This window comes from Schistocerca cancellata, unplaced genomic scaffold (genome assembly GCF_023864275.1).
Source record: "Schistocerca cancellata isolate TAMUIC-IGC-003103 unplaced genomic scaffold, iqSchCanc2.1 HiC_scaffold_1150, whole genome shotgun sequence".
NCBI lineage: Eukaryota > Metazoa > Arthropoda > Insecta > Orthoptera > Acrididae > Schistocerca > Schistocerca cancellata.
In genome coordinates this window covers 64,003-132,812 of record NW_026047149.1, presented here as the reverse complement: position 1 = coordinate 132,812, position 68,810 = coordinate 64,003, and the positions used below count along the sequence as shown (strand labels likewise).

General features: G+C 49.2%; 5 protein-coding genes across 5 annotated transcripts; all 5 read left to right on the top strand.

Annotated features, from left to right (window-relative positions):
* Positions 1–17,096: 17,096 nt before the first annotated feature.
* LOC126159981 (keratin-associated protein 4-6-like) lies at positions 17,097–17,555 on the top strand. The gene has a single exon (XM_049916789.1). It carries the CDS (start codon positions 17,097–17,099, stop codon positions 17,553–17,555), a length of 459 nt encoding a protein of 152 aa, XP_049772746.1.
* A 9,636-nt stretch (positions 17,556–27,191) lies between these two features.
* Positions 27,192–30,294, top strand: LOC126159980 (trophinin-like). Its single transcript, XM_049916788.1, has 3 exons — positions 27,192–27,688; positions 27,819–29,428; positions 29,573–30,294. The coding sequence occupies exons 1-3, from the start codon at positions 27,192–27,194 to the stop codon at positions 30,292–30,294; spliced, it is 2,829 nt and encodes a 942-aa protein (XP_049772745.1).
* LOC126159979 (trophinin-like) lies at positions 30,291–33,402 on the top strand. The gene is made up of 3 exons (XM_049916787.1): positions 30,291–30,664; positions 30,760–32,863; positions 33,388–33,402. The coding sequence occupies exons 1-3, from the start codon at positions 30,291–30,293 to the stop codon at positions 33,400–33,402; spliced, it is 2,493 nt and encodes an 830-aa protein (XP_049772744.1).
* A 2,086-nt stretch (positions 33,403–35,488) lies between these two features.
* On the top strand, positions 35,489–38,056 carry LOC126159978 (uncharacterized). The gene is made up of 2 exons (XM_049916786.1): positions 35,489–36,884; positions 37,029–38,056. The coding sequence occupies exons 1-2, from the start codon at positions 35,489–35,491 to the stop codon at positions 38,054–38,056; spliced, it is 2,424 nt and encodes an 807-aa protein (XP_049772743.1).
* A 162-nt stretch (positions 38,057–38,218) lies between these two features.
* On the top strand, positions 38,219–40,630 carry LOC126159977 (trophinin-like). Its single transcript, XM_049916785.1, has one exon. It carries the CDS (start codon positions 38,219–38,221, stop codon positions 40,628–40,630), a length of 2,412 nt encoding a protein of 803 aa, XP_049772742.1.
* The last annotated feature ends 28,180 nt before the right edge of the window (positions 40,631–68,810 follow it).

Sequence of the window (68,810 nt, the reverse complement as noted above, 5' to 3'; positions counted from 1 at the left end):
TTGAAATTGATATCACGTACTGAGAACGGTAGTCGCTTGGCGGTGTCAAAGTTTTAAAATTGTAAGTGAAGGCATCGAGGAGTTACGGACGTTTATGCAGCGTGTTTTGAAACACGAAGAGCAGAGATGCTCCGCGCCGCCTGGCCCAGTAAGCGTAGTTTGCTTTGATATAGGACCGTGTGGCGACGTAAAAAAAGACTAGTTTCCACAGTAGAATGAAAGGAGAGTAATGGAAAGTGTTTAATTTGTAACTACATAAGACGAAAACGTAGCTTTTGCGTGCGTTTGTGTAATCCGTGTTTCTCTTCGGTTTGTATTTACGCCTTTGAGTGTGTTTTTGCCTGGGACAGTGAGGTCGTATCTAGTTGAAATTGATATCACGTACTGAGAACGGTAGTCGCTTGGCGGTGTCAAAGTTTTAAAATTGTAAGTGAAGGCATCGAGGAGTTACGGACGTTTATGCAGCGTGTTTTGAAACACGAAGAGCAGAGATGCTCCGCGCCGCCTGGCCCAGTAAGCGTAGTTTGCTTTGATATAGGACCGTGTGGCGACGTAAAAAAAGACTAGTTTCCACAGTAGAATGAAAGGAGAGTAATGGAAAGTGTTTAATTTGTAACTACATAAGACGAAAACGTAGCTTTTGCGTGCGTTTGTGTAATCCGTGTTTCTCTTCGGTTTGTATTTACGCCTTTGAGTGTGTTTTTGCCTGGGACAGTGAGGTCGTATCTAGTTGAAATTGATATCACGTACTGAGAACGGTAGTCGCTTGGCGGTGTCAAAGTTTTAAAATTGTAAGTGAAGGCATCGAGGAGTTACGGACGTTTATGCAGCGTGTTTTGAAACACGAAGAGCAGAGATGCTCCGCGCCGCCTGGCCCAGTAAGCGTAGTTTGCTTTGATATAGGACCGTGTGGCGACGTAAAAAAAGACTAGTTTCCACAGTAGAATGAAAGGAGAGTAATGGAAAGTGTTTAATTTGTAACTACATAAGACGAAAACGTAGCTTTTGCGTGCGTTTGTGTAATCCGTGTTTCTCTTCGGTTTGTATTTACGCCTTTGAGTGTGTTTTTGCCTGGGACAGTGAGGTCGTATCTAGTTGAAATTGATATCACGTACTGAGAACGGTAGTCGCTTGGCGGTGTCAAAGTTTTAAAATTGTAAGTGAAGGCATCGAGGAGTTACGGACGTTTATGCAGCGTGTTTTGAAACACGAAGAGCAGAGATGCTCCGCGCCGCCTGGCCCAGTAAGCGTAGTTTGCTTTGATATAGGACCGTGTGGCGACGTAAAAAAAGACTAGTTTCCACAGTAGAATGAAAGGAGAGTAATGGAAAGTGTTTAATTTGTAACTACATAAGACGAAAACGTAGCTTTTGCGTGCGTTTGTGTAATCCGTGTTTCTCTTCGGTTTGTATTTACGCCTTTGAGTGTGTTTTTGCCTGGGACAGTGAGGTCGTATCTAGTTGAAATTGATATCACGTACTGAGAACGGTAGTCGCTTGGCGGTGTCAAAGTTTTAAAATTGTAAGTGAAGGCATCGAGGAGTTACGGACGTTTATGCAGCGTGTTTTGAAACACGAAGAGCAGAGATGCTCCGCGCCGCCTGGCCCAGTAAGCGTAGTTTGCTTTGATATAGGACCGTGTGGCGACGTAAAAAAAGACTAGTTTCCACAGTAGAATGAAAGGAGAGTAATGGAAAGTGTTTAATTTGTAACTACATAAGACGAAAACGTAGCTTTTGCGTGCGTTTGTGTAATCCGTGTTTCTCTTCGGTTTGTATTTACGCCTTTGAGTGTGTTTTTGCCTGGGACAGTGAGGTCGTATCTAGTTGAAATTGATATCACGTACTGAGAACGGTAGTCGCTTGGCGGTGTCAAAGTTTTAAAATTGTAAGTGAAGGCATCGAGGAGTTACGGACGTTTATGCAGCGTGTTTTGAAACACGAAGAGCAGAGATGCTCCGCGCCGCCTGGCCCAGTAAGCGTAGTTTGCTTTGATATAGGACCGTGTGGCGACGTAAAAAAAGACTAGTTTCCACAGTAGAATGAAAGGAGAGTAATGGAAAGTGTTTAATTTGTAACTACATAAGACGAAAACGTAGCTTTTGCGTGCGTTTGTGTAATCCGTGTTTCTCTTCGGTTTGTATTTACGCCTTTGAGTGTGTTTTTGCCTGGGACAGTGAGGTCGTATCTAGTTGAAATTGATATCACGTACTGAGAACGGTAGTCGCTTGGCGGTGTCAAAGTTTTAAAATTGTAAGTGAAGGCATCGAGGAGTTACGGACGTTTATGCAGCGTGTTTTGAAACACGAAGAGCAGAGATGCTCCGCGCCGCCTGGCCCAGTAAGCGTAGTTTGCTTTGATATAGGACCGTGTGGCGACGTAAAAAAAGACTAGTTTCCACAGTAGAATGAAAGGAGAGTAATGGAAAGTGTTTAATTTGTAACTACATAAGACGAAAACGTAGCTTTTGCGTGCGTTTGTGTAATCCGTGTTTCTCTTCGGTTTGTATTTACGCCTTTGAGTGTGTTTTTGCCTGGGACAGTGAGGTCGTATCTAGTTGAAATTGATATCACGTACTGAGAACGGTAGTCGCTTGGCGGTGTCAAAGTTTTAAAATTGTAAGTGAAGGCATCGAGGAGTTACGGACGTTTATGCAGCGTGTTTTGAAACACGAAGAGCAGAGATGCTCCGCGCCGCCTGGCCCAGTAAGCGTAGTTTGCTTTGATATAGGACCGTGTGGCGACGTAAAAAAAGACTAGTTTCCACAGTAGAATGAAAGGAGAGTAATGGAAAGTGTTTAATTTGTAACTACATAAGACGAAAACGTAGCTTTTGCGTGCGTTTGTGTAATCCGTGTTTCTCTTCGGTTTGTATTTACGCCTTTGAGTGTGTTTTTGCCTGGGACAGTGAGGTCGTATCTAGTTGAAATTGATATCACGTACTGAGAACGGTAGTCGCTTGGCGGTGTCAAAGTTTTAAAATTGTAAGTGAAGGCATCGAGGAGTTACGGACGTTTATGCAGCGTGTTTTGAAACACGAAGAGCAGAGATGCTCCGCGCCGCCTGGCCCAGTAAGCGTAGTTTGCTTTGATATAGGACCGTGTGGCGACGTAAAAAAAGACTAGTTTCCACAGTAGAATGAAAGGAGAGTAATGGAAAGTGTTTAATTTGTAACTACATAAGACGAAAACGTAGCTTTTGCGTGCGTTTGTGTAATCCGTGTTTCTCTTCGGTTTGTATTTACGCCTTTGAGTGTGTTTTTGCCTGGGACAGTGAGGTCGTATCTAGTTGAAATTGATATCACGTACTGAGAACGGTAGTCGCTTGGCGGTGTCAAAGTTTTAAAATTGTAAGTGAAGGCATCGAGGAGTTACGGACGTTTATGCAGCGTGTTTTGAAACACGAAGAGCAGAGATGCTCCGCGCCGCCTGGCCCAGTAAGCGTAGTTTGCTTTGATATAGGACCGTGTGGCGACGTAAAAAAAGACTAGTTTCCACAGTAGAATGAAAGGAGAGTAATGGAAAGTGTTTAATTTGTAACTACATAAGACGAAAACGTAGCTTTTGCGTGCGTTTGTGTAATCCGTGTTTCTCTTCGGTTTGTATTTACGCCTTTGAGTGTGTTTTTGCCTGGGACAGTGAGGTCGTATCTAGTTGAAATTGATATCACGTACTGAGAACGGTAGTCGCTTGGCGGTGTCAAAGTTTTAAAATTGTAAGTGAAGGCATCGAGGAGTTACGGACGTTTATGCAGCGTGTTTTGAAACACGAAGAGCAGAGATGCTCCGCGCCGCCTGGCCCAGTAAGCGTAGTTTGCTTTGATATAGGACCGTGTGGCGACGTAAAAAAAGACTAGTTTCCACAGTAGAATGAAAGGAGAGTAATGGAAAGTGTTTAATTTGTAACTACATAAGACGAAAACGTAGCTTTTGCGTGCGTTTGTGTAATCCGTGTTTCTCTTCGGTTTGTATTTACGCCTTTGAGTGTGTTTTTGCCTGGGACAGTGAGGTCGTATCTAGTTGAAATTGATATCACGTACTGAGAACGGTAGTCGCTTGGCGGTGTCAAAGTTTTAAAATTGTAAGTGAAGGCATCGAGGAGTTACGGACGTTTATGCAGCGTGTTTTGAAACACGAAGAGCAGAGATGCTCCGCGCCGCCTGGCCCAGTAAGCGTAGTTTGCTTTGATATAGGACCGTGTGGCGACGTAAAAAAAGACTAGTTTCCACAGTAGAATGAAAGGAGAGTAATGGAAAGTGTTTAATTTGTAACTACATAAGACGAAAACGTAGCTTTTGCGTGCGTTTGTGTAATCCGTGTTTCTCTTCGGTTTGTATTTACGCCTTTGAGTGTGTTTTTGCCTGGGACAGTGAGGTCGTATCTAGTTGAAATTGATATCACGTACTGAGAACGGTAGTCGCTTGGCGGTGTCAAAGTTTTAAAATTGTAAGTGAAGGCATCGAGGAGTTACGGACGTTTATGCAGCGTGTTTTGAAACACGAAGAGCAGAGATGCTCCGCGCCGCCTGGCCCAGTAAGCGTAGTTTGCTTTGATATAGGACCGTGTGGCGACGTAAAAAAAGACTAGTTTCCACAGTAGAATGAAAGGAGAGTAATGGAAAGTGTTTAATTTGTAACTACATAAGACGAAAACGTAGCTTTTGCGTGCGTTTGTGTAATCCGTGTTTCTCTTCGGTTTGTATTTACGCCTTTGAGTGTGTTTTTGCCTGGGACAGTGAGGTCGTATCTAGTTGAAATTGATATCACGTACTGAGAACGGTAGTCGCTTGGCGGTGTCAAAGTTTTAAAATTGTAAGTGAAGGCATCGAGGAGTTACGGACGTTTATGCAGCGTGTTTTGAAACACGAAGAGCAGAGATGCTCCGCGCCGCCTGGCCCAGTAAGCGTAGTTTGCTTTGATATAGGACCGTGTGGCGACGTAAAAAAAGACTAGTTTCCACAGTAGAATGAAAGGAGAGTAATGGAAAGTGTTTAATTTGTAACTACATAAGACGAAAACGTAGCTTTTGCGTGCGTTTGTGTAATCCGTGTTTCTCTTCGGTTTGTATTTACGCCTTTGAGTGTGTTTTTGCCTGGGACAGTGAGGTCGTATCTAGTTGAAATTGATATCACGTACTGAGAACGGTAGTCGCTTGGCGGTGTCAAAGTTTTAAAATTGTAAGTGAAGGCATCGAGGAGTTACGGACGTTTATGCAGCGTGTTTTGAAACACGAAGAGCAGAGATGCTCCGCGCCGCCTGGCCCAGTAAGCGTAGTTTGCTTTGATATAGGACCGTGTGGCGACGTAAAAAAAGACTAGTTTCCACAGTAGAATGAAAGGAGAGTAATGGAAAGTGTTTAATTTGTAACTACATAAGACGAAAACGTAGCTTTTGCGTGCGTTTGTGTAATCCGTGTTTCTCTTCGGTTTGTATTTACGCCTTTGAGTGTGTTTTTGCCTGGGACAGTGAGGTCGTATCTAGTTGAAATTGATATCACGTACTGAGAACGGTAGTCGCTTGGCGGTGTCAAAGTTTTAAAATTGTAAGTGAAGGCATCGAGGAGTTACGGACGTTTATGCAGCGTGTTTTGAAACACGAAGAGCAGAGATGCTCCGCGCCGCCTGGCCCAGTAAGCGTAGTTTGCTTTGATATAGGACCGTGTGGCGACGTAAAAAAAGACTAGTTTCCACAGTAGAATGAAAGGAGAGTAATGGAAAGTGTTTAATTTGTAACTACATAAGACGAAAACGTAGCTTTTGCGTGCGTTTGTGTAATCCGTGTTTCTCTTCGGTTTGTATTTACGCCTTTGAGTGTGTTTTTGCCTGGGACAGTGAGGTCGTATCTAGTTGAAATTGATATCACGTACTGAGAACGGTAGTCGCTTGGCGGTGTCAAAGTTTTAAAATTGTAAGTGAAGGCATCGAGGAGTTACGGACGTTTATGCAGCGTGTTTTGAAACACGAAGAGCAGAGATGCTCCGCGCCGCCTGGCCCAGTAAGCGTAGTTTGCTTTGATATAGGACCGTGTGGCGACGTAAAAAAAGACTAGTTTCCACAGTAGAATGAAAGGAGAGTAATGGAAAGTGTTTAATTTGTAACTACATAAGACGAAAACGTAGCTTTTGCGTGCGTTTGTGTAATCCGTGTTTCTCTTCGGTTTGTATTTACGCCTTTGAGTGTGTTTTTGCCTGGGACAGTGAGGTCGTATCTAGTTGAAATTGATATCACGTACTGAGAACTAGTCGCTTGGCGGTGTCAAAGTTTTAAAATTGTAAGTGAAGGCATCGAGGAGTTACGGACGTTTATGCAGCGTGTTTTGAAACACGAAGAGCAGAGATGCTCCGCGCCGCCTGGCCCAGTAAGCGTAGTTTGCTTTGATATAGGACCGTGTGGCGACGTAAAAAAAGACTAGTTTCCACAGTAGAATGAAAGGAGAGTAATGGAAAGTGTTTAATTTGTAACTACATAAGACGAAAACGTAGCTTTTGCGTGCGTTTGTGTAATCCGTGTTTCTCTTCGGTTTGTATTTACGCCTTTGAGTGTGTTTTTGCCTGGGACAGTGAGGTCGTATCTAGTTGAAATTGATATCACGTACTGAGAACGGTAGTCGCTTGGCGGTGTCAAAGTTTTAAAATTGTAAGTGAAGGCATCGAGGAGTTACGGACGTTTATGCAGCGTGTTTTGAAACACGAAGAGCAGAGATGCTCCGCGCCGCCTGGCCCAGTAAGCGTAGTTTGCTTTGATATAGGACCGTGTGGCGACGTAAAAAAAGACTAGTTTCCACAGTAGAATGAAAGGAGAGTAATGGAAAGTGTTTAATTTGTAACTACATAAGACGAAAACGTAGCTTTTGCGTGCGTTTGTGTAATCCGTGTTTCTCTTCGGTTTGTATTTACGCCTTTGAGTGTGTTTTTGCCTGGGACAGTGAGGTCGTATCTAGTTGAAATTGATATCACGTACTGAGAACGGTAGTCGCTTGGCGGTGTCAAAGTTTTAAAATTGTAAGTGAAGGCATCGAGGAGTTACGGACGTTTATGCAGCGTGTTTTGAAACACGAAGAGCAGAGATGCTCCGCGCCGCCTGGCCCAGTAAGCGTAGTTTGCTTTGATATAGGACCGTGTGGCGACGTAAAAAAAGACTAGTTTCCACAGTAGAATGAAAGGAGAGTAATGGAAAGTGTTTAATTTGTAACTACATAAGACGAAAACGTAGCTTTTGCGTGCGTTTGTGTAATCCGTGTTTCTCTTCGGTTTGTATTTACGCCTTTGAGTGTGTTTTTGCCTGGGACAGTGAGGTCGTATCTAGTTGAAATTGATATCACGTACTGAGAACGGTAGTCGCTTGGCGGTGTCAAAGTTTTAAAATTGTAAGTGAAGGCATCGAGGAGTTACGGACGTTTATGCAGCGTGTTTTGAAACACGAAGAGCAGAGATGCTCCGCGCCGCCTGGCCCAGTAAGCGTAGTTTGCTTTGATATAGGACCGTGTGGCGACGTAAAAAAAGACTAGTTTCCACAGTAGAATGAAAGGAGAGTAATGGAAAGTGTTTAATTTGTAACTACATAAGACGAAAACGTAGCTTTTGCGTGCGTTTGTGTAATCCGTGTTTCTCTTCGGTTTGTATTTACGCCTTTGAGTGTGTTTTTGCCTGGGACAGTGAGGTCGTATCTAGTTGAAATTGATATCACGTACTGAGAACGGTAGTCGCTTGGCGGTGTCAAAGTTTTAAAATTGTAAGTGAAGGCATCGAGGAGTTACGGACGTTTATGCAGCGTGTTTTGAAACACGAAGAGCAGAGATGCTCCGCGCCGCCTGGCCCAGTAAGCGTAGTTTGCTTTGATATAGGACCGTGTGGCGACGTAAAAAAAGACTAGTTTCCACAGTAGAATGAAAGGAGAGTAATGGAAAGTGTTTAATTTGTAACTACATAAGACGAAAACGTAGCTTTTGCGTGCGTTTGTGTAATCCGTGTTTCTCTTCGGTTTGTATTTACGCCTTTGAGTGTGTTTTTGCCTGGGACAGTGAGGTCGTATCTAGTTGAAATTGATATCACGTACTGAGAACGGTAGTCGCTTGGCGGTGTCAAAGTTTTAAAATTGTAAGTGAAGGCATCGAGGAGTTACGGACGTTTATGCAGCGTGTTTTGAAACACGAAGAGCAGAGATGCTCCGCGCCGCCTGGCCCAGTAAGCGTAGTTTGCTTTGATATAGGACCGTGTGGCGACGTAAAAAAAGACTAGTTTCCACAGTAGAATGAAAGGAGAGTAATGGAAAGTGTTTAATTTGTAACTACATAAGACGAAAACGTAGCTTTTGCGTGCGTTTGTGTAATCCGTGTTTCTCTTCGGTTTGTATTTACGCCTTTGAGTGTGTTTTTGCCTGGGACAGTGAGGTCGTATCTAGTTGAAATTGATATCACGTACTGAGAACGGTAGTCGCTTGGCGGTGTCAAAGTTTTAAAATTGTAAGTGAAGGCATCGAGGAGTTACGGACGTTTATGCAGCGTGTTTTGAAACACGAAGAGCAGAGATGCTCCGCGCCGCCTGGCCCAGTAAGCGTAGTTTGCTTTGATATAGGACCGTGTGGCGACGTAAAAAAAGACTAGTTTCCACAGTAGAATGAAAGGAGAGTAATGGAAAGTGTTTAATTTGTAACTACATAAGACGAAAACGTAGCTTTTGCGTGCGTTTGTGTAATCCGTGTTTCTCTTCGGTTTGTATTTACGCCTTTGAGTGTGTTTTTGCCTGGGACAGTGAGGTCGTATCTAGTTGAAATTGATATCACGTACTGAGAACGGTAGTCGCTTGGCGGTGTCAAAGTTTTAAAATTGTAAGTGAAGGCATCGAGGAGTTACGGACGTTTATGCAGCGTGTTTTGAAACACGAAGAGCAGAGATGCTCCGCGCCGCCTGGCCCAGTAAGCGTAGTTTGCTTTGATATAGGACCGTGTGGCGACGTAAAAAAAGACTAGTTTCCACAGTAGAATGAAAGGAGAGTAATGGAAAGTGTTTAATTTGTAACTACATAAGACGAAAACGTAGCTTTTGCGTGCGTTTGTGTAATCCGTGTTTCTCTTCGGTTTGTATTTACGCCTTTGAGTGTGTTTTTGCCTGGGACAGTGAGGTCGTATCTAGTTGAAATTGATATCACGTACTGAGAACGGTAGTCGCTTGGCGGTGTCAAAGTTTTAAAATTGTAAGTGAAGGCATCGAGGAGTTACGGACGTTTATGCAGCGTGTTTTGAAACACGAAGAGCAGAGATGCTCCGCGCCGCCTGGCCCAGTAAGCGTAGTTTGCTTTGATATAGGACCGTGTGGCGACGTAAAAAAAGACTAGTTTCCACAGTAGAATGAAAGGAGAGTAATGGAAAGTGTTTAATTTGTAACTACATAAGACGAAAACGTAGCTTTTGCGTGCGTTTGTGTAATCCGTGTTTCTCTTCGGTTTGTATTTACGCCTTTGAGTGTGTTTTTGCCTGGGACAGTGAGGTCGTATCTAGTTGAAATTGATATCACGTACTGAGAACGGTAGTCGCTTGGCGGTGTCAAAGTTTTAAAATTGTAAGTGAAGGCATCGAGGAGTTACGGACGTTTATGCAGCGTGTTTTGAAACACGAAGAGCAGAGATGCTCCGCGCCGCCTGGCCCAGTAAGCGTAGTTTGCTTTGATATAGGACCGTGTGGCGACGTAAAAAAAGACTAGTTTCCACAGTAGAATGAAAGGAGAGTAATGGAAAGTGTTTAATTTGTAACTACATAAGACGAAAACGTAGCTTTTGCGTGCGTTTGTGTAATCCGTGTTTCTCTTCGGTTTGTATTTACGCCTTTGAGTGTGTTTTTGCCTGGGACAGTGAGGTCGTATCTAGTTGAAATTGATATCACGTACTGAGAACGGTAGTCGCTTGGCGGTGTCAAAGTTTTAAAATTGTAAGTGAAGGCATCGAGGAGTTACGGACGTTTATGCAGCGTGTTTTGAAACACGAAGAGCAGAGATGCTCCGCGCCGCCTGGCCCAGTAAGCGTAGTTTGCTTTGATATAGGACCGTGTGGCGACGTAAAAAAAGACTAGTTTCCACAGTAGAATGAAAGGAGAGTAATGGAAAGTGTTTAATTTGTAACTACATAAGACGAAAACGTAGCTTTTGCGTGCGTTTGTGTAATCCGTGTTTCTCTTCGGTTTGTATTTACGCCTTTGAGTGTGTTTTTGCCTGGGACAGTGAGGTCGTATCTAGTTGAAATTGATATCACGTACTGAGAACGGTAGTCGCTTGGCGGTGTCAAAGTTTTAAAATTGTAAGTGAAGGCATCGAGGAGTTACGGACGTTTATGCAGCGTGTTTTGAAACACGAAGAGCAGAGATGCTCCGCGCCGCCTGGCCCAGTAAGCGTAGTTTGCTTTGATATAGGACCGTGTGGCGACGTAAAAAAAGACTAGTTTCCACAGTAGAATGAAAGGAGAGTAATGGAAAGTGTTTAATTTGTAACTACATAAGACGAAAACGTAGCTTTTGCGTGCGTTTGTGTAATCCGTGTTTCTCTTCGGTTTGTATTTACGCCTTTGAGTGTGTTTTTGCCTGGGACAGTGAGGTCGTATCTAGTTGAAATTGATATCACGTACTGAGAACGGTAGTCGCTTGGCGGTGTCAAAGTTTTAAAATTGTAAGTGAAGGCATCGAGGAGTTACGGACGTTTATGCAGCGTGTTTTGAAACACGAAGAGCAGAGATGCTCCGCGCCGCCTGGCCCAGTAAGCGTAGTTTGCTTTGATATAGGACCGTGTGGCGACGTAAAAAAAGACTAGTTTCCACAGTAGAATGAAAGGAGAGTAATGGAAAGTGTTTAATTTGTAACTACATAAGACGAAAACGTAGCTTTTGCGTGCGTTTGTGTAATCCGTGTTTCTCTTCGGTTTGTATTTACGCCTTTGAGTGTGTTTTTGCCTGGGACAGTGAGGTCGTATCTAGTTGAAATTGATATCACGTACTGAGAACGGTAGTCGCTTGGCGGTGTCAAAGTTTTAAAATTGTAAGTGAAGGCATCGAGGAGTTACGGACGTTTATGCAGCGTGTTTTGAAACACGAAGAGCAGAGATGCTCCGCGCCGCCTGGCCCAGTAAGCGTAGTTTGCTTTGATATAGGACCGTGTGGCGACGTAAAAAAAGACTAGTTTCCACAGTAGAATGAAAGGAGAGTAATGGAAAGTGTTTAATTTGTAACTACATAAGACGAAAACGTAGCTTTTGCGTGCGTTTGTGTAATCCGTGTTTCTCTTCGGTTTGTATTTACGCCTTTGAGTGTGTTTTTGCCTGGGACAGTGAGGTCGTATCTAGTTGAAATTGATATCACGTACTGAGAACGGTAGTCGCTTGGCGGTGTCAAAGTTTTAAAATTGTAAGTGAAGGCATCGAGGAGTTACGGACGTTTATGCAGCGTGTTTTGAAACACGAAGAGCAGAGATGCTCCGCGCCGCCTGGCCCAGTAAGCGTAGTTTGCTTTGATATAGGACCGTGTGGCGACGTAAAAAAAGACTAGTTTCCACAGTAGAATGAAAGGAGAGTAATGGAAAGTGTTTAATTTGTAACTACATAAGACGAAAACGTAGCTTTTGCGTGCGTTTGTGTAATCCGTGTTTCTCTTCGGTTTGTATTTACGCCTTTGAGTGTGTTTTTGCCTGGGACAGTGAGGTCGTATCTAGTTGAAATTGATATCACGTACTGAGAACGGTAGTCGCTTGGCGGTGTCAAAGTTTTAAAATTGTAAGTGAAGGCATCGAGGAGTTACGGACGTTTATGCAGCGTGTTTTGAAACACGAAGAGCAGAGATGCTCCGCGCCGCCTGGCCCAGTAAGCGTAGTTTGCTTTGATATAGGACCGTGTGGCGACGTAAAAAAAGACTAGTTTCCACAGTAGAATGAAAGGAGAGTAATGGAAAGTGTTTAATTTGTAACTACATAAGACGAAAACGTAGCTTTTGCGTGCGTTTGTGTAATCCGTGTTTCTCTTCGGTTTGTATTTACGCCTTTGAGTGTGTTTTTGCCTGGGACAGTGAGGTCGTATCTAGTTGAAATTGATATCACGTACTGAGAACGGTAGTCGCTTGGCGGTGTCAAAGTTTTAAAATTGTAAGTGAAGGCATCGAGGAGTTACGGACGTTTATGCAGCGTGTTTTGAAACACGAAGAGCAGAGATGCTCCGCGCCGCCTGGCCCAGTAAGCGTAGTTTGCTTTGATATAGGACCGTGTGGCGACGTAAAAAAAGACTAGTTTCCACAGTAGAATGAAAGGAGAGTAATGGAAAGTGTTTAATTTGTAACTACATAAGACGAAAACGTAGCTTTTGCGTGCGTTTGTGTAATCCGTGTTTCTCTTCGGTTTGTATTTACGCCTTTGAGTGTGTTTTTGCCTGGGACAGTGAGGTCGTATCTAGTTGAAATTGATATCACGTACTGAGAACGGTAGTCGCTTGGCGGTGTCAAAGTTTTAAAATTGTAAGTGAAGGCATCGAGGAGTTACGGACGTTTATGCAGCGTGTTTTGAAACACGAAGAGCAGAGATGCTCCGCGCCGCCTGGCCCAGTAAGCGTAGTTTGCTTTGATATAGGACCGTGTGGCGACGTAAAAAAAGACTAGTTTCCACAGTAGAATGAAAGGAGAGTAATGGAAAGTGTTTAATTTGTAACTACATAAGACGAAAACGTAGCTTTTGCGTGCGTTTGTGTAATCCGTGTTTCTCTTCGGTTTGTATTTACGCCTTTGAGTGTGTTTTTGCCTGGGACAGTGAGGTCGTATCTAGTTGAAATTGATATCACGTACTGAGAACGGTAGTCGCTTGGCGGTGTCAAAGTTTTAAAATTGTAAGTGAAGGCATCGAGGAGTTACGGACGTTTATGCAGCGTGTTTTGAAACACGAAGAGCAGAGATGCTCCGCGCCGCCTGGCCCAGTAAGCGTAGTTTGCTTTGATATAGGACCGTGTGGCGACGTAAAAAAAGACTAGTTTCCACAGTAGAATGAAAGGAGAGTAATGGAAAGTGTTTAATTTGTAACTACATAAGACGAAAACGTAGCTTTTGCGTGCGTTTGTGTAATCCGTGTTTCTCTTCGGTTTGTATTTACGCCTTTGAGTGTGTTTTTGCCTGGGACAGTGAGGTCGTATCTAGTTGAAATTGATATCACGTAGTGAGAACGGTAGTCGCTTGGCGGAGTAAAAGTTTAAGTCTGTGAGTGACGCGGTAGGTATTTTCGCGCCGTTCAGTATACGCGCGTCTCTCGCTGTCATTTGTGAACAGCGGCCGCCTTATAACGCCAAGCAGAGCGCAGCGGAGTCGTTTGCTAAGTCGGGCGGCTAGGAGGGGGACAGATTTTATGCTGCGAAGCCAAGACCCGGATTTCCTTCTGGACACCCTTTCACTGCTGTCACACAGCACTGCTTGTGGTATAATTATTATGCAATGCTCCAATTCTTTCAATGCAGCCCAATTGCGACAATTTGTGTGTTTGCTTGATCTGTAAATTTCTGTTTTGCTTTCCAAGTCTGGAAGCTAGGGGGCAACAAAATTACATTGTAGCCTGCCAAGTGGGGAAGTGTAGCCAGGAAGCAAATAGCTGAACATGGATGTCAGCCATGTCGAGATGAAAATGCTGAGTCTGAACAGTCAAAATTTTATTGCGCCTCCAGGCGACTGTGTGAGGCTGTGCTCATCCCTGGGACCGCACCACAGGATATTGGCTGCGAGCTGCGAATTCTGACGAGCGACAGGCCGCACATTGCGCTCCTTAACCCTCCCTCCCCCACCACAGGGGCGTGGGCGCAATCCCTCCGCCACCCCACCTCCTATCGCAATACTGGACCGCGCTTTCCGACACATTCTGTCCTTGTCGTACAACGCATCTTCTGCTCTGTGTCCCACGCTTTTCACACTTTCCGTTTTTTTTTTAGTTTTCAGCAGGCACTTCATCTGTAGCTCTACATTATACGAATCGGCGGCACAAGTGGCAGCGCTGATTTATGCAGCATTAGGCATGTCTAGCAGTACTGGTACGTCTGTCTCTCATCTACTGTATTACAGTGGATTTCTTGCCTTTCATTCTCGTCTGACAACTTGTTATTTGGCGCCACACAGCACATCTTATGATTATTGCAATGCTCCAATCGTCGGGAATTTCGATGCACATATTTGATCTGCACATATTTGATCTGTACGTTCCTCTTTTCATGACAGACAGCATGACTGATATTACACACCACACCAACGAACGTCTTTTATTCCAGCCGCTATTTGGCTCGACTACCATTCTACAACTTGGTTTGCCACTTTATTATTCGGTAGCGTCTATTTTCATAGAAGATCTTCATTCTTGCGTCACCTCAGACTTAGTGCTTGTTTTCTCCTCACGAGTCTCAAATTCACTGCTTGTGCAGCGCTTTTGTGTGTTCTCAATTGTAGTAAACATACCATCTACACACTATGTATATATATATTACTTTTCTCTATCCTTCTCCATTTACTTTACAGTTATATTACCTGTTACTTTCGTTCCTTCCTTACTTCTGTCGTTTCCTCTTTGCCCCATACATCCTCACTCTTCTCACCATGGCTTCCTTCTCCTCCTCTCATCCTTCCCCATATTACTATCCTCTTCAACTCTCTCAAACATACTTTCCTCATACACTCCCTCCCTTCTTTCTACGTACTGCTTTTTCTCCTCCCCATCTCTTTTTTTCTGCATTACAGCATGCAAGCAAAGCAGTCTATTGAAGTTCTGTAGTTACTACACACAACTCAGCTGCAAAAGCATCTATTACTGAACTTGCAAGAGGTACCTTGCATGGAGAAGTGACTACTTACACAAAACAAACTCTGTACATTAGAGATACTGTGCATGCAAGAGTTGCAGCACACACTACTCATGTTCTATCAGCTAAAACTGCTGAATGTGAAGTTCTTCTTATTCATTTCAGTATATCTGTACATAAAATTGTTACTGTATACATAAGGGTTGCTGCAAATGAGACAGTTACTGAATGTACTAGAGTTATGGCATCCACAAGGTTAATCACAAAGTCTGTTGTCCTCGCAAGCTGTACTGTCCTCTCAAGCTGTGCTGTCCTCGCAAGTTGTGCTGTCCTCACAAGCTGTGCTGTCCTCGCAAGCTGTGCTGTCCTCGCAAGCTGTGCTGTCCTCGCAAGCTGTGCTGTCCTCGCAAGCTGTGCTGTCCACGCAAGTTGTGCTGTTCTCGGAACTTGTGCTGTACTCGCAACTTGTGCTGTCCTTGCAAGTTGTGCTGTCCTCGCAACTTGTACTGTCCCCACAAGGTGTGCTTCCCTCGCAAGGTGTGCTCTCCTTGCAATGTGTGCTGTGCTGTCCTCAAAAAGTATGCTGTGTTCACAAGGTCAGATACACTAACTACATGTTTTGTCATTGTGAGGATTGCCAGTGTCAATATCAGTGCTGTCAGTGTAAGCTGTACTGTTCTCACAGGTGTTGTAGTCATCACAAGTTTTGCAGGAATGGCAGGATATGCACTTATCAGAAAATGTGTTTGTCCTCCCAACATGTTGTACCTTAATATGGTGTTCTGTCCTCGCTTGTGTAACGGTCCTGAAAATATTTGCTGTTCTCATAAGATACGCTGTCCTCAAAAAGTATGCTGCTGCACAAGGTGTGTTGTCCTCGAAAGATGAGCTTTCCTTGCAGGCAGTTTTGTCCTTGCAAGGGGTGTGCATTCTGTGCAAGGTGAACTGTCCTCACTGGTTGTGCTGTCCGTGAAAATTATTCTGTCCTCCACATGGTGAGCTGTACTGCCAACATGCGCTAACCTCATAATGAGTGCAGCAATCAGAAGGCATGCAGTCATTGGAACATAAAATTTTTCAGAAAATACGCCATCTTCATATATTGTCCTATCCCCACAAAGTGTACTAACATTACAAGGCATACTCTCCTCTTAGGGTGTGCCTCCCTTATAAAATGTCCTCTCATTCCAGCATGTGCTCTCCCTTTAAGGTGTGCAGACTGCCTAAAGTGAGCTGCCCTCTGCATACCTGCCATCTTCTTAACACTTGATGTACTCAGCAGGTGTGCAATTTTATTGGTATATTGTCTTCTGAAGGTCTCTTTGCAGGGCGAGCTGTCTTCACATGGCATGCTAACTTCACAGGTGTGCTGTCTTCACTAGGTGTGTAGTGCTTGTGAGGTGGGCTGTCCTTGCATGGTGTGCCATTTTCACATGGTGTGCCAACCTCACATGGTGTGCCATCCTCACATAGTGTGCCCTCCTCGCATGGTGTGCCATCCTCACATGGTGTGCAATCCCCGCTTGGTGTGCCATCCTCGCAAGGTGTGCCATCCTCGCAAGGTGTGCTGTCCTCGCAAGGTGTGCCGTCCTCGCAAGGAGTGCTGTCCTCGCAAGGAGTGCTGTCCTTGCAAGGAGTGCCAACCTTGCTAGGTGTGCTGTCCTCACATCCAATGCATGACCACCCCCCCCCAATTGCAGAGCAAGCTGAGCTCACATTGTGTGGTTCTACCATCCCAAGATGTTCCGTCCTCACATAATGCGCTGTCCTCAGTAGGGATGCTGCCCTCAAAAGGAGTGGTGTCCACGCTTCACGTTCTGGCCTTCGATAGAGTCACTTCATAATAATATGTGCCATTTCCAATCAGTGTAGTCTCTCAAAATCTGTACTGCCTTTCGAATGTGTGCTGCACCTGGAAGGTGTGCTTTCCTTTCATGATGAGCTATGGGCTACGCTGACAAGAGCTACTGATATCACAATGTATGCTCCTCTAAGTGTAGCAACATGTCTCTTTCTTAAATGTGTATTCCTCACAATCTGGGATTATTTCATTAAGAGTGCTATCCCACAAGGTGTACTGACTACAAGTCATGCTGCTTGAACATGGTTTGCAGTCCTTACACTGCATGACGTCCACACAGACCTTCTCACTTAATAGCAGTGATGAAATCAGACTAGGCAGTAATAACAGTGTGTCCAGACTTTGCAAGGTGTGCAGCATTTTTAAGGACTGCAGCCCCTGCAAAGAGTAAGACTGCAGCCTTCACAATGAGTGCAACCTTCACAATGAGTGCTGCCTCTGCAGGGAGTGCAGCCTCCACATGGAGGGCACTCTCTGCATGGAGTGCAGACTCCACTGGGAATACACTCTTCGCAGCGAGTGCATCCTCCACACGGAGTACACCCTTCGCACAGAGTGCAGTCTTTGCATGCAGTGCGGCACTTTACGCATAGAGTGCAGACCTCAAACAGAGTGCAGCTTTCGCACAGAGTGCTGCAATCGCAAAGAATGCAGCCATCGCAAGGAAGGCAGACTTCGCATGGAGTGCTGCCTTCGCATGGAGTGCTGCCTTCACATGGAGTGCTGCCTTTGCATGGAGTGCTGCCTTCGCATGGAGTGCTGCCTTCGCAAGGAGTGCTGCCTTCGCAAGGAGTGCTGCCTTCGCAAGGAGTGCTGCCTTCGCAAGGAGTGCTGCCTTCGCAAGGAGTGCTGCCTTCGCAAGGAGTGCTGCCTTCGCAAGGAGTGCTGCCTTCGCAAGGAGTGCCGCCTACGCACGTAGTGCTGCCTTCGCGGGGCGTGCTGCCTTCGCAGGGATTGCAGCCTTCGCAAGGTGTGCTGCCTTCGCAGGGCGTGCTGCCTTCTCAGGGAGTGCTGCTTTCGCACGGAGTCATGCCATCGCACGGAGTGTTGCCTTCATAGCGGGTGCTGCCTTCGCAAGGAGTGCTGCCTTCGCAAGGTGTGCTGCCTTTGTAGGGCGTGCTGCGTTCGCAGGGAGTGCAGCCTTCGCAAGGAGTGCTGCCTTCGCAAGGAGTGTTGCCATCGCAAGTAGTGCTGCCTTTGCAGGGAGTGCTGCCTTCGCGTGGAGTACTGCCTTCGCGTGGAGTGCTGCCTTCGCAGGGAGTGCTGCCTTAGCAGGGAGTGTTGCCTTTGCAGGGAGTGCTGGACTTCGCAGGGAGTGCTGCCTTTGCATGGAGTGCTGCCTTCGCAGGGAGAGCTGCCTTCACAGTGAGTGCTGTCTTCGCAGGGAGTGCTGCCTTCGCAAGGAGTGGTGCCTACACACGTAGTGCAGCCGTCACAAAGTGTGCTGCCTTCGCATGGAGTGCTGGTTCGCACAGAGTGCAGCCTTCGCATGGAGTGCAGCCTTTGCAGGGAGTGCAGCCTTTGCAGGGAGTGCAGCCTTTGCAGGGAGTGCTGCCTTCGCAGGGAGTGCAGCCTTCGCAGGGAGTGCTGCCTTCGCAGGGAGTGCTGCCTTCGCAGGTCGTGATGCCTTTGCAGGGAGTGCAGCCTTCGCAAGGAGTTCTGCCTTCGCAGGGAGTGCTGCCTTCGCAAGGAGTACTGCCTTCGCAAGGAGTGCTGCCTTCGCACGGAGTGCTGCCATTGCACTGAGTGCTGCCTTCGCAAGGAGTGCTGCCTTTGCAGAGAGTGCTGCCTTTGCAGAGAGTGCTGCCTTCGCAAGGAGTGCGGCCTTCACACGGAGTGCTGCCTTCTCTAGGAGTACTGCCTTCACAGGGAGTGCTGCCTTCGCTAGCATTGCTGCCTTCGCACGGAGTGCTGCCTTCGCTAGGAGTGCTGCCTTTGCACGTAATGCAGCCTTCACACGGAGTGCTGCCTTTGCACAGTGTGCTGCCTTCGCAAGGAGTTCTTCCTTCGCAGGGAGTGCTGCCTGAGGTCGGAGTGCTGCCATCCCAGCAAGTGCTGCCTTCGCAAGGTGTGGTGTCTTCCCAAGGAGTGCAGCCTTCGCAGGGAATACTGCCTTTGCAAGGAGTGCTACCTTCGCAAGGAGTGCTTCCTTCACAAGAAGTGCTGCCTTTGCAAGGAGTGCTGCCTTCGCAAGAAATGCTGCCTTCGCAAAGAGTGCTGCCTTTGCAGGGCGTGCTGCCTTCGCAGGGAGTGCAGCCTTCGCAAGGAGTGCTGCCTTTACAGTGTGTGCTGCCTCCTCACGGAGTAGTGCCTTCACACGGATTGCTGCCTTCGCAGGGAGTGCTGCCTTCGCTAGGAGTGCTGCCTTCGCAGGGCGTGCTGCTTTCGCAGGGAGTGCAGCCTTCGCAAGGAGTGCTGCCTTCGCAAGGAGTGGTGCCTACGCAAGGTGTGCTGCCTTCACAGGGAGTGCTGCCTTCGCAGGGAGTGAGGCCTTTGCAGGGAGTGCTGCCATGCCGGGAATGCTGCCTTCGCAAGGGGTGCTGCCTTCGCAAGGAGTGCTCTCTTCGCAGGGCGTGCTGCCTTCACAGGGAGTGCTGCCTTCGCACGGAGTACTGCCTTCGCAAGGAGTGCTGCCTTCGCAGGGCATGCTGCCTTCCCAAGGGGTGCTGCCTTCACAAGGAGTGCTGCCTTCGCAGGGCGTGCTGCCTTCGCAGGGAGTGCTGCCTTCGCACAGAGTGCTGCCTTTGCACGGAGTGCTGCCTTCGCACGGAGTGCTGCCTTCGCACGTAGTGCTGCCTTCGCAGGGCGTGCTGCCTTCGCAGGGCGTGCTGCCTTCGCAGGGCGTGCTGACTTCGCAGGGAGTGCTGCCTTTGCAAGGAGTGCTGCCTTGGCACGGCGTGCTGCCTTCACTAGAAGTGCTGCCTTCGCAGTGAGTGCTGCCTTCGCAAGGTGTGCTGCCTATGCACGGAGTGCTGCCCTTGCACAGAGTGCTGCTTTTGCACAGAGTGCATCCTTCGCAAGGAGTGCTGCATTCTCATGGAATGCTGCCTTTGCAGAGAGTGCTGCCATCGCAAGTAGTGCTGCCTTAGCAGAGAGTGCTGCCTTCGCAAGGAGAAGTGCCTTCACAAGGAGTGCTGCCTTCGCACAGATTGCTGCCTTAGCATGGAGTGCTGCCTTCCCACGGAGTGCAGCCGTCGAACAGAGTGCTGCCTTCGCAAGGAGTGCTGCCTTCGCAAGGAGTGCTGCCTTCACAAGGAGTGCTGCCTTCGCAAGGAGTGCTGCCTTCGCTTGGATTGCTGCCTTCGCACAGAGTGCTGCCCTTACACGGCGTGCTGCCTTCGCTCGTAGTGCAGCCTTCGCACGTAGTACTGCCTTCACACGGAGTGCTGCCTTTGCACAGAGTGCTGCCTTCACAAGGAGTGCTGCCTTCACAAGGAGTGCTGCCTTCACAAGGAGTGCTGGCTTTGCAAGCAGTGCTGCCTTCGCAAGTAGTGGTGCCTTCGCACGGAGTGCTGCCTTCGCTAGGAGTACTGCCTTCACTGAAAGAGCTGCCTTCGCAAGAGGTGGTGCCAACACACGTAGTGCTGTCTTCGCAAGGAGTGCTGCCTTCGCACAGAGTCCAGCCTTCGCACGGAGTGCTGCCTTTGCACAGAGGGCACAGGTTGAAGCCTTCACATGGAGTAGAGCATTTGCACAGACTGAAGACTTAGCATGGAGTGAAGCCTGCGCATGGGGTGCAGTCTTTGCATGGGGTGCAGCCTATGCATGGAGTGCAGACTTCACAAGTAGTGCAGCCTTTGAATGAGGTGCAGTCTTCGCATGGAGTGCAGACTTCAGGTGGTGTGCAGCCTTCGCATGGAGTGCAGCCTTTGCATGGAGTGCTGCCTTCGAACGGAGTGCTGCCTTTGCACAAAGTGCTGCCTTCGCAGGGAGTCCTGCCATCGCAAGGAATGCTGCCTTCGCAAGGGGTGTTGCCTTTTCAAGGTGTGCTGCCTTCGCAAGGTGTGCTGCCTTCGCAAAGAGTGCTGCTTTCGCAAGGAGGGCTGCCTTCGCAAGGAGTGCTGCCTTCGCAAAGAGTGCTGCCTTCGCTAGAAGTGCTGCCTTAGCAGAGAGTGCTGCCTTCGCAAGGAGAAGTGCCTTCACAAGGAGTGCTGCCTTCGCACAGATTGCTGCCTTCGCACAGATTGCTGCCTTAGCATGGAGTGCTGCCTTCCCACGGAGTGCAGCCGTCGAACAGAGTGCAGCCGTCGAACAGAGTGCTGCCTTCGCAAGGAGCGCTGCCTTCGCAAGGAGAGCTGCCTTCACAAGGAGTGCTGCCTTCGCAAGGAGTGCTGCCTTCGCTTGGATTGCTGCCTTCGCACAGAGTGCTGCCCTTACACGGAGTGCTGCCTTCGCTCGTAGTGCAGCCTTCGCACGTAGTACTGCCTTCACACGGAGTGCTGCCTTTGCACAGAGTGCTGCCTTCACAAGGAGTGCTGCCTTCACAAGGAGTGCTGCCTTCACAAGGAGTGCTGGCTTTGCAAGCAGTGCTGCCTTCGCAAGTAGTGGTGCCTTCGCACGGAGTGCTGCCTTCGCTAGGAGTACTGCCTTCACAGAAAGAGCTGCCTTCGCAAGAGGTGATGCCTACACACGTAGTGCTGTCTTCGCAAGGAGTGCTGCCTTCGCACAGAGTCCAGCCTTCGGACGGAGTGCTGCCTTTGCACAGAGGGCACAGGTTGAAGCCTTCACATGGAGTAGAGCATTTGCACAGACTGAAGACTTAGCATGGAGTGAAGCCTGCGCATGGGGTGCAGTCTTTGCATGGGGTGCAGCCTATGCATGGAGTGCAGACTTCACAAGTAGTGCAGCCTTTGAATGAGGTGCAGTCTTCGCATGGAGTGCAGACTTCAGGTGGTGTGCAGCCTTCGCATGGAGTGCAGCCTTTGCATGGAGTGCTGCCTTCGAACGGAGTGCTGCCTTTGCACAAAGTGCTGCCTTCGCAGGGAGTCCTGCCATCGCAAGGAATGCTGCCTTCGCAAGGGGTGTTGCCTTTTCAAGGTGTGCTGCCTTCGCAAGGTGTGCTGCCTTCGCAAAGAGTGCTGCTTTCGCAAGGAGGGCTGCCTTCGCAAGGAGTGCTGCCTTCGCAAAGAGTGCTGCCTTCGCTAGAAGTGCTGCCTTAGCAGAGAGTGCTGCCTTCGCAAGGAGAAGTGCCTTCACAAGGAGTGCTGCCTTCGCACAGATTGCTGCCTTCGCACAGATTGCTGCCTTAGCATGGAGTGCTGCCTTCCCACGGAGTGCAGCCGTCGAACAGAGTGCAGCCGTCGAACAGAGTGCTGCCTTCGCAAGGAGTGCTGCCTTCGCAAGGAGAGCTGCCTTCACAAGGAGTGCTGCCTTCGCAAGGAGTGCTGCCTTCGCTTGGATTGCTGCCTTCGCACAGAGTGCTGCCCTTACACGGAGTGCTGCCTTCGCTCGTAGTGCAGCCTTCGCACGTAGTACTGCCTTCACACGGAGTGCTGCCTTTGCACAGAGTGCTGCCTTCACAAGGAGTGCTGCCTTCACAAGGAGTGCTGCCTTCACAAGGAGTGCTGGCTTTGCAAGCAGTGCTGCCTTCGCAAGTAGTGGTGCCTTCGCACGGAGTGCTGCCTTCGCTAGGACTACTGCCTTCACAGAAAGAGCTGCCTTCGCAAGAGGTGGTGCCTACACACGTAGTGCTGTCTTCGCAAGGAGTGCTGCCTTCGCACAGAGTCCAGCCTTCGGACGGAGTGCTGCCTTTGCACAGAGGGCACAGGTTGAAGCCTTCACATGGAGTAGAGCATTTGCACAGACTGAAGACTTAGCATGGAGTGAAGCCTGCGCATGGGGTGCAGTCTTTGCATGGGGTGCAGCCTATGCATGGAGTGCAGGCTTCACAAGTAGTGCAGCCTTTGAATGAGGTGCAGTCTTCGCATGGAGTGCAGACTTCAGATGGTGTGCAGCCTTCGCATGGAGTGCAGCCTTTGCATGGAGTGCTGCCTTCGAACGGAGTGCTGCCTTTGCACAAAGTGCTGCCTTCGCAGGGAGTCCTGCCATCGCAAGGAATGCTGCCTTCGCAAGGGGTGTTGCCTGTTCAAGGTGTGCTGCCTTCGCAAGGTGTGCTGCCTTCGCAAAGAGTGCTGCTTTCGCAAGGAGGGCTGCCTTCGCAAGGAGTGCTGCCTTCGCAAAGAGTGCTGCCTTCGCAAAGAGTGCTGCCTTCGCAAAGAGTGCTGCCTTTGCAGGGAGTGCTGCCTTCGCTAGGAGTGCTGCCTACGCATGGGGTGCTGCCTTCACTAGGAGGGCTGCCTTTGCACGTAGTGCTGTCTTCGCTCGTAGTGCTATCTTTGCACAGAGTGCTGCCTTCACAAGGAGAGCAGCCTGCGTACGGAGTGCTGCCTTTGCACAGAGTGCTGCCTTTGCACAGAGTGCTGCCTTTGCACAGAGTGCTGCCTTTGCACAGAGTGCTGCCTTTGCACAGAGTGCTGCCTTTGCACAGAGTGCTGCCTTTGCACAGAGTGCTGCCTTTGCACAGAGTGCTGCCTTTGCACAGAGTGCTGCCTTTGCACAGAGTGCTGCCTTTGCACAGAGTGCTGCCTTCGCACAGAGTGCTGCCTTCGCACAGAGTGCTGCCTTCGCACAGAGTGCTGCCTTCACACAGAGTGCTGCCTTCGCACAGAGTGCTGCCTTCGCACAGAGTGCTGTCTTCGCACGCAGTCTTCCTTTGCACAGAGTGCTGCCTTCGCAAGGAGTGCTGCCTTCGCAGGGAGTGCTGCCTTTGCAGGGAGTGCTGCCTTCGCAAGGAGTGATGCCTTCGCAAGGATTGCTGCCTTCGCAAGGAGTGCTGCCTTCGCAAGGAGTGCTGCCTTCGCAAGGAGTGCTGCCTTCGCAAGGAGTGCTGCCTTCACAAGGAGTGCTGCCTTCGCAAGGAGTGCTGCCTTCGCACGGAGTGCTGCCTTCATAAGGAGGGCTGCCTTCGCAAGGGCTGCCTTCGCAAGGAGGGCTGCCGTCGCAGTGAGTGCTGCCTCGCAAGGGTTGGTGCTTTCGCAAGGAGTGCTGCCTTCGCAAAAAGGGCTGCCTTCGCAAGGAGGGCTGCCTTCGCAGGGAGTACTGCCTTTGCAAGGAGTGCTGCCTTCCAAGGAGTGCTGTCTTCGCAAGGAGTGCTGCCTTTGCAAGGATGCTGCCTTCGCAAGGAGTGCTGCCTTCGCACGGAGTGCTGCCTTCGCTAGTAGTGCTGCCTACGCACGGAGTGCTGCCTTTGCTAGGAGTGCTACGTTCGCACAGAGTGCTGCCTTCGCACGGAGTGCTGCCTTCGCACGGAGTGCTGCCTTTGCACAGAGTGCTGCCACCGCAAGGAGTGCTGCCTTTGCACGGTGTGCTGCCTTTGCACGGTGTGCTGCCTTTGCACAGATTGCTGCTTTCGCGAGGAGTGCTGCCTTCACGTGGAGTGCTGCCTTAACGTGGAGTGCTGCCTTCGCAAGGAGTGCTGCCTTCGCAAGGAGTGCTGCCCTTGCACTGAGTGCTGCTTTCGCAAGGAGTGCTGCCTTTGCAGAGAGTGCTGCCTTCACAAGGAGTGCGGCCTTCACACGGAGTGCTGCCTTCTCTAGTAGTACTGCCTTCGTAGGGAGTGCTGCCTTCGCTAGCATTCCTGCCTTTGCACGGAGTGCTGCCTTCACTAGGAGTGCTGCCTTCGCACGTAGTGCTGCCTTCGCACGGAGTGCTGCCTTTGCACAGTGTACTGCCTTCGCAAGGAGTGGTTCCTTCGCACGGAGATCTGCCTGCAATCGGAGTGCTGCCTTCGCAGGGAGTGCTGCCTTCACAAGGTGTTGTGCCTTCCCAAGGAGTGCTGCCTTCGCAGGGAATACTGCCTTTGCAAGGAGTGTTACCTTCGCAAGGAGTGCTTCCTTCACAAGAAGTGCTGCCTTTGCAATTAGTGCTGCCTTTGCAAGGAATGCTGCCTTCGCAAGGAATGCTGCCTTCGCAGGGCGTGCTGCCTTCGCAGGGAGTGCTGCCTTCGCACAGAGAGCTCCCTTCGCAACGAGTGCTGCCTTCGCAGGGCTTGCTGCCTTCACAGGGAGTGCTGCCTTCTCACGGAGTTGTGCCTCCGCACGGATTGCTGCATTCGCAGGGATTGCTGCCTTAGCACGGAGTTGTACCTTCGCACGGAGTGCTGCCTTTGCAGGAAACGCTGTCTTAACAGGTAATGCTGCCTTCGCAGGGATTGCTGCCTTCGCAGGGAACACTGCCTTCGCACGGAGTGCTGCCTTCGCACGGATTGCGGCCTTCGCAGGGAGTACTGCCTTCGCAGGGAGTGCTGCCTTCGCATGGAGTGCTGCCTTCGCAAGGGGTGTAGCCTTTGCAAGGTGTACTGCCTTCGCAAGAAGTGCTGCCTTCGCAAAGAGTGCTGCCTTCACAAGGAGGGCTGCCTTCGCAACGAGTGCTGCCTTCGCAAGGAGTGCTCCCTTCGCAAGGAGTGCTCCCTTCGCAAGGAGTGCTGCCTTCGCAAGGAATGCTGCCATCGCAAGGAGTGCTGCCTTCGCAGGGAGTGCTGCCTTCGCACGGATTGCGGCCTTCGCAGGGAGTACTGCCTTCGCAGGGAGTGCTGCCTTCGCATGGAGTGCTGCCTTCGCAAGGGGTGCTACCTTCGCACGGGTTGCTGCCTTCGTAAAGAGTGTTGCCTTTGCAGGGCGTGCTGCCTTCGCAGGGAGTGCAGCCTTCACAAGGAGTGCTGCCTTCACAGTGCGTGCTGCCTTCTCATGGAGTAGTGCCTTCGCACGGATTTCTGCCTTCGCAAGGAGTGCTGCCTTCGCAAGGGGTGCTGCCTTCGCAGGAAGAGCTGCCTTCGCATGGAGTGCTGCCTCCGCAAGGAGTGCTGCCTTCGCAGGGCGTGCTGCCTTCGCAAGGGGTGCTACCTTCGCAGGGAGTGTTGCCTTCGCATGGAGTGCTGCCTTCGCAAGGAGTGCTGCCTTCGCAGGGCGTGCTGCCTTTGCAGGGAGTGCTGCCTTCGCAAGCAGTGCTGCCTTCGCAAGGATTTCTGCCTTCGCAAGGAGTGCTCCCTTTGCAAGGAGTGCTGCCTTCGCAAGGAGTGCTGCCTTCGAAAGGAGTGCTGCCTTCGCACGGAGTGCTGCCATCACAAGGAGGGCTGCCTTCGCAAGGGCAGCCATCGCAGTGAGTGCTGCCTTTGCAAGGGTTGGTGCTATCACAAGGAGTGCTGCCTACGCAAAAAGGGCTGCCTTCGCAAGAAGGGCTGTCTTCTCAGGGAGTACTGCCTTTGCAAGGAGTGCTGCTTTCCAAGGAGTGCTGCTTTCCAAGGAGTGCTGTCTCCGCAAGGAGTGCTGCCTTTGCAAGGATGCTGCCTTCGCAAGGAGTGCTGCCTACGCAAGGAATGCTGCCTACGCAAGGAGTGCTGCCTTCGCAAGGAGGGCTGAATTCGCAAGGAGGGCTGCCTTCGCTGGGATTGCTGCCTTCGCAAGGGTGGTGCCTTCGCAAGGAGTGCTGCCTTTGCAAGGAGGGCTGCCTTCGGAGGGAGGTCTGCCATTGCAGGGAGCGCTGCCTTCGCAAGGAGTGGTGCCTACGCACGTAGTGCTGCATCGCACAGAGTGCTAATTTCGCACAGAGTACTGCCTTCACACGGAGTGCAGCCTTCGCACGTAGTGCTGGCTTTGCACAGAGTGCTCCCTTCGCAAGGAGAGTTGCCTTCGCAAGGAGTGCTGCCTTCGCAAGGAGTGCTGCCTTCGTACGGAGTGATCCTTTGCACAGAGTGCTGCATTCGCAAGGAGGGCTGCCTTCGCAGTGAGTGCTGCCTTCGCAGGGAGTGCTGCCTTTGCAAGGAGTGGTGCCTATGCACGTAGTGCAGTCTTTGCACAGTGCTGCCTTTGCACGGAGTGCTGCCTTCGCATGGAGTGCAGCCTTCGCACGTAGTGCTGGCTTTGCACAGAGTGCAGCCTTCGCACAGGGTGCTGCCTTCACAGGGAGTGCTGCCTTCGCAAGGAGTGCTGCCTTTGTAGGAAGTGCTGCCTTCACAGGGAGTGCTACCTTCGCAAGGAGTGCTGCCTTCGCAAGGAGTGCTGCCTTCGCAAGGAGTGCTGCCTTCGCAGGGCGTGCTGCCTTCGCAGGGCGTGCTTCCTTCGCAGGGCGTGCTTCCTTCGCAGGGAGTGTTGCCTTCGCACGGAGTGCAGCCTTCGCAAGGAGTGCTGTCTTCGCAGGGCGTGCTGCCTTCGCAGGGAATGCTGCCTTCGCACGGAGAGCTCCCTTCGCCACGAGCGCTGCCTTCGCAGGACGTGCTGCCTTCGCAGGGCGTGCTGCCTTCGCAAAGAGTGCAGCCTTCGCAAGGAGTGCTGCCTTCGCACGGAGTAGTGCCTTCGCACGGAGTGCTGCCTTCGCAGGGAGTTCTGCCATCGTAAGGAGTGCTGCCTTCGCAAAGAGTGCTGCCTTCGCAGGGCGTGCTGCCTTCGCAGGGATGCTGCCTTCGCCAGGAGTGCTGTCTTTGTAGGGCGTGCTGCCTTCGCTGAGAGTGCAGCCTTCGCAAGGAGTGCTGCCTTCACAGGGCGTGCTGCCTTCGCAGGGAATGCTGCCTTCGCACGGAGAGCTCCCTTCGCCACGAGCGCTGCCTTCGCAGGGCGTGCTGCCTTCGCAGGGCGTGCTGCCTTCGCAAAGAGTGCAGCCTTCGCAAGGAGTGCTGCCTTCGCAGGGCGTGCTGCCTTCACAGGGAGTGCTGCCTTCGCACGGAGTTGTGCCTTCGCACGGAGTGCTGCCTTCGCAGGGATCGCTGTCTTCACAGGTAATGCTGCCTTTTCAGGGATTGCTGCCTTCGCAGGGAGTGCCGCCTTTGGTGGGAGTGCTGCCTTCGCACGGATTGCTGCCTTTGCAGGGAGTACTGCCTTCGCAGGGAGTGCTGCCTTCGCACGGATTGCTGCCTTCGCAAGGAGTACTGCCTTCGCAGGGAGTGCTGCCATCGCATGGCGTGCTGCCTTCGCAAGGAGTGCTGCCTTCGCACGAACTGCTGCCTTCGCAAAGAGTGCTGCCTTTGCAGGGCGTGCTGCCTTCGCAGGGAGTGCAGCCTTCGCAAGGAGTGCTGCCTTCACAGAGCGTGCTGCCTTCTCACGGAGTAGTGCCTTCGCACGGATTGCTGCCTTCGCGGGGAGTGCTGCCTTCGCAGGGAGTGCTGCCTTTGCAAGGATTGCTGCCTTTGTAGGGCGTGCCGCTTCGCAGGGAGTGCAGCCTTCGCAAGGAGTGCTGCCTTTGCAAGGAGTGCTGCCTTTGCAAGGAGTGGTGCCTACGCAAGGAGTGCTGCATTCCCAGGGAGTGCTGCCTTCGAAGGGAGTGCGGCCTTTGCAGGGAGTGCTGCCATTGCCGGGAATGCTGCCTTCGCAAGGGTTGCTGCCATCGCAACGAGTGCTGCCTTCGCAGGGCGTGCTGCCTTCGCACGGAGTGCTGCCTTCGCAAGGAGTGCTGCCTTCGCAGGGCGTGCTGCCTTCGCAAGGGGTGCTGCCTTCGCAAGGAGTGCTGCCTTAGCAGGGCGTGCTGCCTTCGCAGGGAGTGCTGCCTTCACACGGAGAGCTGCCTTCGCAAGGAGTGCTGCCTTCGCAGGGCGTGCTGCCTTCGCAGGGCGTGCTGCCTTCACAAGTAGTGCTGCCTTCGCAAGGAGTGCTGCCTTCGCAGGGCGTGCTGCCTTCGCAAGGGGTGCTGCCTTCACAAGGAGTGCTGCCTTAGCAGGGCGTGCTGCCTTCGCAGGGTGTGCTGCCTTCGCAAGGGGTGCTGCCTTCGCAAGAAGTGCTGCCTTCGCAGGGTGTGCTGCCTTCACACGGACTGCTGCCTTCGCACGGAGTGCCGCCTTCGCAGGGCGTACTGCCTTCACAGGGAATGCAGACTTCGCAAGGAGTGCTGCCTTCACAGGGCGCGCTGCCTTCGCAGGGAGTGCTGCCTTCGCACGGAGTCGTGCCTTCACACGGAGTGCTGCCTTCGCAGGCAGTGCTGCCTTCGCAAGGAGTGCTGCTTTCGCAAGGAGTGATGCCTTCGCATGGCGTGCTGCTGTCGCAAGGACTGCTGCCTTCGCAAGGTGTGCTGCCTTCGTAGGGCATGCTGCGTTTGCAGGGAGTGCAGCCTTCGCAAGGAATGCTGCCTTCGCCAGGTGTGTTGCCATCGCAAGGAGTGCTGCATTTGCAGGGAGTGCTGCCTTTGCAGGGAGTGCTGCCTTCGCACAGAGTGATGCCTTCGCAGGGAGTGCTGTCTTCGCACAGAGTGATGCCTTCGCTGGGAGTGCTACCTTCGCATGGATTGTACCCTTCGCAGGGAGTGCTGCCTTCGCATGGAGTGCTGCCTTCACAGGGAGTTCTGCCTTCGCAGGGAGTGCTGCCTTCGCTAGGAGTGCTGCCTTCACAGGGAGTGCTGCCTTCGCTAGGAGTGGTGCCTACGCACGAAGTGTTGCCTTCACACAGAGTGCTGCCTTTGCACGGAGTCGTGCCTTCGCATGGAGTGCTGCCTTTGCTACGAGTGCTGCCTTTGCAGGGAGTGCTGCCTTCGCACGTAGTGCTGCCTTCGCTAGGAGTGCTGCCTTCGCATGTAGTGCTGCCTTCGCACGTAGTGCTGCCTTTGCACAGAGTGCTGCCTTCACAAGGAGTGCAGCCTTCATACGGAGTGCTGCCTTTGCACAGAGTGCACAGGTTGAAGCCTTCACATGGAGTGGAGCATTTCCACAGACTGAAGACTTAGCATGCAGTGCAGCCTTCGCATGGAGTGCAGCCTTTGCATGGGGTGCAGCCTTTGCATGGAGTGCAGGCTACGCATGGAATGCAGGCTTCGCAAGTAGTGCAGCCTTTGCATGAGGAGCAGGCTTCGCAAGGAGTGCAGACTTCAGATGGAGTGCATCCTACGCATGGAGTGCAGCCTTTGCATGGAGTGCTGCCTTCGAACGGAGTGCTGCCATTGCACAGAGTTCTGGCTTTGCAGGGAGTGCTGCCTTCGCAAGGACTGCTGCTTTCGCAAGGGGTGTTGCCTTCGCAAGGTGTGCTTCCTTCGCAAGGAGTGCTGCCTTCGCAAAGAGTGCTGCCTTCGCAAAGAGTGCTAGCTTCGCAAGGAGGGCTGCCTTCGCAAGGAGTGCTGCCTTCGCAAAGAGTGCTGCCTTCGCTAGGAGTGCTGCCTTCGCTAGGAGTGCTGCCTTCGCAGGGAGTGCTGCCTTCGCAGGGAGTGCTGCCTTCGCACATAGTGCTGCCTTCGCTAGGAGTGCTGCCTTCGCACGTTGTGCTGCCTTCGCACGTAGTGCTGTCTTTGCACAGAGTGCTGCCTTCACAAGGAGTGCAGCTTTCGTACGGAGTGCTGCCTTTGCACAGAGTGCTGCCTTTGCACAGAGTGCTGCCTTCTCACAGAGTGCTGCCTTCGCACGGAGTTTTGCCTTTGCACAGAGTGCTGCCTTCGCAAGGAGTGCTGCCTTCGCAAGGAGTGCTGCCTTCGCAGGGAATGCTGCCTTCGCAAGGGCTGGTGCCTTCGCAAGGAGTGCAGCCTTCGCAAGGAGTGCAGCCTTCGCAAGGAGGGCTGCCTTCGCAAGGAGGGCTGCGTTTGCAGGGAGTCTAGCCTTTGCAAGAAGTGCTGCCTTCCAAAGAGTGCTGTCTTCACAAGGAGTGCTGCCTTCGCAAGGAGTGCTGCCTTCAAAAGAAGTGCTGCCTTCGCAATGAGGGCTGCGTTCGCAGGGAGTGCTGCCTTCGCAAGGGGTGGTGTATTCGCAAGGAGTGCTGCCTTTGCAGGGAGTGCTGCTTTTGCACAGAGTGCTGCCTTCGCAAGGAGGGCTTCCTTCGCAGGGAGTTCTGCCTTCGCAAGGTGTGCTGCCTTCGCAAGACGTGCTGCAATTGCAATGAGGGCTGCCTTCGCAGGGTGTGTTGCCTTCGCAGGAAGTGCTGCCTTCACAAAGAGTGGTGCCTACGCACGTAGTGCTGCCTTCGCACAGAGTGCTAATTTTGCACCGAGCGCTGCCTTTGCAATGAGTGCTGCCTTCCAAGGAATGCTGCCTTTGCAAGGAGTGCTGCCTTCGCACGGAGTGCAGCCTGTGTACGTAGTGCTGCCTTCGCACGGAGAGCTGCCTTCGCACGGAGTGCAGCCTTCGCACAGAGTGCTCCCTTTGCTCAGAGTGCTGCCTTCGCAAGGAGTGCTGCCTTCGCAAGAAATGCTGCCTTCGCAGAGAGTGCTGCCTTCACACGGAGTGCTGCCTTCGATTGTAGTGCTGCCTTTGTACAGATTCCTGCCATTGCACGGAGTGCAGCCTTCGCACGTAGTGCAGCCTTCGCACGTAGTGCAGCCTTCGCACGTAGTGCAGCCTTCGCACGTAGTGCTGCCTACGCACGGAAAGCAGCCTTCGCACAGAGTGCTGCCTTTGCACAGAGTGCTGCCTTTGCAAGGAGTGCTGCCTTTGCAAGGAGTGCTGCCTTTGCAAGGAGTGCTGCCTTTGCAAGGAGTGCTGCCTTTGCAAGGAGTGCTGCCTTTGCAAGGAGTGCTGCCTTCGCAAGGAGTGCTTCCTTCGCAAGGAGTGCTGCCTTCGCTAGGAGTGCTACCTTCGCTAGGAGATCTGCCTTCGCAGGGAGTGCTGCCTTCGCATGGGGTGGTGCCTTCGCATGGAGTGCTGCCTTCGCTAGGATAGCTGCCTTCGCACGTAGTGCTGCCTTCGCACGTAGTGCTGCCTTCGCACGGAGTGCTGCCTTTGCACAGAGTGCTGCCTTTGCACAGAGTGCTTCCTTCGCAGGGAGTGCTGCCATCGGTCAGAGTGCTGACTTCGCAGGGAGTGCTGCCTTCGCAAGGTGTGGTGCGTTCCCAAGGAGTGCTGCCTTCGCAGGGAGTGCTGCCTTTGCAAGGAGTGCTGTCTTCGCAAGGAGTGCTGCCTTCGCAAGGACTGCTGCCTTCGCTAGGAGTGCTACCTTCGCTAGGAGTGCTGCCTTCGCAGGGAGTGCTGTCTTCGCAAGGGGTGGTGCCTTCGCATGGAGTGCTGCCTTCGCTAGGATAGCCGCCTTCACATGTAGTGCTGCCTTCGCACGGAGTGCTGCCTTTGCACAGAGTGCTGCCTTCGCAAGGAGTGCTGCCTTCGCAAGGAGTGCTGCCTTTTCAAGGAGTGCTGCCTTCGCACGGAGTGCTGCCCTTGCACTGAGTGCTGCTTTCGCAAGGAGTGCTGCCTTTGCACAGAGTGATGCCTTTGCACAGTGTGCTGCCTTCGCAAGGAGTGCTTCCTTCGCAGGGAGTGCTGCCATTGGTCGGAGTGCTGCCTTCGCAGGGAGTGCTGCCTTCGCAAGGTGTGGTGCCTTCCCAAGGAGTGCTGCCTTCGCAGGGAGTGCTGCTTTTGCAAGGAGTGCTGCCTTCGCAAGGAGTGCTGCCTTTGCAAGGAGTGCTGCCTTCGCATGGAGTGCTGCCTTCGCAAGGAATGCTGCCTTCGCAAGGAGTGCTGCCTTCGCAAGGAGGCCTGGCTTTGCAAGGAGGGCTGCCTTCGCTGGGATTGCTGCCTTCGCAAGGGATGGTGCCTTCGCAAGGAGTGCTGCCTTCGCAGGGAGTACTGCCTTTGCAAGGAGTGCTGCCTTTGGAAGGAGTGGTGCCTTCGCAAGTAGTGCTGCCTTTGCAAGGAGTGCTGCCTTCGCAATGAGGGCTGCCTTTGCAGGGAGTGCTGCCTTCGCAAGGGGTGTTGCCTTTGCAAGGAGTGCTGCCTTCGCAGGGAGTGCTGCCTTTGCACAGAGTGCTGCCTTCGCAAGGAGTGCTGCCTTCGCAAGGAGTGCTGCGTTCGCTAGGAGTTCTGCCTTCGCAGGGAGGGCTGCCTTCGGAAGGGATGGTGCCTACGCATGTAGTGCTGCCTTCGCACGGAGTGCTGCCTTTGCATGGAGTGCTGCCTTTGCGGGGAATGCTGCCTTCGCAAGGAGTGCTGCCTTTGCAGTGAGTGCTGCCTTCGCAAGGAGTGGTGCCTACGCACGTAGTGCATCCTTCGCACAGAGTGCTAATTTTGCACAGAGTGCTGCCTTCGCACGGAGTGCAGCCTTTGCACGTAGTGCTGCCTTTGCACAGAGTGCTGCCTTCGCAAGGAGTGCTGCCTTCGCAAGGAGTGCTGCCTTCACAAGGAGTGCTGCCTTCGCAAGGAGTGCTGCCTTCGCACGGAGTGCTGCCTTTGCACAGAGTGCTGCCTTCGCAAGGAGGGCTGCCTTCGCAAGGAGTGCTGCCTTCGCAAGGAGTGCTGCTTTGGCACGGTGTGCTGCCTTTGCTAGGAGTGCTGCCTTCGCGGTAAGTGCTGCGTTCACAAGGGGTGGTGCCTACGCACTGTGTGCTGCCTTTGCAAGGAGTGCTGCCTTCGCTGTGTTTGCAATGTGTGTTGTCTTTGGAAGGCGTGCTCACTTGGCAAGTCGTGCTGTTTTGGCAATACGTGGTGTCTTGGCAAGGCGTGCGGTCTCGGTAAGGCATGCTGTCTTGGCATGGCGTGCTGTCTTGGTAATCCTTGCCGGCTGCGGTGGTCTAGCGTTTGTGGCGCTGCAGTCTGGAACCGCGGGACTGCTACTCTCGCAGGTTCGAATCCAGCCTCGGGCATGGGTGTGTGATGTCCTTAGGTTAGTTAAGTGTAAGTAGTTCTAAGTTCTAGGGGACTTATGACCTAAGATGTTGAGTCCCATAGTGCTCAGAGCCATTTTTGAACCATCTTGGCAATGCTTGCTGTCTTGGCAGTGCTTGCTGCATTGGCAGGGCTTGCTCCCTTGGCAAGGCTGCAGGCTTGACAAGGCGTGCTGTCTTGACAGGATGTGCTGTTCTGACAGGGCGTGCTGTCTTGACAAGGCATGTTGGTTTTGCAAGGCATGCTGTCTTCACAAGGCGTGTTGTCTTTGAAATGCTTGCATGTCTTGGCAAGGTGTGCTGTCTTCACAAATATGCTGTCTTGGAAAGTCGTGCTGTCTTGGCAAGGTGTGCTGTCTTGGCAAGGTGTGCTGCCTTGGCAAGACGTGCTGTTTTGGCTAGGTGTGCTGTCTTGGCAAGACATGCTGTATTGCCAAGGCTTGCTGTCTTGGCAAGGCATGCTGCCTTGGCAAGCCATGCTGACTTGGCAAGGCGTGCATGCTTGAAATGTGGTGCTGTCTTGATAGTACATACTGGTGTGCTGTCTTGACAAGGTGTGCTGTCTTCGCAAGGTGTGTTGTCTTCACAAGGCGTGATGTTTCGCAATTTGTGCTGCCTTGGCAAGGCGTGATGTCTTCGCAGGGCGTTTGGTCTTGGCTAGGCGTCCTGTCTTGGCAAGGCATGCTGCATTGGCAAGGCCTTCTGTCTTGGCAAGGCATGCTGCCTTGACAAGGCGTGCTGTCGTGACGAGGCGTTCTGTTTTTACAAGGTGTGCTGTCTTCACAAGGTGTGCTGTTTTGGCAAGGTATGCTGTTTTTGCAAGGTAAGCTGTCTTGGCAAGGCGTTCTGTCTTTGAAGGTGTGCTGTCTTTTCAAGGAGAGCTGTCTTTGCAAGCTGTGCTGCTTTCTCAATGCGTGCTGTTTTGGCAATGTCTGCTTCCTTGGCAGGGCGTTCTGTCTTGGCAAGGTGTGCTGTCTTAGCAAGCCATGCTTTCTTAGCAAGGCGTGCTGTCTTCACCAGGTGTGCTATCTTTGCAAGCTGTGCTGTCTTTACGAGTGCTGTTTTGGCAAGGTGTGCTGTCTTGGCAAGTCGTGTTGTCTTGGCAAACCGTGGTGCATTCGCTAGGCGTGCTGTCTTGGTAAGATGTGCTGTGTTCGCAATGCGTGCTGTCTTGGCAAGGCGTGCTGTCTTTACAAGGCGTGCTGTCTCGACAGTGCGTTCTGTCTTGACAATGCATGCTGTCTTGAGAATGGTTGCTTTCTTTGCAAGGCGTACTGTCTTCACAAGGCGTGCTGTCTTCGCAGGGCATGCTGTCTTGGCAAGGCGTCCTGTCTTTGTAACGCGTTCTGTCTTAACAATGCGTGCTCTCATGGCAAGGCGCGCTGTCTCGGCAAGGTGTGCTGTCTTGGAAAGGCGTGGTGCCTTGGTAAGGTATTCCATCTTCGCTTGCCTTCTCTCTTTTCAAGGCGCGCTGACTTAGAAAGATATGCTGTTTTTGCTAGGTGTGCTGTCATTGTAAGGCGTGCTGTCTTCACAAGGCATGCTGTATTTGCAAGGTGTGCTACCAACGCAAGGCATGCTGTCTTGGCAACACGTACCATCTTGGCAAGGCTTGCTGTCTCGGCAAGGGAAGCTGTCTTGGCAAGGCGTGCTGTCTAGGTATGTCGTTCTATCTTGGCAAGGCGTGCTGTCTTGACAGAGCTTGCTGTCATGACAGGGCGTGCTGTCTTGACATGGCGTGATGTCTTCACAAGGCATGCTGTCTTCACAAGGCGTGCTGTCTTCGCAAGGTGTGCTGTCTTGGCAAGGCATGCTGTCTTTGCTTGGTGTGCTGCCTTGGCAAGCAGTGCTGTCTTCGCAAGCCTTCATTCTTTGCAAGGTGTGCTGTCTTCACAAGTCTTCTTTCTTTGCAAGGTTTGCTGTCTTAGTAAGCTGTCTGTCTTTGCAAGGTGTACTGTCTTTGCAAGGCGTGCTGTCTTTGCAAGGCGTGCTGCCTTCGCAAGGCATGCAGTCCTCAGGTGTGCTGTCTTCGCAAGGTGTGCTGTCTTTACAAGGCATGCTGTCTTGATAGGGTGTGCTGTCTTGTTAAGGTGTGCTGGTGTGGCAAATCATGCAGCCTTTGCAAGCTGTGCTGTCTTCACAAGGTGTGCTGTTTTGGCTAGGTGTACCCTCTTGGCATAGTGTGCTGTCTTTGCAAGGCGAGCTGCCTTTGCAAGGAGTGCTATCTTGGCAAGGCATGCTGTCTTCGCTTGGTGTGCTGCCTTCGCAAGGAGTGCTGCCTTCGCACGGACTGCTGCCTTCGCAATGAGTGCTGCCTTTGCAGGGCGTGCTACCTTCGCAGGGAGTGCAGCCTTCGCAAGGAGTGCTGCCTTCACAGAGCGTGCTGCCTTCTCACGGAGTAGTGCCTTCGCACGGATTGCTGCCTTCGCAAGGAGTGATGCCTTCGCAGGGAGTGCTGCCTTTGCAAGGATTGCTGCCTTTGTAGGGCGTGCCGCTTCGCAGGGAGTGCAGCCTTCGCAAGGAGTGCTGCCTTTGCAAGGAGTGGTGCCTACGCAAGGAGTGCTGCCTTCCCAGGGAGTGCTGCCTTCGAAGGGAGTGCGGCCTTTGCAGGGAGTGATGCCATTGCCGGGAATGCTGCCTTCGCAAGGGGTGCTGCCTTCGCATGGCAGTGCTGCCTTCGCACGGAGTGCTGCCTTCGCAGGGCGTGCTGCCTTCGCAGGGAGTGCAGACTTCGCAAGGAGTGCTGCATTCGCAGGGCGTGCTGCCTTCGCAGGGAGTGCTGTCTTCGCACGGAGTCATGCCTTCGCACGGAGTGCTGCCTTCGCAGGCAGTGCTGCCTTCGCAAGGAGTGCTGCTTTCGCAAGGAGTGCTGCCTTCGCATGGCGTGCTGCCGTTGCAAGGACTGCTGCCTTCGCAAGGTGTGCTGCCTTCGTAGGGCGAGCTGCGTTCGCAGGGAGTGCAGCCTTCGCAAGGAATACTGCCTTCGCAAGGAGTGTTGCCATCGCAGGGAGTGCTGCATTTGCAGGGAGTGCTGCCTTTGCAGGGAGTGCTGCCTTCGCACAGAGTGATGCCTTCGCAGGGAGTGCTGTCTTCGCACAGAGTGATGACTTCGCTGGGAGTGCTACCTTCGCATGGAGTGTAGCCTTCGCAGGGAGTGCTGCCTTCGCATGGAGTGCTGCCTTCACAGGGAGTTCTGCCTTCGCAGGGAGTGCTGCCTTCGCTAGGAGTGCTGCCTTCACAGGGAGTGCTGCCTTCGCTAGGAGTGATGCCTACGCACGAAGTGTTGCCTTCACACAGAGTGGTGCCTTTGCAAGGAGTCGTGCCTTCGCATGGAGTGCTGCCTTCGCTAGGAGTGCTGCCTTTGCAGGGAGTGCTGCCTTCGCACGTAGTGCTGCCTTCGCACGTAGTGCTGCCTTCGCTAGGAGTGCTGCCTTCGCATGTAGTGCTGCCTTCGCATGTAGTGCTGCCTTCGCACGTAGTCCTGCCTTTGCACAGAGTGCTGCCTTCACAAGGAGTGCAGCCTTCGTACGGAGTGCCTCCTTTGCACAGAGTGCACAGGTTGAAGCCTTCACATGGAGTGGAGCATTTGCACAGACTGAAGACTTAGCATGGAGTGCAGCCTTCGCATGGAGTGCAGCCTTTGCATGGGGTGCAGCCTTTCCATGGAGTGCAGGCTACGCATGGAGTGCAGGCTTCGCAAGTAGTGCAGCCTTTGCATGAGGAGCAGGCTTCGCATGGAGTGCAGACTTCAGATGGAGTGCATCCTACGCATGGAGTGCAGCCTTTGCATGGAGTGCTGCCTTCGAACGGAGTGCTGCCTTTGCACAGAGTGCTGGCTTCGCAGGGAGTGCTGCCTTCGCAAGGACTGCTGCTTTCGCAAAGGGTGTTGCCTTCGCAAGCTGTGCTGCCTTCGCAAGGAGTGCTGCCTTCGCAAAGAGTGCTGCCTTCGCAAGAAGGGCTGCCTTCGCAAGGAGTGCTGCCTTCGCAAAGAGTGCTGCCTTCGCTAGGAGTGCTGCCTTCGCTAGGAGTGCTGCCTTCGCAGGGTGTGCTGCCTTCGCACATAGTGCTGCCTTCACTAGGAGTGCTGCCTTCGCACGTAGTGCTGCCTTCGCACGTAGTGCTGCCTTTGCACAGAGTGCTGCCTTCACAAGGAGTGCAGCCTTCGTACGGAGTGCTGCCTTTGCACAGAGTGCTGCCTTCGCACAGAGTGCTGCCTTCGCACAGAGTTTTGCCTTCGCAATTAGTGCTGCCTTCGCAATTAGTGCTGCCTTCGCAATTAGTGCTGCCTTCGCAATTAGTGCTGCCTTCGCAGGGAGTGCTGCCTTTGCAAGGAGAGCTGCCTTCGCAAGGAGTGCTGCCTTCGCAAGGATTGCTGCCTTCGCAAGGAGTGCTGCCTTTGCAGTGAGTGGTGCCTTCGCAAGGGGTGGTGCCTTCGCAAGGAGTGCTGCCTTCGGAAGGAGGGCTGCCTTCGCAAGGAGGACTGCCTTCGCAGGGAGTCTAGCCTTCGCAGGGAGTTCTGCCTTCGCAAGGAGTGCTGCCTTCGCAAGACGTGCTGCATTTGCAATGAGGGCTGCCTTCGCAGGGTGTGCTGCCTTCGCAGGAAGTGCTGCCTTCACAAAGAGTGGTGCCTACGCACGTAGTGCTGCCTTCTCACAGAGTGCTAATTTTGCACAGAGCACTGCCTTTGCAAGGAGTGCTGCCTTCCAAGGAATGCTGCCTTTGCAAGGAGTGCTGCCTTCGCACGGAGTGCTGCCTTCGCACGGAGTGCAGCCTTCGCACAGAGTGCTCCCTTTGCTCAGAGTGCTCCCTTTGCTCAGAGTGCTGCCTTCGCAAGGAGTGCAGCACTCCCTGCGAAGGCAGAACTCCCTGTGAAGGCAGCACTCCATGCGAAGGCAGCACTCCCTGCGAAGGCTACACTCCATGCGAAGGTAGCACTCCCAGCGAAGTCATCACTCTGTGCGAAGACAGCACTCCCTGCGAAGGCATCACTCTGTGCGAAGGCAGCACTCCCTGCAAAGGCAGCACTCCCTGCAAATGCAGCACTCCCTGCGATGGCAACACTCCTTGCGAAGGCAGTATTCCTTGCGAAGGCTGCACTCCCTGCGAACGCAGCTCGCCCTACGAAGGCAGCACACCTCCGCAAGGAATGCTGCCTTCGCAGGGAGTGCTGCCTTCGCAAGGAGTGCTGCCTTCGATAGTAGTGCTGCCTTTGTACAGATTGCTGCCATTGCACGGAGTGCAGCCTTGACTCAGAGTGCAGCCTTCGCACGTAGTGCTGCCTTCGCACGGAAAGCAGCCTTCGCACAGAGTGCTGCCTTTGCACAGAGTGCTGCCTTTGCAAGGAGTGCTGTCCTCGCAAGCCTCGCAAGGAGTGCTGCCTTCGCAAGGAGTGCTGCCTTCGCTAGGAGTGCTGCCTTCGCAGGGAGTGCTGCCTTCGCAAGGGGTGGTGCCTTCGCATGGAGTGCTGCCTTCGCTAGGATAGCCGCCTTCGCACGTAGTGCTGCCTTCGCACAGAGTGCTGCCTTTGCACAGAGTGCTGATTTCGCAAGGAGTGCTGCCTTTTCAAGGAGTGCTGCCTTCGCACGGAGTGCTGCCCTTGCACTGAGTGCTGGTTTCGCAAGGAGTGATGCCTTTGCACAGAGTGATGCCTTTGCACAGTGTGCTGCCTTCGCAAGGAGTGCTTCCTTCGCAGGGAGTGCTGCCATCGGTCGGAGTGCTGCCTTCGCAGGGAGTGCTGCCTTCGCAAGGTGTGGTGCCTTCCCAAGGAGTGCTGCCTTCGCAGGGAGTGCTGCCTTTGCAAGGAGTGCTGCCTTCGCAAGGAGTTCTGCCTTTGCAAGTAGTGCTGCCTTCGCATGGAGTGCTGCCTTCGCAATGAATGCTGCCTTCGCAAGGAGTGCTGCCTTCGCAAGGAGGCCTGCATTTTTAAGGAGGGCTTCCTTTGCTGGGATTGCTGCCTTCGCAAGGGGTGGTGCCTTCGCAAGGAGTGCTGCCTTCGCAGGGAGTACTGCCTTTGCAAGGAGTGCTGCCTTTGCAAGGAGTGGTGCCTTCGCAAGTAGTGCTGCCCTTGCAAGGAGTGCTGCCTTCGCAATGAGGGCTGCCTTCGCAGGGAGTGCTGCCTTCGCAAGGGGTGTTGCCTTTGCAAGGAGTGCTGCCTTCACAGGGACTGCTGCCTTTGCACAGAGTGCTGCCTTCGCAAGGAGTGCTGCCTTCGCAAGGAGTGCTGCGTTTGCTAGGAGTTCTGCCTTCGTAGGGAGGGCTGCCTTTGGAAGGGATAGTGCCTACGCACGTAGTGCTGCCTTTGCATGGAGTGCTGCCTTTGCATGGAGTGCTGCCTTTGCAAGGAGTGCTGCCTTTGCAAGGAGTGCTGCCTTCGCAAGGAGTGCTGCCTTCGCAAGGAGTGCTGCCTTTGCAAGGAGGGCTGCCTTCGCAGGGAGTGTTGCCTTTGCAGTGAGTGCTGCCTTCGCAAGGAGTGGTTCCTACGCACGTAGTGCATCCTTCGGACAGAGTGCTAATTTTGCACAGAGTGCTGCCTTTGCACGGAGTGCAGCCTTCGCACGTAGTGCTGCCTTTGCACAGAGTGCTCCCTTCGCAAGGAGTGCTGCCTTCGCAAGGAGTGCTGCCTTCGCAAGGAGTGCTGCCCTCGCAAGGAGTGCTGCCTTCGCAAGGAGTGCTGCCTTCGCAAGGAGTGCTGCCTTCGCAAGGAGTGCTGCCTTCGCACGGAGTGCTGCCTTCGCACGGAGGGCTGCCTTCGCACGGAGTGCTCCCTTCGCACGGAGTGCTGCCTTTGCACAGAGTGCTGCCTTTGCACAGAGTGCTGCCTTTGCACAGAGTGCTGCCTTCGCAAGGAGGGCTGCCTTCGCAAGGAGTGCTGCCTTCGCAAGGAGTGCTGCTTTGGCACGGAGTGCTGCCTTTGCTAGGAGTGCTGCCTTTGCTAGGAGTGCTGCCTTTGCAAGGAGTGCTGCCTTCGCTAGGAGTGCTGCCTTCGCTAGGAGTGCTGCCTTCACTAGGAGTGCTGCCTTCGCAGGGAGTGCTGCCTTCGCTAGGAGTTCTGCCTTTGCACGGAGTGCTGCCTTCGCTAGGAGTGCTGCCTTCGCACATAGTGCTGCGTTCGCACGGAGTGCTGCCTTTGCACAGAGTGCTGCCTTCACAAGGAATGCAGCCTTCATACGGAGTGCTGCCTTTGCACAGAGTGCTGTCTTCGCACAGAGTGCTGCCTTCGCACGAAGTGCTGCCTTCGCATTAAGTGCTGCCTTTGCGCAGAGTGCTGCCTTCACAAGTAGTTCTGCCTTCGCAGGGAGTGCTGCCTTCGCTAGGGGTTGTGCCTTCGCACGTAGTGCTGCCTTCGCACGGAGTGCTGCCTTTGCAGGGAGTGCTGCAATGCTTGCTGTCTTGGCAATGCTTGCTGCATTGGCAGGGCTTGCTGCCTTGGCAAGGCTGCTGTCTTGACAAGGCGTGCTGTCTTAACAGGGTGTGCTGTCTTGACAGGGTGTGCTGTCTTGACAAGGCATGCTCGTTTCGCAAGGCATGCTGTCTTCACAAGGCGTGTTGTCTTTACAAGGCGTGCTGTCTTGATAGGGTGTGCTGTCTTGTTAAGGTGTGCTGTTGTGGCAAGGCGTGCTGCCTTTGCAAGGTGTGCTGTCTTGGCAAGATGTGCTGTTTTGGCAAGGAGTCCTGTCTTGGCAAGACATGCTGTATAGGCGAGGCGCATCGTCTTGGCAAGGCATGCCGTCTTCGACAATCGTTCTGTCTTGGCAAGGCGTGTTGCCATGGCAAGGCGTGTTGCCTTGGCGAGGCGTGCTGTCTTCAAAAGCCTTCTTTCTTTGCAAGGTGTGCTGTCTTTTCAAGCCGTCTGCCTTCACAAGGCATGCTGTCTTCGCAAGCCTTCTTTCTGTGCAAGGTGTGCTGTCTTTTCAAGCCATCTGTCTTCGGAAGGCTTGCTGTCTTTGCAAGGCGTGCAGCCTTCACAAGGTGTGCTGTCTTTGCAAGGAGTGCTGTCTTGGCAAGGAGTGTTTTCTTGGCAGTGCCTACTGTCTGGGAAATGCGTGTTGCCTTGGCAAGGTGTGCTGTCTTGGCAAGTTGAGCAGTCTTGACAAGGTGTGCTGTCTTGGCAAGGTGTGCTGCCTTGGGAACGCATCCTGGCTTTACAAGTCATGCTGTCTTGGCAAGGCGTCTTGTCTTGGCAAGGCGATCTGTCTTGGCAAGGCGATCTGTCTTCTCCAGGCGTGCTGTCTTGGCAAGGTGTGCTGTCTTGGCAAGGTGTGCTTCCTTGGCAAGGTGTGCTGGGCAAGGCGTGCTGTCTTGGCAAGGCGTGCTGTCTTGGCTATGCGTGCTGTCTTGGGAAGGCATGCTGTATTGGCAAGTTGTGCTGTCTTGGCAAGTTGTGCTGTCTTGGCTAGGTGTGCTGTCTTGGCTAGGTGTGCTGTCTTGGCAATTCATGGTGTCTTGGCAAGACATGCTGCCTTGGCAAGGTGTGCTGCCTTGGCAAGGCATGCTGCCTTGGCAAGGTGTGCTGTCTTGGCAAGGTGTGCTGTCTTGGTAAGTTGCGCTGTCTTGGCAGGGTGTGCTGTCTTTGCGAAGTGAGCTGTCTTGGAAAGTTGTGCTGTCTTGGCAAGGTGAGTTGTCTTGGCAACATGTGCTGCCTCCACATGGCATACTATCTACACATGGCATACTGTCTATACAATGTGTTCTATCTACACAAGGCGCGCTGTCTACACAAAGTATCCCGCCTACACAAGGCGTGCTGTCTACCCAAGGCGAGTTGCCTACACAGTGATTGCTGTCTCAAAAGGGCGTGCAGTCTACAAAAGAGGTGCTGTCTTGGCAAGGCATTCTGCCTTCGCATGCCATGCCACCATTTCAAGACGTGCTGTCTTCGCAAATAGTCCTGTTTTCGCAAGGCGTGCCGTCTTTGCAAGGCGTGCTCTCTTGGCAAAGCATGCTGTTTTGGCAAGTTTTACTGTCTTGGCTATCTGTGGTGTCTTTGCAAGCCTACTGTCTTTGCAAGGCATGCTGTTTTTGCAAGGAGTACTGTCCTAGCAAGCCGTGTTGTGTTCCCAAGCCATGCTGCCTTCGCAAGGTGTGCTGTCTCCACAAGGCGTGCTGTCTCAGGAAGGCATGCTGTCTACACAAGGTGTGCTGACTTCGCAAGGCGTGCTGTCTTCACAAGGCGTGCTGTCTTCGCAAGGCGAGTTGTATTCGCAATGGCAGCTGCCTTCACACATGCTGTCTTCGCAAAGCATAGTATCTTTGCAAAGCGTGCTGCCTTATCAGGGCGTGCCGTCTTGGCAAGGTGTGGTGTCTTTGCAAGGCGTCCTGTCTTCACAAGGAGTGCTGTCTTCACAAGGAATGCTGTCTTGGCAAAGTGTGCTGTCTTGGCAAGGCGTGTGTTCTTCAGAAGGTGTGCTGTCTTCGCAAGGCGTGTAGTTTTGGCGAGGCGTGCTGTCATGGCAATGCATGCTGTTTTGTGAAGGTGTGCTGTCTTGTCGAGGCATTCTGTCTTGTCAAGGCGTGCTGTCTTGGCAAGGTGTACTGTCTTGGCAAGGCGTGCTGCCTTGGCAAGGCGTGCTGTCTTTGCAAGGAGTGCTGTCTTGGCAAGGTGTGCTGTCTTGGCAAGGTGTGCTGTCTTGGCAAGGGGTGCTGTCATGGTGAAGCGTGCTGTCTTGGCAATTCATGCTGTCTACTCATGGTGCTCTTTCTACACATGGCGTGGTATCTACACATGTCGTGCTGTCTGCAGATTTCGTGCAGTCTACACATGTCATGCTGTCTACACATAGCATACTATATACACATGGCATACTGTCTGTACATGTCTATGGCAGATGTGTCCACAGCTCGTGGTCGTGTGGTAGCATTCTCGCTTCCTGCGCACGAGGTCCCGGGTTCGATTCCCGGTGGGGTTAGGGATTTTCTCTGCCTCGTGATGACTGGGTGTTGTCTCTTTCATCATCATTTCATCATCATTGACTCGGAAGTCGCCGAAGTGACGCCAACTAAAAAGGACTTTTAATACGGCGGCCGAATGCGGCTGTATACACAAGGCGAGCTATCTACACAATGATTGCTGTCTGAAAAAGGCGTGCAGTCTAAACAAGAGGTGCTGTCTTTGCAAGGCATGCTGCCTTCGCATGCCATGCCATCTTTTCAAAACGTGCTGTCTTTGCAAGATATCCAGTTTTCGCAAGGCGTGCTGTCTTGGTATGGCATGCTGTCTTTGCAAGCCATGCTGTCTTGGCAAGGCATGCTGTCTTCGCGAGTCGTACTGTCTTGACAAGCCGTGGTGTCTTTGCAAGCCTTCTGTCTTTGCAAGGGGTGCAGTCTTTGCAAGGAGTGCTGTCTTGGCAAGGTGTGCTCTCTTGGCAAGGTATGCAGTCTTGGCAAGGTTGTGCTGTCTTGGCAGGGTGTGCCATCTTGGCAAGGTGTGCTGTCTTGGCAAGGTGTGCTGTCTTGGCAAGGTGTGCTGTCTTGGCAAGGTTTGCTGTCTTGGCAATGTTTGCTGTCTTGGCAAGGTGTGCTGTCTTTGCAAGGAGTGCTGATTTATTAAGGCCTGCTGTCTCAGCAAGGCATGCTTTCTCAGCAAGGCGTGCTGTCTTGGCAAGGCATGCTTTCTTGGCTATGTGTGCTCTCTGGGCAAGGTGTGCTGTCTTGGCTATGCATACTATCTTCGCTACGCATACTGTCTTATCAAGGTGTGCTGTCTACACATTGTGTGCTTTCTACAGATGGCGTGCTATCTACACATGGCATGCTGTCTGCAGATTTCGTTCAGTCTACACATGACATGCTGTCTACACATGTCATACTGTCTACATATGTCTTTGGAAGACATTCTGTCTACACAATGTGTCCTGTCTACACAAGGCGTGCTGTCTACATAAGACATGCTGCCTACACAAGGCGAGCTGACTACTTAAGGATGGCTGTCTGCAAAAGGCGTGCTGTCTACACAAGGTGTACTGTCTTCACAAGGCATGCTGCTTTCGCATGCCATGGCATCTTTTGAGGGCGTGCTGTCTTCGCTAGCCATCCTGTTTTCGCAAGGCATGCTGCTTTAGCAAGTTGTGCTGTCTTGGCAAGGCATGCTGTCTTGGCAAGGCATACTGTTTTCACAAAGTGTGCTGTTTTCTCAAGGTTTGCTGTCTTAGCAAGCCGTGCTGTTTTAGCAAGCCATGATGTCTTACCAAGGCATGCTTTCTTAGCAAGGTGTGCTGTCTTGGCAAGGCATGCTGTCTTAGCAAGGCGTGCTGTCTTGGCAAGGCGTGCTCTCTTCGTAAGGTGTGCTGTCTTCGCAAGGTGAGCTGTCTTCACAAGGTGTGCCATCATTGCAAGGCATGCTGTCTTCGCAAGGTGTGCTGTCTTGGCAAGGTGTGCTGTCTTGGCAAGGTGTGCAGTCTTGGCAATGCATGCTGTCTTGGCAAGGCATTCTTTCTTGGCAAGGTGTGCTGTCTTGGCAAGGTGTGCTGTCTTCTCAAGGCATGCTGTCTTGTCAAGGTGTCCTGCCTTGTCAAGGCATGCTGTTCTGGCTATGCAAGGTGTTTTGTCTTGGAATTGTGTACCATCTTGGCAAGGTGTGCCATCTTTGAAATGTGTGTCATCTTCGCAAGGTGTGAATTCTTTGAAAACCGTGAATTCATTACAAGGCATGCTATCTTTGCAAGGTTTGCTGTCTTTGCAAGGTGTACTGTCTTTGCCAGGTGGGCTGTCTATACAATGCATGCTGTATTTCCAACATATGCTGTCTTTGCAGGGTGTGCTGTCTTTGCAAGTTGTTCTGTCTTTGCAAGTCGTGCCATCTCTGCAAATTCTGCTGTCTCTCCAATGCATGCTATCTTTGAAATGTGTGCTGTCTTGGCAAGGCGTGCTGTCTTGGCAAGGCGTGCTGTATTGGCAATGCATGCTCTCTTCGTAAGGTGTGCTGTCTTCGCAAGGTGAGCTGTCTTCACAAGGTGTGCCATCATTGCAAGTCATGCTTCGCAAGGTGTGCGGTCTTGGCAAGGCATGCTATCTTGGCAAGGTGTGCTGTCTTGGCAATGCATGCTGTCTTGGCAAGGCATGCTTTCTTGGCAAGGTGTGCTGTCTTGGCAATGCGTGCTGTCGTCTCAAGGCATGCTGTCTTGTCAAGGTGTCCTGCCTTGTCAAGGCATGCTGTTCTGGCTATGCAAGGTGTTTTGTCTGGGAATTGTGTTCCATCTTGGCAAGGTGTGCCATCTTTCAAATGTGTGCCATCTTTGCAAGGTGTGAATTCTTTGCAAGCTGTGAATTCTTCGCAAGGCATGCTGTATTTGCATGGTTTGCTGTCTTTGCAAGTCGTGCTATCTCTGCAAATTCTGCTGTCTCTGCAATGCATGCTATCTTTGAAACGTGTGCTGTCTTTGCAAGGCGTGCTGTCTTTGCAAGGTGTGCTGTTTCTGCAAGATGTGCTGCCTTCGCAAGCAGTGCTGCCTTCACATGGCATGCTGCCCTACAAGGCATGATGCCTTCGCAAGGCGTGCTGTCTTCAAAAGGCGTCCTGCCTTCGCAAGGTGTGCTGCCTTCGCAAGGTGTGCTGCCTTCATATGACGTGCTGCCTTCGCAAGGCGTGCTGCCCTCGCAAGGCATGCTGCCTTCGCAAGGTATGCTGCCTTCTTGAGGTTGGCTGCCTTGACACGGAGTCCTGCTTTTGCTAAGTGTTCCTCCATCACAAGGCGTGCTGTCTTTCCAATCCGCACTGCCTTTGTAAGGCTATTTGTCTTCGCAAGGCGAGCTTTGTCACTACGAGTTCTGCATTCGCAAGGTGTGCTGTCCTCATAAGGTGAGCTGATTTTGTAAGTCATGCTGCGTTTACCAGTTGTGCTGCCAATGCAAGTCGTGCTGTGTTGTCATGACATGCTGTCTTGTCAAGACATGCTGTCTTCACAAGGTGTGCCATCTTTGCTAGTCGTGCTGTCTACACAAGGTGTGCTATCTTCACACGGTGTACTGCCTTAGGAAATCGTACTGTCTTCGCTGTCTTGGAAAGGCAGCATGCACTATAAAGGCAATATGCACTATAAAACAAGCACACAATGGAATGGCAGCACAAGCTGCAAAGGCAGCACATGCTGCAATGGCTGCATATGCTAAAAAGGCTGCATATGCTACAAAGGTTGCACACCATGCAAAGGGTGCAAATGCTGCAACAGCAGCACATGCTGCAATGGCAGCACACACTACGAAGGCAGCACATGCTACAAAGGCGGCGCACAATACTAGGCAGCACACACTGCAAAGGCAGCCCACGCTGAGAAATGCAGCACAAACTGAAAACTCAGCACATATTGGAAAGGCATCACACAATGGCAAGGTACTGCACACTGGAAAGCCAGCACTCACTGGGAAGCAAGCATACAATGAAATAACAACACACTGTAAAGTGTCACAATGTGGATAGGCAGTACACACTTAAAGGCTGGAAACACTAGAAAAGCAGAAGACAATGGACGGGCGCCTTTGAAATCTTCTGCCAAAATGATATTACCTTAATGAAATCTGAAGAGAGGGACAATTTCGTATTTAAAGAAACTCTGCTCGTTTACGTCGTTTACTGCTACCAGGTGGAACATATATATTAAATAGCCAGGTGTTGTAAACAGTACAAGCTACAACTGTATTACATGTGAGTTTTCAACGTGATACACTATTATGCCCTCTTTCGCGAGTATCACGGTCTCTAATTCATCTCTAGTTCCAGCATTAATTACAGCACTATATCCCAATACATCGTGTAGTGCAGTATCCTTTACTTCTGTAACTAGAATAATATCAGTGTTTGCCTCATACATAAAGTCTTTCAACCTACTTGCTTTTAGGGAGCTCCCTATGCTGTTTATGGATTCATAATGTATCACATTTCATAAATTCAACTCTTTCATCGCATGCAGTTAGTATGAAAGCTATGGATAAGTGTCACATACGTATCCACCTCTGTCGCTTGGTTTGGATGAGGTGACCATTCCCGCCCCCCCCCCTTGCAATCTTAGTAAGCATCCAGCGAAAATCGTGCACACACACACATGTGAAACTCTTAAATTGACCGAATCAGTTCGATAGCTGTGATTCAGGGCCTAGTGTAATGCCACCATGTGTTCGAAACCTCCGCAAAGAATTCTGTTGCATGGTTCATACTGATGTCTCGATATCGCCATCGTGTAACTTACAGCAAGTATTTTATTCTTGTCGCTCACCTACATTAAGGAATATGGGATACATTTACCACCTTCCGATATTGTTGTCATTGTTAGTAAGTAGAATAAAAGTAGTCTCTGGTCAGGAGAAAATAAAAGCGATTATTTGTTTCCACAGACAGAGCTTAACAATTCGTATCGGTACACTGTCCCATCCAAGAGGCAGATTCGTTACTCTGTCGTATGCATATAACGAGATAACATAAAGACTTTACGTCACAGCTACTCAGTATATGGGGCCAGGTAACCTACACACATCGTCATGATTCACTTCTCGTTTGCTGAGATAATATAAATTTCGTAAGTAAAATGACATTGCAAGTTGTTGTTGTAGTGAAAATCTTCTAAAAGCTTAATGCAAAGACACACATGGTCATCCTGACTGACGATGCGAGGAAGTAAATTGACTGGCTCGGTTAAGAGGTGTATATAATTTTGATTCGTTTCACAATAGATTCACGTAGAATGGTCATTTTTGAAAGTTTCGGCGAACAATACAGTTAAGACTTTGATTACGATACATGCATCACATACTTGTAAAGCTATAATATTAATCGTGTGCTACTTTCGATATTAACCGCAATTGCAGAAAGCAGCAATGAATATGTCTCGTCTCGTTTCTCCGGTTGTTTCCCGTACTGTGCGACCCACAGAGCTCTATCGCTGCATCAGCGGTCGATTGTTGCCGCCACGGAATGATGGCAGTTAAAATTCAAATTTCCTCCAAGTATAAGGGATTCTGCGATATAAATGAAAATGGAAAGAAGTAACGAAAGCGGCAACTAGCAGTCAAACTCAACGATCCTGGTGGTTTAATGCTATGACAATTTTAAACAATAAACTATGCAGTGGAACTAAGAGCTATCACAGGAATCTGCAATATACCCTCGATGGACAAACTGATTAAAGTTTTCGTCCTTGCCACTTCTCATTTTACAGGCAACTGATTCTGACTACTTCTTATGAGCTGAACTGAGGCCATAACTCATGTCGAAGTTGTCTGTTTGTATTACTACTATCGTATCTTTCTTAGGTAAAGAACGAGCAAAATAGCAGTTTTGCGTTTAGCATGCAATCATCCAGGATACAATTTCTACAGTCAGAGCATTTTCTGTTGCGGCATAGGAATGATTTTGTGATTACATCTACATGGAATTCATCTGTAACTTTATGTACTCAATATTTAGTAAGTGGGCCAACCGAATTACATACTGCACAGTGTGAATAATTGCTGCAATTTTGGTGGCAACAACAACAAACAACCAGTGAATGCCGAGATTTGGCTGTAGAATAGTGGCAACACAGAGCTACCGTTGCAGCCGAGTGGTTCATGAAACCCTGGCCGTGACCACAGCGGCTGAGGCGCGTCTACAGCCGTAGCAACCGCACAGCAGCCCACACTGAGGTGTGACGTCACACGGCACCCCTGTCTCGGTTGACCACCCACAACGTGTTTCGCTACATTTGATCAATTCACTATTTGCTCATACCTGAAACGTCAGTATGTTTTTTTTGTTATCAGTATAAACAAATGAAACGTGTTGTGTAATACATCCCTACGAGGGGCATTATTATTAACAATTTTACATTCAATTTTTATCAATAGCTTATTTGCTAGTTACCCCATTTCCTCTTTCTACGCTCAGTTAGCGTCAAGCAAATCACGTGTACCTTCGAAACTTGGACCTTTTTACCAGGTACATCTCTAGAAGTATTAGGTGCATAACATGTCTTTGTAATTTACACGCAGAGCTTAATTTTCTACGAAAAAGACAGAAGTCAGTCCTTATCTCTGTTTAAGATACGCGTCGGAATCTCTCCCTACTTGAAGCGTCAAACGTATGTCCGAAACCCCGCCCATAGCTCATCCTCGCATATACTGCCGATTGCAACGTGCGTGCCCAGTAGTCACTGATCAGTTACGCCATTGTAATCTGTCCAGAGCGAGCTGTTTCGCTGTCCACAGATTATTACAGAACGTTCACGGCCTTTATATCCAGTTTATGTATTTTAGACTTTCCGTTTCAAGGTTTGCCAACTGACAGTCGCTCCCAGTCCGTGTTTCACGACCGCTTTCTTTGCAGTCTGCCGCCGATTGTGAACTTTGCTCCTTTTCCAGTCACATAACGTTTCTTCCAACGTTTATTCTAATGACTGATGCCTCTTGTTACTCCATGCCATGAATGGTTATCTGCATTCCGAAGAGCTAAATGAAAATTAATGCAACGTACACTATTATTTTAAACTGATGGAAGTAACAGTTCTTAGCGAGTAGCCTCGAACCCGATATTCAATTCAGAGTTTACCTCGGACGAGAAAAAACGTTCTGTGTAGTGTTGAAAGCTGTGACGAAAAAAGGAATCTATTTATTTCCATTCTCTAGAAAGGCAGTACAAAAAAATCAACTTATCCCATATCCGTAATACAAATTTATTTGAAAGCGCTGGCCATCGCTACGGTCGTACGAAGGCAATCCAAAGTTTATTCCACACCGCCAGACTGCGTTATGCGATACTCTCTGGCGCTGTGTGCTGACGGATTTGAAATCGCAGCCGCCTGTCTCTGTGACGTGGCAGTCTTGTTCGCTCACAGTTATTTCATATTTCGTGTTACCTCCTTTCATGCTAATAGACCCCAGCCTTCTCTCCACGCACACAAAAACAGATTTCTATTTTTTTTATTCATTTCACGAAAATGCGTGATTCGCGCCGAACCAGCGATATGGAAAGACGTTCTATTGGCGCCCTGCGTGGCAGAAGACGTTGACTGCGAAAGGAGTTTCGGAGGACGCAGTGCAGCCGTCGGTCGACAGATGGCAGTAGGCGACTTGCAGTGTCCGGCAGTGATATAAACAATAAGACGCTAAAAAGAAATAAACAGCGCGGAAAAGAGTAACATGTCTACTGGGCATCTTGTGACACGCGGCGATCAAGGACATTGTATATAATAGTGCACACGAAAATTCTGATAGCCTTTTGTTGAGAATTGTAAATATCGAAAGTGGGAGAAACGTTAAGCGTAAAAATAAAATCTTTGCTTCTCTGTGTTTCCGTTTTGTAACAGGAATGGTATGTTAATATTTACTTTCATTGCGTGAAACAAAAAGTAAAACATTCCTTAGCAGTTCTACATATGTCTACCGAGTGTGTTTTTCACAAACCGTTCTTCACCACCACTTGTGGTTCGTCATGTAAACACTATCACATCGGTTTTCGAAATGCGGTTACCGGTTACGGATTTTTTTACTGTATTTTAAAGGTAAAACACACTACCACAACATTCCATCATTTTACCGTTTGTAGCACAATCATTTTATCAGAGACTAAGTAAGTATTGAACTCCTGGGAATGCGGTCAGCGCTCTAGTCGGCTCATCTCTGGCGTGAACGACGGTGCACGATGACAAAATCTCGCTTAAAAAGCACTGCTTAAGTTATGCCTTTTTTCACATGCGTGCCACATACGTCTCTGGATGACTTCCAAACTGGTCGTCCCCCCATGTTCCGCCACGTCACTCGAATACCAGCACTGGTTACACGAAATCGCCAAATAATGACATTGTATTGACTTTGAACGCATTTAATTACGCTTGCAGATCTTAGTAACGTAGAAGCCGAATGTATTTTTCTGTTGATTCTCCCTCTTCTGCAGCCCACAGAGCTTTGTCAGTGCCCCAGCTATTGATTGTTGGTGCTAGCCATCTGCAACGTCGGCAGTTAAACTTTCTAGCTAGTAATGTCGATTTTATTAAGTAAATGAAAACGGAGGAAAATGATAATAATTGCACAACCACCAGTCAAACGTAACGTTTAGGGAAGTTATAGGCGATCAAAGCCTTAAGGCAAAAATTACGACAATGGGGCACACATAACCGTTATTGCATAAATCCACATTCCGAGTTGGGCCTTCCACGCACAATGTCGCAAAAGTTACCGTTATGTCCAAACGAAATTACGCATCGTATTCTTCGATGGAAAATGCCACTGACTTCCACTAATCACTTGTGGCGTAATGTCTTCATAACACTTCCACCTCACTGCAATAAACGGTTGTGAGCTCTAGTACACATTCTGCCCGATGTAGAAGCACTTCAATATTTCCGCAATAGTAATTTATTAGATACTCAAAGCTGTCACCTTTGGTCCTTTTAATTATCACGTCAGTATTCACATATGTTATGTGAGCGTCGACCACCGGTTTGCTCACACGGAGAGATGATGATTTAGTGTCATCAAACAGCACATGTGGAAACCGAATCACCAAACTCGTCGTTCATCCGAACATGAGTTAACTATCGTATTCGCCGTTAGAAAACAGTACTTATTGATAAAAGCGACAGTAATTTCCGTAACCGTTCTCTTTCCATAGCTAAATGTTTCGTCAACTGTTAATTGCATTCTTCTTAGTTAAAGGGTTTTCAGTTCTTCAGCAATACATAAAGTAACAGTTTCAAAGACGAGATAATTATGAAATGCCGCTAAAACAGCACTGCGCAGAAAATTCCGTTACGACTATGGACGGAGTGTGTCGCAACGACATTCTTCCGACACACACTTCCGGCGTTCTTGGCCGGCTCAGACGTGAGTAACAAATCGAGGTTCGGATGAATGTCTCCACCGCCCCTTCCTGGACCAGCTGACACCAGCCGTGCTGCCAAACGAGGTGTCGACGTCTGCGACGCTGCTTCCCCCGTGCTTAAAACGTAAACGAGTCTTGAGACTCCTCTGTCATCTGTCGATGCTACGGCAACAGCCGCCGTGCGGCTACAAGTTGCTGCTGTACATTCTCCTCTCTGCGGCCTGTCTTTTCACACAAGTGATGGGGCTCGGTTTTACGTGAATATAAGTAACGTAACTATTATTGCGTACAACACCACAGCCAATATTTACAGTTACTAGTAACTGCTTTTTCGCATTACTCATCTTAAATGTATTCAGGTTTTGTAATACCTTAACAGTTTTCGTATGTGCTTGTGGTCGTCGGCAAGCAAATGCATCGTTACCAGCGCAGAAAACTCATCGTCGTCAAACCGGCATCGGAGACGAATTTGCGTACCTGGAAAGGTAGCTACTTACGAGAGTTTACATGTATTCTGGAACCTACACAGCTTACTCTTTTATTGGCCACACTAAGAAAATAAAATTAGCACTCGAAAAATTCCGTCTGTTTAGGAACTTAGGGAATGTCAAGGGCGCACTTTTTGTTTGGCTCTACCTTTAAGACGCCATAAAAACATTTAGTAGTGTATATGTAACCGTTTGCAACTCTACACCTTACATATTATTTTTCTCGCCTTACCCGTGTTTCTACTAGCTGACTGGTGACATGTTTTCCTTATTACAGCATTTTCCATTGCGAAGTGGGGCTGTGGCCCTTTACATATTCCGGCCACATATTAAGAGACTGTTATGATTGTCCTGGTGACAATGATGATGGAAAAGAGAAAGTTGTTCTTACTGTGTCTCGTACTATCAAGAGCTTAGTGAGTATCTATGCAGTTTCTTTGCGACAGTACTTTATTATCTAAAGATCAGGGCAGGCGTCTCTTGCTGATACACTATGGTGACGTCATAACATCCACACTCGCGACTCATTCATTACGAATGGCTCTGCACTGCCACATATGCTAGCTCTGTAATGGAGTGTGGCTGGCCTCACATTCTCCTCACTAAAATAATACAGTGAGTGCTCTGACACATTATGGTTTTTTGAAAAAATTAAATTCTTCGCTATTTCAAAGCGTCTCAATTTTGCTCTACTGTAAGTGTAAAACAGTTTGAAAACGTGGAAATGGCGGATATCTGTTCGACTGTGTTTTACTCTCTGGGCGATAAGCGCAAAAATACTTTTTTGAGGCATTGTCTTCGCCTCGACAAACGAATCTCCTGTCCTCTGTTGACAACATGCTGACATTGTTCCCGTCACGTCTTCCTCCTCGAAATTCTACAGTAGTCTGTTTCACATTTTTGCTATACGTTAAAAAAAATACCGCATTTTTTTTACTACGAAAAACGAGATTATCATTTTTATTTCTTCTTGTGAAGTGTGCTATTCGTCGCGTTTAAATGACCGACATTGCACAGTTGTACCACAGATTGGCACGATTTGTGTATCTACATACTCTTCAGAAATCATTGCCCATTCTAATCAGGAAACGTATTTAAATCTTGCTTCGTAACGGTTTGGGTAAATGAATCACATGGGCTTTTACGTAGTTACTGTGTACTGAACATCAAAGTTATAAATCGCTCGTAACGCATTCCGTCATTTTGCCGTATTTAGCACTTTCTACCATAGACGAAGTGTATTGGATGGCTGAGAATTCGACCATTACTGTCGCGTCACGTCAAGAAGAAACAGGGTGGGGAAAAACAATTTGACCGAAAGTGCAGAGCAAGAAGGCAGCATCAAATGAAGGAATTTCGGTATTGCAAGTGTCAGTTGAATATTTCGGGTGCTATGCCAACATGGCAACTGTGGTCACATTTGCTATGACATACTTATAATAAGTGGCGGATCGTTTTTTACTCATTTTCACCTTTTTGAGACATATTGAAACATGAGACATGGACATCTGATTCTCTTCATCTCTAAAAACGTGCAGTGTCCTAAGTCAGCCAAGTGCGACACACGTGTAAGTGGCGCTTTAAATTTCTCTTGTTCTCATGGTGGCGGTTGGTTTGTTCACACAGCCTGTGTTTACGTATACATTTTCTGTAAACTACCAATCATTTAGAGCCAAGACGCTCGTGTGTGGGATTTTAATTACGTTCCGGTGCCGCCGAAAATACTCAATCGCGAAGCCCAGTTGCTATACTCAAATTTTTGTGTTTCATGCTGCGTTTCCACGATACACTTTTGGACAGATTGTCTCTATGCACCCTGTATGACGACGCCGGATGGCAAACTTCGCTGAATCACAACAGCTTAAATTTTTCTTTTTTTATGAACGCTGGGTGACTGCCACCCACATATTCTGCCACGTCACTAGAAGGCTAGCACACGACACAGAAAATCACGAAACCAGTATCAGATCCGCGTAATTACACTGTACCGATTATGTGCATATTTAAACGTTAATGACAAATGTAGATAGCGGTAATGTGTAAGATGAATTTCTTTTTCCGTTAGTCTTCCGCGTCCTGCAACCGACAGAGCTTTGTCGCTGCCTCAGCGACTGATTGTTGCCGCTACCACGCGGAACGATGTCAATTTTAAAGTCTGCCGCGAGTAATGGCGGTTTTCTGAATCAAACGAAAACGGGAGAAAAATGTATGTGCATAATCTAATCGACAGTGAATCCGTAATTAGCACAGCGGCTTAATTTTTAATATTTACGAGCATCAGAGGCTGGCGTAGCCGTCCAGTTGCGAGATGCGTGTCCATTCCGACACGTAAATCGCACCCCTAGTCGCTGGCAGTTGTAACATTGTAATGCATTCGAAGTGTGCTCTTTCGCACACCGCATCTACATGGATGGACTTGTGTCTCACCTGCGTCCAGCTGATGGTATCCTATACTCCTAAGAGGGAGACCATTCTGTGAGAAAATCTTCTGGAAAACACGTATAGAAATCGCCAAAAAATACCTTCAGAACCTTTCTAGCCAAGCCAGTTAACGCTTGTGCTACTTATATTATGCTCACTTTAATGACACACGTGGTGAGAATATGCGTAGCGGTAAGGGATGGAACGTATTTACACTCCATGGTTTTGAAGACGTGTGATGGCTGGAAAAATTCCTGTCTAGTCGAGGCGAAACCTTAAACAAGTACACAGGATTAGTAGATATGTTGTCACCACCCATCGATTGTGAAGGTTTAATAAACAAGTTGACAGCGTCGTCTGTTTCGCATCGAGGCGGAACATAATCGCAGTGTGAGAACCTGTCTTACTTCGTGGCAAACTGTCCAGCTGTTGTCCTTCTGTGTTTCTACAGACTGCATTCGTATCTGGTAACGGATAAGGAAAAAGATCTATAATCGGCCCTAACACACTGCGCATGTGAAGAGGAGCACCGTATGGAAATTAACAAGTTATTTACTGGAAAGTTGATAAAAATAAAAAAAATCTTGCGTCAGCGATATTATTCTGTCGTGTCTGGGCAGCGCCGAACGCGAGAACGAACGCCACCAAAGCTTTATTTTATTTTACGGCGCCTGCTTGCGTTGTACGGCGCTCGTTGGCGCACGTGGAACTTTGGACACACACAGCGTTTCGTACTTTAGACCGTGCATCTATCCTTGCCGTGTCGAGGTTCGAAACCAGGTGGATACGACAGTTGCAGTATTAAGCACTCATTTCAACGACGGATCTCCGTGTCGTATTAGCGTCACACGTGTAGCAATTCCGTTAAGCTAATTTCCCCAAGACTCGCAGTGCTAAACCAGCATCTATCCTTGTTGCGTTCGGTCAGGTGGGACGACAGCAAACGATTCACACACTGTCCTGACAAGTCTTTATTTTCACGAACGACAGAATTCCCGTTCATGATGGACTGTGGCTCATTTAGCTGTCCGCTTCTACAGAAGAGCAAATATCGGCCTGGCGGAAAGCAAACAGTTTTCTGGACGTTTCATCGGGAGTACGTGTGATGTGTGTTGTTATGCTTCAAGAACTGACATCTGTGATGTCCGAATTTACTCAGAATAAGAGGCTATGGTCCCTGCATACTCCAGTACAGATAGCGACACAGTATCGAGATATGAAGCGTGAAGAACCGAATACGTCACTGATGGAGGACGCCCGTATACTGAGTTAGAGATTAACATCCCGTCGCCTCAAAATCTTCGCCATTCGAAGCGTTTTAGAGCTGCCGACCGACACGCATCCCTGCTTTCAACCCACGGAAGGATTCTGAAGCAGGTTTGGTGCGTAGCTTGTGGAGCCAGTTGGGTTAAAATCCTCCCTTTTCAAAGAAGAGTGTCCAACCGTTACTCAGTGCTCCGTCACTGGTCAGACTGTAACGACTTTTGTTTCACGTGCGTTTGTGCCGGTCTGCAAGCACTTGCACAGTAAGCAGTGCTGGTAATTCACCGCCGTCCACCCAGCCCGGGAAACGCACAATATGCAGATGTAGACACCTACTTTGGAAAGTGGACGCACATTCTGTACCCATCGCGGCAGGCCCCGTTACGTGGTACACAACCGTGACGTCACAACACGGACACACTCGCCCTGTTTATCACGGCCGACTCTGCAGCGCCACACGTGCAGCCCCTGCCTTCCACAGAGCTCTGCCTTACAGTCTTTTCACTAAGACGATGCGTTTAGTATTGCGAAAGATTTGTCCTATTATTAAGTTTTAGCGTTTAAATGGTGTACTGTTTGTTCTGCTACTGCTTTAGTATGTTATCTAAATATATAAATGGCGTACATCTAATCGGTCGTTAGGAAAACGGGGATTACAAGTTCCAAACGCACAAATTGCCATCGCCTTATTTTCTACATCGACATTCGAATCGCACAGCCTTTGTTGCCAAAGAGTTTTCGTTGTGGTTTGCTTCCTCCTCTGCGAAGTAGTGCTGTGATTTCTTACACATTCCATCCACGTATCAAATCAGCACGAAAGTTGCCCTAATGAGAATGGAGAAGAAATTTGACATTACTAGGTGCTCGTACGAAGTGTGGTGTCCGCTCTCCGACGTGTCAGAATAGTCCATACCAGGAAACCGCACTACAAAATGGCACGCATTGTGTATGTTGATAATCTTTAAAAACCTTGTCCCAATTACGGCAAGCACAGTTGCTAAGCTAAAACTAGTGTGTACTAAAAAATGTTTAATAGGTCTTCAATACATCACTGACTTTACATAGGAAAGCGTCTCACGTTGAATTGCTAGAACAATAATTATAAAAGGTGGCAATGTTATTTACGCACTATCTTTTAAATAGATATGATGGTATCTGATACTCAGCTACTAATGCAAAGAAACGTACTGATGCTAAAATGCTTTAAATTCTTGCTATCATTTAATCTTTAAAATTTAATAATTCTCTTCCTGTTAATATTTAGGTAACTAACTGACGTCGTTCAGATTTCGTAACGCTGACGGCCTCAAAATTTAAAGTTGTTCAGTCCCTGTTTTGTTTTCTTTCAATTGTTGCGAGCCAGCGACGGTGCAATATTGTTCGCTTTCAAGTCCACACATTTATAAAAATCAGGTCCAGGAAACACTTTTGTGATCACGGTTGCGATTCAGACGGTATTCGCGTAATTGTACTGATTAAGAGTTATCGTTTCCAAAAGATGCAGGTTCGATCAAAGCTGTGTGCACTTTTGCGCGTTTAATGAATATAATCCTAACACGTCGCGTAACAAAAACTAACATGCGAATCACAACCGTGGTCAAATGAAGAAAATATATGACGACATAAATGTTCTTCGCTGTTATTCAGGACTGGTTTAGATTAAACACCGCAATTATCAGTCTTTTTAAATCACAGTACGATACGCTTTAGAGATATTTGTTTTGAATAACTTGTATTTACCTTTTCTTATACAATATGGTCATTGTCCGCAAGTATTATCTCTTTCTCTCTCTCTCCTTTTTATAGCCTTTATACATTCACATTACATACATCGATTAAGAAACTTTTCTTTCTCTAACGACCAGTGCGAGAACAAAACCCGCCCAGACAAAATGTCTTACATAGAATTAGTTCTCACTTAAGAATCATATATAGTTTCGTAGTACAAACAATGCTAGTTTATTCCGTGCAACAGAAAGTCTTTGATTCACTGAGCACAAAAATTAAAATAATAAAATTATAATTACAATTTTAATATCGTCAGTTATTGTTTATTTTATGAAAATAAGGTTTGACATTGTCGTAATATTATTTTTCATCGTTGTAGCACTATAACGTACTCTGAATATTTCTGTGAATGACGCATACTACTTTTCTTTCGTTCCCACCGACGCTTCGAAGTAAATATCGAAACTGCTTTGTAGTTTATCCACGTACGGTTCCAGAGGCTACGTGTAGCAGCTTTCAGTCTAATCAGGATTGGTGACAAATGAAGCTGTTTTGTCTTCTGGTCTTAAGAAACTGATAGCACCTCTTTGTTCCGACAGGCTATGCTTGACCGTTCCTACACGTGGACCACAACGTCACACGCGTTTTGCTCAGGTTGTGCCGCAGGTGTATATTGAGACCAGAAAGGAAAAACAATGATGAAATCATTATATGAGTTCCTCTCTTTCACTTCTGTGCCTGTTATTCAGTTCTCGCCGTATGCGATGCTTTATTTGGGAAGTAAGGAGCGTCTCTAGTTAGTTTCGGTAGCAAACTTTTGCCCACAGCTGAAACTCACGTTTCCAAACCACATCTGCCACGAAATGAGGTCGCCTTTACTAGTGAGCCGATGAAGCGATTTCCCAACGCCGGGTAAATGTTTTTTTTACTTTCATTGCCTAGGGGAATTCACTGAAAAACCGTAGTGTTGTGTCCCTTAACCAATAGAAAAGACGACAAGAAATATTACGGTCTTCCGATTAAACTACAGTTGAGAAAAGCCTTCACTTCATCATCGTAATCGCATTTCTTTCTCGTTCACCGCTCTATAGCTCTTCGATATGAGATAAACGGACAACTAAAATGACGAGTTGTTTATAAATTGCCACGAAACCTGCTGTGGGCCGAAAATTCCGTCACAACTGGGAACGGAGTTGCTCGCGACGGCATTTTTGCGTCAGACGCTGTCCGTGTTCTCGCCGAGTTAAACTTGAGTAGCGATTCAGGATTACCTTATAAAGTTCCATGGCTCTTCTTTCGGTGACCGTATCATTGTCATCGTGCTGCCAGGGAAGATGTCGACGTCTGCGACGCTGTTTCCCCACGTCGCGGCGTCAATGATTCGACGAATTACTCTGGAGTACAGCCTCTGTCCAGGATTAAACTACAGTTGCGAAATCTGATCTGTGCGGCCTCTCTGATGACAGAATACGTAAAACCCTTGTATGAAATAAAAAAGTCTGTTTGTCTCGGTTTTGCGTCGTTAACAGTGCTGCCAATATTTTTGCTTAAAACCCAAGTGCGAAATATTATACATAGTTAAGCCGAACACATTTCTCCGTCAGTTCTCCGTCCCCTGCGGCCTACAGAGCTTTGCCAGTGATGGCGCTCCGAAAGGATGGCAGTTCGACTCTCTCGCGAGTGACGGCTGTTATCTGGCCTTTCTTAAAATCTACCCACAGCAGGATGTCGCGTCGCCCGCCATTCACGAGATGCGTGTCCGTTCCAACATGTCAATCACACGCCTAGTCGATGGCCAGTTGCACCATTTTAATGCATCCCGACAGTGCTGTTTCGCAGTCTGCACATTCATGGCCGGCCTTCTGTTCCAGCTGCCTCCAGCTGACGGTATCCTAAATTTCTGAGGAGGAGGAGGAGGAGGTTGTGTGAGAAAATCTTCCAGAAAACACGTATAGAAATCGTCATAAACCACCGTCAAAACATTTTTATCCGGATCAGTTAATGCATGAGATTCTGTTTCATTATGCTCACACGGATCACACGCTTTGTGTGGTAAGAGTTGTTACGTATTTACGCTTCAAAGTTATGAAGACTTGGAATGGTTAGAAAGACTCGTCTTGAGTCACGGCCAAGTCTTAATCATATACGCATTATCAGCGTCTATATCGTCAACAGACATCGATTGTGAAGATGTATAAAAAATTGTCGACAATGTCACCTGCTTTGTGCCGATGCGGAATTTAAATGCGGTGTGCATCGACAGATTCCATTCGTAACTGGAAACAGATTAAAATATATCTATCCAGAACCTTTACACACTGCACCTGTGAGGACAAAGGACACGTTCAAGTCAAGCAGTAATTCACTGACAAGGCGGTAGAAAATTAAAACAAAAAAACTTGTCTCATCCATAATCTTTTGTCCTGTTGCTGGGCAGAGCAGGTCGCGAGAACCAACGCCACAGGAGCTTTGTTCACGGTGCCTGAATGCGTTACACGCTGCACGTCCGCCTGTGCAAAATTTTGGACACAAACCGTGTTCCGTACCTTCGGCCAATCACGAAACTCTGCCGTAGTGTCCTTCATATTCTTGCCATATATTAAAACAATCTTGCAAATTTTTTTTGATTGTCACGTAAAACAAAAATTAGTATTTTGATTGTCTCTTATTAAACGTGCTATCACTCGTGTTTCAATAGTCGACATCGCAATGTTGTCCCACGAGCCAGTGGGATTTGTATGTCTACGTACTCTTTGTAAATGATTGCCCAGTGTGGGGCACTTATGCAGTTTAGCAGGTACGGAAAAAAATTCTCATTTTTTTTTCAAAATTTGATCGATTATAGTCAAATTTGATACGCTGATTACGAATATGATATTTATTTTCGCCCCAGTCAATTATTTACATCAAATAAATTGTTTTAAATTTTTTTTTAAATTTTTTTATTTTTCAATATTTTGTCGATTAGTGAATTCTGATGCGCTGATTTCGAATATAACATGCATTTTCATTTTCCCTTGACCGTCGGCGATATCTTCTGCCCGATAAGCGCGGCGCTGCCGATGACGCAACATTGCGTAATACACTAACTAATCAGTATTTTCAAATCATAGGCGGCCGCTGCCGCGGCCGCATTCCAAAAAAAAAACTCCCAACCTAACCTCAAGTGGGCTACGCTACAGATCAATTTATGCAGTTTAGCAGGTACGGAAAAAATTTTTCATTCCAAATGTATATGGCTTGGAGAGCTTTGTGGGTGAATATGTAAAGTTTGTTGGTGATTGTACTTTGTATTTTCGTAAATAAAGTGATCTGTAGCGTAGCCCACTTGAGGTTAGGTTGGGAGTTTTTTTTTTGGAATGCGGCCGCGGCAGCGGCCGCCTATGATTTGAAAATACTGATTAGTTAGTGTATTACGCAATGTTGCGTCATCGGCAGCGCCGCGCTTATCGGGCAGAAGATATCGCCGACGGTCAAGGGAAAATGAAAATGGATGTTATATTCGAAATCAGCACATCAGAATTCACTATATCGACAAAATATTGAAAAATAAAAAAAATTTAAAAAAATTTAAAACAATTTTTTTGATGTAAATAATTGACTGGGGCGAAAATAAATATCGTATTCGTAATCAGCGTATCAAATTTGACTATAATCGATCAAATTTTGAAAAAAAATGAAAAATTTTTTCCGTACCTGCTAAACTGCATAAGTGCCCAGTGTGGGACAAGCACATCTGCGGGAAATTCGTTATGATACAATTATTATCTAGTATTCGAATCTCTGATTTGTCGGTTATATACATATTTCGGGAGGTGTATGCGGCCTTGAAACCGTTTTGTGACAGTAAAATAGTAGGACTGCTACTACATTCCACATCTGCGATGTCGATGCTGGATGTGTCCCTACAACCGCAGCCGCCTCTCGCTTAGTGGCAAAGGCTCCGCCACACAACAGTGGATGGTGACAGAAACGTCCCCTAGCCCTGCGTACAGCGGTGGGAATGTGAATTTACTCCAAGTCTCCTGCCCATATCTGAACGCCTAATCTTTTCAGGTGCAAAACGCTTCCACCAGTGCCCGCCTCGTATTTCTTTCGACAACGGGCGTAATTCCGGTCTACTAATAAAGCAGCCACGAACGCTTTAATGTGCCTGGATAAGACTTTTGAACAACCCTTTACGTGTCATCTCCTCCTCACATTTCTCCACCTTATATTTTCACTGGCGTCCGTAAGGAATTCGTACTCTACATTACATACTGACGTCTTCCCTTCACAATACGAAAACACCGCCAAGTTCGTTTCATCGTCGACAGTTGCTCAGCGGAGACCATCGGTGTGAAACGTATGGACCTTGGAACGTACCGCAGGCGTTCGTTCCGGCTAGTGGAATCTATTAAGGTCTCACATGTAACCATCACAACAGAAAATTGGTTTCCGAAATTTTGGTCATCTAAATGTTGTGTTCCGTGTAGTCGATGTCTCTGCCGCGCCTTTCATCTTGACTGCTCAGTACAAACATGGAAACTCGCGGCAGGTATCAGATTCTGTTAGCCCACCTTGATGGAGGGCTACAAGCAATATTCACCACATTTCAGTATTGTCAAGACAGTTAATAAGTAGAATAGTGTTTGCCTCTGGTCGGGAGAAGGAATAGGGACTACTTGGTTCCATAGTGTCGTAGATATTTATAGAAGAAAAAGAAATAGAGGAATTAATTTCACGGTATATTCATCAGTCTCTGAATCCACAATTCCACATCATAGACACTATAAATTTATTTCGTCTTCATTCACGATGATAGTTCCAATGTCATACACCCAGTTAAGTGTTTTGTTTAATTTTGAACGCTTTGGCAACTGAGCAACCTTACATGCTTTCACTAATACCGATTCTGTGGCGTCTCATACGTTGCTCCATAATAGCGTGACACACATACACTTGTCACGACATTTATGCGGTTACCGCTCCACTAGAGAACTTTTTGTAATCAGAAAACATATTACACCTCTAATTCCGTAGTGCCTCGTTATACGTGTCACATTTCCTTTTACGTAGTTACTGTCTACTGAACTTTAAAGTTACAAATCGCTACCAACGCATTCTGACATCTTGCCATTGTTAGAACATCCTGCGAACGATTAAGTGTACTGGACTCCTGAGAATTCGAACAACATTCTGTAACGCATCGTCTGGCATATACAGGACGGAAAAACTATTTGACCAAAAGCGTAGGGCACAAAGAGAGCGTCAAACGAAGGAATGTGAGTACAGAAAATACAGGTCGCAGTTAAACGTTTAAGGCGCTGCGGCAGCATGAAAACGGTGGTCAATTACAACATTTTCCATACATACTCCTGTTAATGAAGTGGTGGCTCATTTTTCACTTTTTTTAAATATACTCAAACAAGAAACATGGGCATGTGATTGTCCTCATTTCTGAACAAGTACTGTCTCGTTCGTCAGCTAAATGCGATACACGTGTTTGTGACACTTGAAATTTATCTTGTTCTCGTCGTGACGACTGGTTAGTGCAAACATTCTGTCTATGTATACGCTTTCTGTAAAATACCTATCATTTTGAACAAGGGCCTCAGTATCGCAGACTTCAATTACGTTCCCGTAGCGCTGAAAATATGCATTTACGACCCTTAGTTGCCATACTCGCATTCCTATGTTCCATGCTGTCCTTCCGCCCTGCATTTTTGGTCAAACTGTTTCTGCACGCCCTGTATAACGGTGCTGGATGGCAAACCTCGCTCAAACAGCACTGTTTAAATTAGTCGCTTCATACGTTCGTCACACATACTTCACTGAATGACACCCAGCCAGGTCGTCCGCCTATATTCCGCCACGTCACTGGAAAGCCAGCACGCGATCCACAAAATCACGATACCAGCACCAGATTCGCATCGTGACAGTGTACTGGTCGTAACCACATTCGGACATTAATCGCAATTGCAGATCGTTGTAATGTAGAGGCCGAGTTTGTCTTTCCGTTAAATCCCCGTCTCCCGCAGACCACAGAGCTCTGTCGCTGCATCAGCGGTCAATTGTTGCTGCTGGCGCCACGGAATGATGGCAGTTAGATTCGGACTTTCTCCGGAGTAACTGGGGCTCTGTTAAAGGAATGAAAACAGAAAGAAGTAACGAATGAGGCAACTCGGAATCAAACAGTACGTTTCTGGTAGTTTAATGCGATGACAATTTTGAATGATAACTTTGGTGATGCGACTGCGTTACCAGCAATTACAGAAACCCAGGTTTTAAGTTGGGCCCTCCACAGACAAACTCACTACAGTTATCGTCCGTGCCAAGTTTCACTTTAAACACAACGAAATTGTACTATTTCGAATGAACTACACATAACTGAGCCTGTAATTCATGACGAAGTTGATTATTACTACTACTACTACTCTCGTATTTTTTTTTTTTTTTAGGTAAAGAATTAGCACAATGCTCACACCAGAAAGCAGTCTTGCGTCCATCATGGAATCATCCTGGAAACAATTCCTCCAGCCAGAGCATTTCGTTTTCCGACACAGGAATGATTTTACAATTACCTTTGCATGTAATTCATACTTTACTGTATAAACTGAATATTTAGTAAAAGGGCGAACCGAGTTAAGTACTGCATAGTGTGAGTGAATGCTGCGATTTTCCAACAAAGAACAACGGGCACAAAATACTGAGACTCGGCTACAGATATCTGCCGTCACCGAGCTGCAGTGGCAGCTGAGTCATCCGTGAAATCTTAATGGCGGCCACGGCTGCTGAGGCTCGTCTACAGATGTAGCAGCAGCCCACAGTGTGGGGTGACGTCACAAGGCACCCCTGTCTCCAAGACAACGCGCGACGTGTGTTACTATATCTTATCACTTATTTCCCTTTATCGAGCATTTCCATATTTACTCACCTTTCAACTCCAGTATATTTTGTCGGTATCAATACAATCAATTTAAACGCTCTGTATAATACTTTTGTACGAGCGGCACGATTATTAACAATTTTACATTCAATTTTTGTCGGGAATTTGTTCGTTAATTACTGTATTTCCTCATTTCATTCGAAACCCAGCGTCAAACAAGTTGCGTGCACCTCTGAAACTTGGCCCGCCTTTACAAGGTACATCTCTAGTAGTATTAGGTGCTTAACACGTCTGTATGATTTGCATGCAAAACCTGATCTTCTATGAAAAAGGCAGACGTCATTTCGCGTCTGCTGCCAGTTGTAAGATGCATTCCAGTAACGTGTCCCACTCACTGACCAGTTACGACGATTTTAATCTGTCACACTGTGCCATATCGCCGCCCACAGATTTCTGGATAGTCCTCCTACGTAACAGAACTTTTCCGCTCTTTGCCTCCCGCTGCTGTCGATGTACTTCAGATTTTCCGTTTCAAGATCCGCCAGACAGTCGATCGCTCGTAACACGCGGTCCGCGACCGCTTTCTCTATAGACTGCCGCCGGTTCTGAATTTGGCTCTTTCTCCATTCGGGTGATGTATCTCCCAGCGTCGCACCTAACTGACGTATTATTTTGAGAAGTTGAAAAGTACACTTCGTAGGCAATATACTTGCACCTCACTTTGAAATAAATTTTTTTCCTCTCAGGAAAAAAGAAAAGATGTTCCCGGGAGTGTTGGAATGTGACGAAAAAAACAGTATTTATTTCCATTCTTTGCAAAATAAATACGAAATATAAACTTATTTTATGTTTTAATATGCTACTGCTTATTTGAAAGCGCTGAGCAACGCTTCGCTCGAGAACGATAACAGTCTGAAATTTATTCTACTGCTCCTGACTGCGTTATACGATATTCTCTGGTGCTGTCTGGAGGCGAATTTGGAACCGCAGCCGCCTGTTTCTCTGGTGTCACAGTTATCTCATTTCATCTTCTGTCATACATATAGGCTACAGCCCTCCCTCGTTGCCCACTACAAGACATTTCGACGTACGCATGTTCTGTTTTTATTTCTCGGAAGTGCGTGATTCGCACCCGAATCAGCGGTATACGGTGTGATGGCGCCCCGTGTTGCAGAAGAAGGTAACTGCGAAAGGAGTTACAGAGGACGCAGTGTCGTCGATGGCCGACAGATGGCAGCATGCGACTTCCCGTGTTAAGCTGTGATATAGGGAACATGCCGGTGAAACGGAATACACAGCGCAAAAAAGATGTATACGGGCTCCATTGTGTATAATATGGACACTGAAATTCTGATAACCTTTATATAGTAAATTATAAATGTCGAACGGAGGAGAAAGTTTAGCGTAAAAATAAAATTTTTGAATCTCATGTGTTTCCGTTTCGAGAAAGTAACGGTATGTTAATAATCGCTTCCATTGTGTCTAACAAAATATAAACGTTATTTAACAGTTCTACACACGGCTAATGAATGTGCTTTCCATAAACCGAACTGCCGCTACCGCTTCTGGTTCGTCATGGAAACGCTATCATATCGACTCCCGAAACCTGGTCACCGATGCCGGATTTCTTGCTGTATTTCGAAGGAAAAAAACACCACCACAACATTCCATCAATTTACCGTTTTAAGCACATTCATTTTATCGAAGAATTGAGACTGCGGTCAGCACCCTTGTCGTGTCATGTCTGATAATGTGTAACGGTGCAGGATGGCGAAACCCCCCCCCCTCCCCCCGGCCAACCGCCACTGCTTACGTTTGCGTTTTCTCACACACGTCAGTGACTGACTACCGAAGGGGACGCCACTCGAATGCCAGCACGGGTTACACAAAATCGTAAAACCAGCGTCGCATTCGCATACTGACACGGTACTGACGTTGGGCACTTTTAATCGCGGTTGCAGATCGTGGAAAGATAAAGCTGAGTTTATTTTTCCGTTAATTCTGCGTCTGCTGCAGCCCACAGAGCTTTGTCGCTGCCCCAGCGACCTATTGTTGCTGCTGGCGCTCCACAATGTCGGCAGTTTATCACTTGCTCGCTGACAATGGCGGTTTTATGGAGAAAATGAAAACGGAGATATTATAGTAAATGCACAACCACCAATCAAACTTTACATGTAAACGATAAACCTTTAAACGATAAACATCGTCGGTGGGGCACACATAACTGTATGTTGTCCATTTAAACCCTCATTTAGAGTTAGGCCTTCCACACACAAACCCGCAAAACTTATCATTCTGTCCAATCGAAATTACGCAACCCATTCCTCAATGAAAAATACTACTCACTTCCACTAATCACTTGTGGCGTCGTGCTTGCGTGACAGTTCCACCTCCCTGTAGCAAACGATTGTCTGCTATATTAAACACTGTCCGCATATAAAAGCATTTCAATATTTTCGCAATAGTAATTGACGAGCTAAAAAGATTTTTCGTCTTGTTGCTGCTTAATTATCATGTCGGCATTCACAAACGTTGTGTGAGCTGCCTGTTAACAGGGATTGATAATGTTTTATCACTCTGAAACAGCGGCTGAAACTCGTATGCAGACGTAGAAACCGAATCGCAAAAGTCGTCGTTCGTTCCAACAGAAACTACCCATGACACTGGTCGCTAGAAAATGATATTAACTTATATAAGCGAGAGTAATTTCCATAGCCATTGTCTTCGTAAAGCTGAATGTTTTGTAAACTCACCATCGTAATTAGTTCAGAGGCTTTCGTTTCTTCAGCAATACGTAAACGAACAATTACAGAGACTTGGAACCGTGCCGAAACTTTCGTTACAAATGGGAACGGAGTGTACCGCAGCTACATTGCCCTGACACTCGCTTTTCGGCGTTCTTCGCCGGATTAGCCGTGAATAAAAAACCGAAGTTCGGACGAATCTCTCCGTCGCCTCTTTGTGGACCAACCGACTACAGCCGTGCTGGCAAACAAGGTGTCGATGTCTGCGACGCTGCTTCCACCACGGGTTAAAAGTTATCAAGTGTAGGAGAGCCTGTGCAGCTTCCCAGCAGCCGCCGTGTCGGTACAAGTTACTGCTGTACACTCTCGTCCCTGCGGCCTGTCTTCTCACGGAACACATGTTCCTTGGTTTTACCTAAATATAAATAACGTAAGTAATGTTGCCAAAACACTACGGCGAATATTTACATTTATTACTAACTGTTTTCTCGCATTATCGTCCTAAGCATATTCAGGTTTCCTAATACCCTTACTGTTTTCACATGTGTTTGTGGCCGCCGGCAATCAAACGCGCCATTAGCAGTGCAGGAAACAACGTCGTCAAACCAGCATCGGAGACAAATTTGCATACCGAGAAAGCAACTTGTGAAGGTTTACATCTATTCTATAGCCGACACAGCTTGGCCTGTTGTTGGCCACACTAAGAGAAGACATGTAGCAGTCGAAAAAGACCGTCGTTTTAGGAAGTTGAGGAATTTCGAGGGCATACGTTTTGTTTGGCTCTAGCTTCAATACACTCTAAAATCGTCTCAGAGGTGTTTATGTTACCGTCTGCAACTCTGTAGCTTACATATAATTAATCTGGCCTAAACCTGTGTTTTAGGAACTGACTGCTTGAGATGTTTTGCTTAATTTGGCACCTTCCATTGCGACGTTGTGCTGTGGCCCTTTACATATTCGGCCACACACTAAAAGAGTGTTACAATTGTCGTGATGGTAATGGATAGAGAATGAGTTGTTGTTGTTATCGTGCGTAGCTGTGCAGTCTCTTTGCGACAGGACTTCATTAACTAGAGACCACGGCCGGAGTTACTTGCTCGTACACCACAGTGACGTCATAACATCCACACTCGCGTCTCATTCATTACGGCTGCGCACTGCCACGTGTGCTAGCCCTGAAATCGGGCGAGCCCGGCCTCTTTGCTTCTCACCAGAATAACACGGCAACTACTCTGAAAAGAGCCACGCATTTCTGGACAGACGATTTTTTCCATTTAATACAACTTTTCTTTTACTACACACTTGGAAAGCGTGTAATCGGCGGATATCTGTC

Bases quoted from the DNA above. Each gene is read 5' to 3' on its own strand.
- LOC126159979 (XM_049916787.1), top strand. From the start codon at position 30,291: ATGAGGGCTGCGTTCGCAGGGAGTGCTGCCTTCGCAAGGGGTGGTGTA. The intron at 30,665-30,759 runs GTACGTAGTGCT...TGCCTTCGCAAG, and splicing joins TCGCACGGAGTGCAGCCTGT to GAGTGCTGCCTTCGCAAGAA.
- LOC126159981 (XM_049916789.1), top strand. From the start codon at position 17,097: ATGGAGGGCACTCTCTGCATGGAGTGCAGACTCCACTGGGAATACACT.
- LOC126159980 (XM_049916788.1), top strand. From the start codon at position 27,192: ATGCTGCCTTCGCACGGAGAGCTCCCTTCGCCACGAGCGCTGCCTTCG. The intron at 27,689-27,818 runs GCAAGGAGTGCT...CTGCCTTTGTAG, and splicing joins TCGCAGGGAGTGCAGCCTTC to GGCGTGCCGCTTCGCAGGGA. The intron at 29,429-29,572 runs GTAGTGCAGCCT...CTGGCTTTGCAG, and splicing joins ATGGAATGCAGGCTTCGCAA to GGAGTGCTGCCTTCGCAAGG.
- LOC126159978 (XM_049916786.1), top strand. From the start codon at position 35,489: ATGAGTGCTGCCTTTGCAGGGCGTGCTACCTTCGCAGGGAGTGCAGCC. The intron at 36,885-37,028 runs GTAGTGCAGCCT...CTGGCTTCGCAG, and splicing joins ATGGAGTGCAGGCTTCGCAA to GGAGTGCTGCCTTCGCAAGG.
- LOC126159977 (XM_049916785.1), top strand. From the start codon at position 38,219: ATGCAGCACTCCCTGCGATGGCAACACTCCTTGCGAAGGCAGTATTCC.